This window comes from Zalophus californianus, chromosome 4 (assembly GCF_009762305.2).
Source record: "Zalophus californianus isolate mZalCal1 chromosome 4, mZalCal1.pri.v2, whole genome shotgun sequence".
NCBI lineage: Eukaryota > Metazoa > Chordata > Mammalia > Carnivora > Otariidae > Zalophus > Zalophus californianus.
Genome location: NC_045598.1, coordinates 105921329 through 105993417, shown reverse-complemented (window position 1 = coordinate 105993417; position 72089 = coordinate 105921329). Strand labels below are relative to the sequence as shown.

The following is a 72089-nucleotide window of genomic DNA, read 5'->3' as shown; positions in this document are numbered from 1 at the left end:
GGGAGCATCAGCATATAGATAGTGTTTACATCCATGGGAATTGATGAGATAATCTAGGGATAGGGGGTTAAGAGAGAAGAAGAGTCCTCAGCCTCTTTCCAAATGTTTCCCATTCATTGGTTCATTCGACAACTATTTTCTGAGTGCCATGATCTGTCCGTAACTGTGCCAGACACTAGAGATGCAGGGCTGGAGAAAGCTGGAGAAAGCTCACAGTCTCCTGAGGGAAGCAGAGGGCACACAAATATATACTTAATTCTAAAGTATGCTAAGTGCTTTAAGGGAAAAGTCCCAGCTACTGTGGGAGAACTTAACAAGGACGTAATTCGGATTAGATAAAATATCCAATGTGCAGCACCTAGCATTGCCTCTGATACACTTGTCAGGGAAGGCATCACTAAGAAAGTGACAATTATGCTGACACCAGAGGATTAGTTGGAGTTAGCCAGGTGAAGAGCTGGGGGTAAGAGCACTGCCAGAAGAGGAACAACATACAAGAAGGCCTGAGGCTGGAAAGAGTCTGGGGTATTCCCTGAAAGGGAAACCATGTTGGGCGCGCGTATGACGGTTAGAAAATGACAACGCCCTCTGTCTGGCCCCTCAAGGCAAAACTCTCCCTCTTGCCTCTTTGTTAAAAGGACAATGAGAACCATCCAATACCTCTAGATACTACATCAACATAGTAATGATGCACACAAATTGCATCTGCCTGAAATAGTCCTCTTTCTAACCTCCCCTTTCCTCACCACCTGCTCCCCACCAACCCGCACCCTTTGCCATCCAGAATCTCACTTTGGTGCACTACCCTGGGGATAACAATTCCTTGGCATGATATAGTCAAAGTGCTGAATGGGAAAAATCTGCAGCCAAGAATACTCATCCAGCAAGACTATCATCTGGAATAGAAGGAGAGAGAAAGAGTTGCTCAGACAAATAAAAACTGAAGGAATTCATGACCACTAAACCAGACCTACAAGAAATATTAAAGGGGACTCTTTGAGTAGAAAGGAAGATCATAAGTGAGAGTACGAAAAATAGGAACCACAAAAGCGGATTTTGTATAATCTATAAAAATCAGTCAAGGCACGGCCGCCTAGGTGGCTCAGTTAAGCATCTGCCTTCGGCTCAAGTCATGATCCCAGGGTCCTGGGATGGAGTTCCGCGTCAGGCTCCCTGTTCAGCAGGTAATCCGTTTCTCCCTCTGCCCTTCCCCCTGCTTGTTCTCTCTCTCTCTGTCAAATAAATAAATAATTAAAAAAAAAAAATCAGTCAAGGGATTCACAAAATAAAAGGATATAAAATATGACACCATATACCCAAAATGTGGGGAGGAAAGGAGTAAAGAATGGGTTTAAACTTAAGTGACCATCAACTTCATATAGAGTGCTATATGCAGAAGATGTTATATTAAAAAAACCTAATGGTAACCACAAATCAAAAACCAGTAATAGATATGCAAAGAATAAAGAGAAAGGAATCCAAGTATATCACCAAAGAAAGTCAGCAAACCATGAAAGAGAGAAGGACCAGAAAAAAACTATAAAAACAACCATAAAACAAGTAAAAAAAATGGCAATAAATACATATTATCAATAACTACTTTGAATATAAAAGGACTAAATGCTCCAATTAAAAGGCATTTGGTGACAGAGTGGTTAAAAAACAAGATCCATCTATATGCTGCCAGAAGAGACTCATTTCAGACTCAAAGACACCTGCAGACTGAAAGTGAGGGAATGGAGAAACATTTATCATGCAAACAGATGTCAAAAGGAAGCCAGGGTAGCAATACTAATATCGGACAAAATAAGCTTTAAAACAAAGACTGTAACGAGAGACAAAGGACACTATCTAATAATAAAGGGGACAATCCAACAGGAAGATATAACACTTATAAATATTTATGCACCCAACATGGAACCACCCAAATACATAAAACAGTTAATAACAAATACAGAAGAACTAATCAACAGTAATACAATGATAGTAGGAGACTTTAACACTCTACTTACATCAGTGGACAGATCATCCAAACAGAAAATCAACAAGGAAAGAGTGGTGTTGAATGACACATCTGACTAGATGGATCTATTCTATCCTAAAACAGCAGAATACACATTCTTTACAAGTGCACATGGAACATTCTCTAGAATAGATCACATATTAGGCCACAAAACAAGTCTCAACAAATTCAAAAAGATTGAAGCCATACCATACATCTTTTCTGACCACAATATTATGAAACTAGAAATCAACCGCAAGAAAAAATCTGGGAAGAGCACAAATTCATGGTGGTTAAATAGCATGGAAACTAAACAATGAATGGGTTAACCAAGAAATCAAAGAAGAAGTAAAAAATGACATGGAGGGGTGGCTCAGTCAGTTAAGTATCTGACTCTTGATTTTAGAGCCTGTTTAAGATTCTCTCTCTCCCTCTCCCTCTGCCCCTCCTCACTCATGCACTCCTCTCTCTCTCAAAAAAAAAAAAAAAAAAAAAAGCCATGGAAACAAATGAAAATAAAATATAACAGGGCACCTGGGTGGCTCAGTCGGTTAAGTGTCTGCTTTTGTCTCAGGTCATGATCCCAGGGTCCTGGGATGGAGCTCGTATCGGGCTCCGTGCTCAGCAGGGAGTCTGCTTCTCTCTCTCTCTTCCTCTGCCCCTCCCCACTGCTCATTCTCTCTCTCTCTCTCTCAAATAAATAAATAAAAATCTTTATTTAAAAAAAAGGAAATGAAAACATGACAGTCCCAAATCTTTGGGATGCAGCAAAAGCAGTTCTAAAAGCAGTTCTAATAGCAATACAGGCCAACCTCAGAAAGCAAGAAAAATCTCAAATAAACAACATAACTTTACACCTAAAGGAGCTAGAAAAAGAAGAAACAAAACCCCAAACCAGCAGAAAGAAGGGAATAATAAATATTAGAGCAGAAATAAATGATACAGAAACTAAAAAAACAACAGAACAGTTCAATGAAACCAGGAGCTGGTTCTGTGAAAAGATCAACAAAATTGATAAACCTCTAGCCAGAGTCATCAAAAAGAAAAGAGAAAGGACTCAAGTAAACAAAATCACTAATGAAAGAGCAGAAATAACAACCAATACCACAGAAATACAAATAATTTTAAGAGAAATTATGAAAAATTATATGCCAACAAATTGGACAACCTAGAAGAAATGGATAAATTCCTAGAAACGAATAACCTAACAAAATTAAAGCAGGAAGAAATAGAAAATTTGAACAGACCAATTACCAGCAAGGAGATTCAATCAGTAATCAAAAAACTCCCAACAGGGGTACCTGGGTGGCTCAGTTGATTAAGTGTCTGACTCTTGATTTCAGCTCAGGTCATGAAATGAATGATGAAATCCAGCAAATCTGTTGCATTTCTATACACTAATAATGAAGCAGAAGAAAGAGAAGTTAAGAAAATAATTCAATTTACAACTGCACCAAAAATAATAAAATACCTAGGAATAAACTTAACCAAAGAGGTGAAAGACCAGTACTCTGAAAACTATAAAACACTGAGGAAAGAAATTGAAGACAACACAAAGAAATAGAAAGACAGGGCACCTGGGTGGCTCAGTCACCATCTCAGGGTCATGAGATTGGCCCTGCACTGGGCTCTGTGCTCAGCTCGAAGTCTGCTTGAGATTCTCTCTCTCTCCCTCTCTCTCTGCCCCTCCCCCTGCTCACAGCCTCTCCCTCTAAAATAAATAAATAAAAATCTTAAAAAAAAAAAGAAATGGAAAGACATTCCATGCTTCTATGCCGTGGGTTGGAAGAACAAATATTGTTAAAATGTCTATACTACCCAAAGCAATCTACAGATTTAATGCAAAATACCAACAGCATTTTTCACAGAACTAGAACAAACAATCCTAAAATTTCTATGGAACCAAAAAAGAACCAGAATAGCCAAAGCAATCTTAAAAAAGAAAAATAAATCTGGACACATCACAATTCCAAACTTAAGTTATATTACAAAGCTGCAGTAATCAAAACAGTATGGTACTGGCACAAAAATAGACACATCGATCAATAGAATAGAACAGAAATTGCAGAAATAAATCCATAATTATATGGTCTATTAATCTTCAACAAAGGAGGAAAGAATATCTGATGGAAAAAAGATAGTCTCTTCAATAAACGATATTGTGAAAACTGGACAGCTACATGTAAAAGAATGAAACTGGACCATTTCTTACACCATACACAAAAATAAACTCAACATGGATCAAGGATTTAAATGTGAGACTAGAAACCATAAAATTCCTGGAAGAGAACACAAGGCAGAATACTGATCATGATGAGCACTGAGTAATGTATAGAATTGTTGAATTACTATATTGCACACTTTTGGGGTTTTTTTAAGATTTTATTTATTTGTTTGTTTATTTTATTTTATTTATTTATTTTAGAGAGAGATAGAGAACACAAACAGGGGCAAGGGGAGAGGGAGAGAGAGAATCTTAAGCAGACTCCCCGCTGAGCACAGAGCCCATTATGGGACTCAATCCCACAACCCTGAGATTGTGACCTGAGTGGAAATCAAAAGTCAGATGTTCAACTGACTGAGCCACCCAGGCACCCCTAAAGATTTTATTCTTAAGTAATCTCTACACCCAACGTGGGGCTCAAACTCATAATCCTGAAATCATGAGTTGCATATTCTACCAACTGAGCCAGCCAGGCACCCCTGTACTCCTAAAACCAATATAACACTGTACATTAACAACACTGGAATTAAAATTTTTAAAATATAAAAATAAAAATAAATGCATCCTTCCTAAGGAAGTCTTAATGAGAGCAAATCTGAGAGAAATTCAGCAAGAAACATTAAATGCCAGCATCTTATTGTCACCCAGGTAATGTACAAATGCAAGATTCAGAATTTACCTTAAAATTCAGAAGTGAAATAATTTATCAGAGGGATACATATTAACACCATTATTTGAACTGAAAAATGACACTTTCTAATGGAAAGTCCAATTTGACTGGATTTTGCCAATTAGTTCATATGGCAAACATTTTCCAAAACTTGAATAAGCTAAATTTGCAGCCCGTAAGATTTTGATGAAAATATATCTGAAAGGGGAGCCTGGGTGGCTCGGTCAGTTAACCGCCTAACACTTGATTTCTGCTCAGGTCATGACCTCAGGGTGGTGAGATCAAGGCCCGCATCTGGTTCTTGGTCAGAGGGGAGTCTGCCTCTCTCCCTCTCCCTCTGCCCCTCCCCCTGCTCTCGCGCACTCTCTCTCTCTCAAATAAATATCTTTTTATTTATTTTAGATTTTATTTAAAGATTTTATTTATTTATTTATTAAAGATTTTATTTATTTATTTATTTGACAGAGAGAGACACCGCGAGAGAGGAAACACAAGCAGGGGGAATGAGAGAGGGAGAAGCAGGCTTCCCGCTGAGCAGGGAGCCCGATGCAGGGCTCGATCCCAGGACCCTGGTATTGTGACTTTAGCCCAAGGCAGACGCTTAATGACTGAGCCACCCAGGCGCCACATAAATCTTTTTCTAAAAAGAGAAAATATATCTGAAGTATATATTCATTATACAATACACAAAATACTATAAACCTTACAACTATTTAAATTTATGGGGAAAAATTTAAATATCAGGGGCACCTGGATGGCTCAGTTGGTTAAGCCTCGGACTCTTGATTTCAGTTCAGGTCACGATCTCAGGGTCATGGGGTTGAGCCCCGAATCAGGCTCTGTACTCAGTGTGGGGTCTGCTTGAGATTCTCTCTCCCTCTCCCTTTGCCACTCACCCTGCCCTCTCTCTCTCTCTCTCACAAAATAAATACAGGGGGTGGGAAGCCTGGGTGGCTCAGTCAGTTAAGCAGCTGCCTTTGGCTCAGGTCATGATCCCAGAGTCCTGGGACGGAGTCCCCCATCAGGCTCCCTGCTCAGCAGGGAGTCTGCTTCTCCCTCTGCCCCTCCCCCTGCTTGTGCTTACTCTGTTTCTCTCTCTCTCTGACAAATAAATTAAATATTTAAAAATAAATAAATAAATAAATACAGGGGTGCCTGGGTGGCTCAGACGGTTAAGCATCTGCCTTTGGTTCGGGTCATGATCCTGGGGTCCTGGGTTGGAGCCCTGCAATGGGCTCCCTGCTCAGCAGAGAGCCTGCTTCTCCCTCTCCCTCTGCCTGCTGCTCCCCCTGCTTGTGCACTCTCTCTCTCTCTGTCAAATAAATAAATAAACACTTTAAAAAATAAATAAATAGGCACACCTAGGTGCCTCAGTCAGTTGGGTGTCTCCCTTTAGCTCCAGTCGTGATTCTGGGGTTCTGGGATCAAGCCCCACATCGGGCTCCCTGCTTGGTAGGGAGCCTCCTTCTCCCTCTGCCTGCTGCTCCCCCTGCTTGTGCTCTCTCTCTCTCTGTCACATAAATAAATAAAATCTTAAAAAAAAAAGCCTAGTTTCTTAAAAATAAATAAATAAAAATTAATTAATTAATTAAAGAATCTGCTTGAGGCCAAGATGCAGTAACAAGGACTAGATTTACCCTCTCACCTTAAAGAACACTCTCCCTCCATCTAAAAACAAAAACAAAAACAAAAATAAAAAACAAAAACCACACATACAAAAAATTTATGAAACAACAATTTTCAAGACGCTGGACATCAGGGGCACCTGGGTGGCTCAGTCGTTGGGCGTCTGCCTTCGGCTCAGGTCATGATCCCAGGAGCCTGGGATCGAGCCCCACATCGGGCTCCCTGCTCCACGGGAAGCCTGCTTCTCCCTCTCCCACTCCCCCTGCTTGTGTTCCCTCTCTCACTGTGTCTCTCTCTGTCAAATAAATAAATAAAATCTTAAAAAAAAAATACACTGGACATCAGAAAATAGAGGACAGTGATTCCTGAGAACTTGGGATTGTAGGACAGAGCCCTACAATGAACTCAAGGGGGTTTCCAGGGTGTGACATAGGGAAGAGAAACCCAGGTGAGAGTATGGGAGCCCAAGGTGGCCATGTTTGTGGGACAGAGTGCCAGAGAGGAGAGACCTACACAGACAAAACACTCTGAGATGTAGGGAGGACATTCAGAGTATTGACTGGTGTCTGTGTCTGAGGAAACTACCCCATTGACTGGGGAAAAACTGTTGAGAGAACCAGGGGCAACAGTGCCCAGCACTCACATAGGGCCAGAAAAGCGCCTGTTCCCAACAGCTAAACTGGAAAACCTCATGGTTCACAGGACATTGGATAGAGTCTTTCTTCAGTAGTTGGAAATAATTAGCCCTAGACCAATGGTTCTCAACCTGGAGTAAATCTGCTCCCCTCCTCCAGGGAACATTTGGTAATGTGTAGACACATTTTTGACTATCAGGACTAGCAGTGAGGTGCTACCAGCATCTAGTGGGGAGGCCAGGAATGTTAGTAAGCATCCTGTGTGCACAGGACAGCCTCCTGACAACAAAGCACCATGTGGCCCAAAGTCAGTGCTGAGTTTGAGAAATCCTGCCCTAGACTACATGCTACTCTAATCCTTCCTAAGGAATCTTAAAAGCAAGACTCAAAAGGATCAAAGGATCACACTGTTTCCAAATAAATTAACTGCATCCCAGAGCAAAGCTCAAGAATGTTTATAAGAAGGGCGCCTGGGCGGCTCAGATGGTTAAGCGTCTGCCTTCGGCTCAGGTCATGATCCCAGGGTCCTGGGATCGAGTCCCGCATCAGGCTCCCTGCTCCTTGGGAGCCTGCTTCTCCCTCTGCCTCTCTCTATCTCTCTGTCTCTCATGAATAAATAAATAAAATCTTTTAAAAAAAAAGAATGTTTATAAGAAAACAAAACAAACAAACAACAACAAAAAAAAAAAAAACAGGGAAAAAAAGGTTTACAGGAATACAAAACTATGAGGTACCCAACAGGGTAAAATTCACAATGTCTGACATTCAGCCCTTCCTCTTCTAATCAAAGATTACCAGGCATACACACTCAGGAAAATCTAACCCATATCGAGGAGAAAAATCAACCAACCAAAATCAACCCAGAACTGACACAGATGTTAGAAGTGGCATAAAATGACATAAAACAGTTATTATCTCTGTATTCTGTAAGTTCAAAAGCTTGAGTAGAGGAAAGGCAGTTATAAAAAAGACCCAAATCAAGTTACAACGTCTTACATGAAAAATACACTGATGGAATTTAACAGCAGTTTAAATACTTCAGAAGGAAAAAGATTAGTGAACTTGAAGGCATAGCAATAAAAACTATCCAAAATGAAAGAGAGAAAAGGTAAGTATTTTAAATGAGATTTGGAAAGAAAGAGCATTAGTGAGCTGCAAGACAATGTTAAGTGGCCTAATATACAAGTATTTGGAGTCCCTAAAAGAAGGGAAGAGAAGGGAGAACTGAAAATACAGTTGAAGAAGTAATGGCTGACAATTTTCCAAACTTAATGAAAATTTTAAATCCACAGACCCAAGAATCCCAATGAACCCCAAACACAAGAAATATGAAAAAACCACATCAAGGCAAATCATAACCAATTTGCTAAAAAACAAAACAGTGATAAAGAGAAATACCTAAAAGCATCCAAGAGTAAAAAGTTTAAGCATCTGCTTTCACTCAGGTAATGATCTTGAGGTCCTGGGATCAAGCTCCACACAGGGGTCTGGGCTCAGCAGGGAGTCTGCTTATTCCTCTCCTTCTCCTTCTGCCCCTCTCCCAGCTCATGCTTTCTGTGTCTCTCTCTCAAATAAATACATAAAATCTTTTTAAAAAGAGAGAGGGAAGAAAGAGCATCCATAAAGGCCACGAGGGAAGAAATAGTAATGATGAGGGAGCAGAAGGCAAGCTGAGGACAAAGCGGAAGCTGGCACCCTACAAACGCCTCCCCCCCCCCCCCGACTTTGGGATATATGTAACATTCTTCAGGCACTCCGGGCTGCCCTAAAGGAAAAACAAATGGTTTTTGAGGGTGCACTCCCCAGGAGTGCAGAAAAGGCATGGGGAGTGGAAACAGGCCAAAAAGGCAGTAGATATCACATGAAATCAATTGCCTGCAGTACTCATGAATTAAGTCTTACATGTATTTTGTACACAATAATAGGTAATATTTAATAGGCATTTGCTTTGTTTCCAGGACTTTTTATGTATTGTCTCATTTAATCCTTCCTGCAACTGTAGAAAGTAATCTCAATTTCACAAATTAGGAAATTGAGGCACAGAGTAGTTAAATAAGTAACTTGCCCAAGGCCACACGTATTATGTCAAAGACAGGATTTGGATCCAGATGTTTGATTCTGGAATCCACACCTACACTTTTTTTAAAGATTTATTTATTTATTTTAGACAGAGTGAAAGAGCTAGAGAAAGAGCACAAGCAGGAAGGGCAGAAGCAGGGGAAGAGAGTCTCCCAAGCCGACTCCGTACTGAGTGCGGAGCCAGACTGGGGCTGGATCTCACAACCCCAAAATCATGACCCAAGCTGAAACCAAGAGCTGGACCCTCAACCTACTGTGCCACCCAGGCACCCCCCACACCTGCATTTTTAATCATGACACACACTATCTTTCATATGACATATGTATATACACATTCATATGACATATACATGCCTATCCTGCATTTCAGTTTCCACATATGCACGTTTTTTATCTGTTCTATTTATTTGAAACCACATACACTTATACAGATTTTATTTATCAACAACTGAGTCCTATTTTGATCTGAATTATTTATACCTAATTTTCCTTTTGAGCACAAGTCTCAGTTACATCTCTAAACTTTATTTTAGCAAACATAAAGACAGCTGGCACTGGTCTCTTCCACATATTTAGTCTTGAAATACTGTTTTTCTTCCTCTACAAATCATGTGTTTAGCTCTATGTAATCTCTGCTGTGAAGAACAGATTCACATGTAGAGATCATTAGAAACACATGGTCAGAGGACAAAGAAAAAAATCAGTGTAATTCATGATATGAAACAGATTTTATTTTACTTATTTTTTTTAAGTTTTATTTATTTATTTGAGAGAGAGAAAGAGAGCACGTGTGGCGGGGGGGGGGGGGGGGGTTGAGGCAGAAGGAGAGGAACTCAAGCAGACTCTGCACTGAGAGCACAGCCCAAAGTGGGCCCCAAACCCATGACCCCAAGATACTACCCAAGCCAAAACCAAGAGTTGGAGGCTCAACCAACTGCACCACCCAGGCACCCCGGTATGAAACAAACAAACAAAAAAAACCCCGATCATCTCAATATGTAGAAAAAGCATTTGATTAAATCCAACACCCACCAACAGAAACTCTTAGCAAACTAGGAATAGGAGGGACTTCTCCACCTGTTAAAGAGCATCTACAAAAACCCTCCAGTTAAGATCATACTTAATGGTGAAAGACTGAATACTTTCCCCCTAAGATCAGTAATAAGACAAGGATGTCTGTTTTCATCACTACTATTTAACATTGTACTGGAGATTCTAGCCAGTGCAATAAGACAAAAAAAGAAATAAAAGCTGTATGGATAGTAAAAAAGAAGTAAAAGTATTCACAGATAACATCTTCATCTATGTAGAAAATGTAAGGAATCTATTAAGAAATTGCTAGAACTAACCAATGAGTTTAGCAAGTTTGTAGATAAAAGATGAATATATAAAAAGTAATTGTATTTCTTTTTTTTTTTTAAAGATTTTATTTATTTATTTGAGAGAGAGAGAGAATGAGAGAGAGCACGAGAGGGAAGAGGGTCAGAGGGAGAAGCAGACTCCCTGCTGAGCAGGGAGCCCGATGCGGGACTCGATCCCGGGACTCCAGGATCATGACCTGAGCCGAAGGCAGTCGCTTAACCAACTGAGCCACCCAGGCGCCCTGTATTTCTTTTTTTTAAAGATTTATTTATTTTACAGAGAGAGAGAAAGAAAAGAGAGTGTGTGTGTGAATGGAGAGAGGGGCAAAGGGAGAGGAAGACAGAAGGAGACTCCTGGTTGAGTGCAGAGCTCTATACAGGGCCGGATCCCAAGACCCTGAGATCATGACCTGAAATCAAGTTGGACGCTCAACCAACTGAGCCACCCAGGCACCCCTAAAAAGTAACTGTATTTCCATATACTAGCAGTGAACAATCCAGGATTGAGATAAAAAATATTATCTATAATAACATCATACATATGAAATACTTAAAGATAAATTCGGGCATACCTCAGGATATTGTAGGTTGGGTTCCAACCCATCACAATAAAGCGAATATCACAATAAAGCAAGTCAAATGCTGTTTTTTGGTATTCCAGTGCATATAAAAGTTAGGTTTACACTACACTGTAGTCTATTAAAGATTTTATTTATTTATTTATTTATTTATTTATTTGACAGAGACACAGCGAGAGAGGGAACACAAGCAGAGGGAGTGGGAGAGGGAGAGGGAGAAGCAGGCTTCCCGCTAAGCAGGGAGCCCAATGCGGGGTTGATCCCAGGACCCCCAGATCATAACCTGAGCTGAAGGCAGACGCCTAACAACTGAGCCACCCAGGCACCCTTACACTGTAGTCTATTAAATGTGCAATAACATTATGTCTAAAAAAGCAATGTACGTAACTTAAAAATACTGTATTGCTACACAATGCTAACCATTATCTGAGCACTCAGTGAGTCATAATCACTGATTACAGATCACCATGACAAATATAATAATAATGAAAAAGTTTGAAATATTGAATACCAAAATGTGACACAGAGACATGAAGTGAGCAAATACTGTTGGAAAAATGGCACCAACAGACCTGCTCCATGTAGGTTGCCACAAATCTTCAATTTGTAAAAACACAGATCTGCAAAGCACAATAAAGAGAATCACAAAAACAAGGTATGTCTGTATGGCAAAAGATGTACAAGACCTATATCACAAAACATTGTTGAGAGATATTACATATGATTTAAATACATGGGAAGAGAAGACATAACTTGTTCATAAGAAGACTTGTAGATGAAATACAACTTTCAGAGCAGACTCCATTTGCTGAGATGTCAATTCAAAATCCCAGCAGTTTTTTTGTAGATATTGACAAGCTGATTTTAAAGTTCCGATGGAAAGTCAAAATATCTAGAATAGCCAAAACAACTTTGAAAAAGGAAAACAAATTTGAAAATAATTTCAAGCCACAGGAATAAAGACAGTATGGGATTAGCATCAAGAAAGATAACTAGCTTAACATACAGGACACAGAGTCCAAGCAATAGACCCAAACATATAGGGACAACCAGTTTTTGACCCAGGTGAAAAGACAATTGAACAGAGAAAAGACAATTGAACAGAGCCTTTCAACAAAGGGTGCTGGAATAATTGGAAATTAGTTTCATGGATACTAATTGCTCACAAAAAAAAAGTAGAAGGGGGCTCTCTGAATTTAGCGCCAAGCCCAAAGCCAAGTTTATTTATCTCTGATATATCTTCCCTGATAATAGTCCCTCCCATTCCACCTTTACTATGTGAGTGGTGAGAGGTGTATTGCTGGGAAAATATCATGTAATGAATGATGTGCCGGGTGTAAGCAATTTTAGTAACCTATTATGCTAGCAACCCTTAGGGTTTTAAGACCTCAGTTCAGGATGGACTAATAGTATATTGGTAAATGTTTTTTAAAAAGGAGAGAGAAGGCCCTCATTTGCAGTTTCTGAGTGAATACTCCCATGCAGTGGATTTCAAGCCGCCAGGTGATGTGACTGAAAGAGGACGCTGGGAAGATATGAGCCTATTTCCACCACACAAATACGATAAAGGTAAATAACCCCAAGAGCACAGATTGTACTAAAATGTAGTAATTAGGACGTTACAGATTTTAGTATCAAACACTTTTGTTTTTGATACAATTTATTCAATTGTAAGTTGACATAATTTTTTAAAAAGATTTATTTATAGTAGACAGAGTGGGCGCGCAAGCATGAGGGAGGGGCAGAGGGAGAAGCAGACTAGGAGCTAGGCAGGGAGTCCAATGTGGGGCTCCAACCCAGGACCCTGAGATCTTGACCTGAGCTCAAGGCAGCCACTTAAGTGACTGAGCCACTCAGGCCCCATGACATAATTTAAATTTTAATAATAGCAGTACTTAAGGACTGGCTAGCCAAATTCTGAATTTTTTTTGAGAGAGAGCACAAGCGGGCGAGGAGGGAGGCAGAGGGAGAGGGAGAAGCAGGTCCCCACTGAGCAGCGAGCCCCATGCGGGGCTCCAATCGAGGACCCTGGGACCAGGACCCCAGCAGAAGGCAGGCGCCCAACCGACTGAGCCACCCAGAACCCCCAAATTCTGAATTTTTAAGTCTGCTCCCATGAGCTTGTAGGAGCCAGCTCCAGCACACCACTGGCCTGGAACAGTTTCTTTTTCTTTTTAAGATTTTATTTATTGGAGAGAGAGAGCGCGCGAGCACGGTAGAGCACCAGAGAGCGCCAGAGAGCGCAAGCAGGGCGGCAGGGGCCGAGGGAGAAGTAGGCTCCGCTGAGCAGGGAACCCCAGGGGCAGGGCTGGATGCCAGGACCCCTCATGACCTGAGCTAACGGCAGACGCTTAAAGGACTGAGCCGCCCCGGCGCCCCTGGGGGCAGTTTCCTGAGGGAACTACAAGGTAACTTCTGCTAACTTCTACTTCGTGACTCCCACTGAAAGGGAAGATCCTGTTGTGCACTTTTTAGTATTCTCAACAGACAGATGAAGAAACAGGCCAGGTGCAGAGTCCCTACAAGGTGTTAGGTTGTGGAGGGGATTTTGAGCTCAGGCCTGTCTCCAAAGCTAGAGATGAACACATCCTTCAAGTGCTATGAGTTCTCTTTTTGAAAAAAAAAAAGCATGACTTAGAAGACTTTTAGCTCGGCCCGGGGCTTTAAGGGGGCGGGAGACGAGGGGCACCGGAAAAAGGCAGAGAAGGAGCATTTTAAGCGTATAAATGCACTTAGGAGGCGGAAGGCTCTTTACAAATCAATACCAACCCGATCCCAGGGAAATGTCCGCGGCCCACAAGAAACAGCTCCGAGGGTGCGCTCCCACCTGCCCGAGGGCTTTTTGTCTTCTCCCGGAGGGAGAAGAACTTCATGGTTACACGCCCAGAATTCGGCTGCGCCGGTCGGGAGGGATCGGGGGCGGGGGGTAGGCTGGAGCTGCGGCGGGGGAAGGCGGGGGGCGGCAACCGCGGGCGAGCCGGTGCTGGCCCTCCCGGCCTCTCCACTTTCCCGGCCTCGCTCCCTTTCCCATCCAGCCGGGGCGGGGGGCGTTGCTTAACAGTGGTTGGGCCGGAGGGCCTGGCGCGGGCACAAAGTCTCTCGAGACCTAAGGCCGCCCCCCCCCCCCCCGCCCGCCCGCCCGCCTGCCTGCCTGCCTCACGCCGCGCCCCTGGGTCACGTGGCCCGTCGGTCACTTGAAGAGCCGGCTAGCGGGCGAGCCCCGCAACTGTGTCTGCGGGAGCCCCGCGCGCCCTCGGAGCCATGCTGCGGAGCTGCGCCTCACGACTGCGCCCGGGGCCCTGCGCGGCCCGTTGGGAGGCACGCCCCCGCCGGCGAGGGGCTCGCGGCCGTCGCCTGTGAGTCCGGGAGCTGGGCCCCGGGAGCGGGCGGCTGGGCCAGGCTGTGTCTGGGGGGAGCCGGTGAGGATGGCCGCGCCGAACTGTAGATCCTCAACTCCCGGACCGCAGAGTAAAAGCTAAGGTCAGCGCCGAACGTCGGTGTTAGCGGGGTCGCCTTCAGTCCTGAGGTCCAAAGGCGGAGAGGGACAGGAAGGGGATACGGGCCTGAAGCAGCGTGCGAGATGCTGGTCTCTGGTCAGCAGGTCGGGGAATATCGCTGCGACTGAGACCAGTTGGGTCGTGGTTTGGGGAAGGTCACACACAGGCACGTTGTGGAGTTAGGGTCTGACCTAGGCAGTACCAATCCTGACTTTTACAGTAGTATGCTCGCGAGAATAGCGGTGTCTCTTCCTAGGGTTTCACCCAGATCACCTCTGCCCAACGGATAACTGTACCACTTTCTCAACTTTAAAGGCTGTTATAAGAGTAAAATGAGGTAACGTTGAACGCGCAGCCTGGCGTTAATACTAAATAAATAATGCTTGTTCTTACATCCCTATGTTTTGCTTCACTGAAGTATTCAATTATTATTAATTAAACCCCAACAATATGTAAGACATTGGTCTCTGATGATATAAAGATGAGTAAGAAAACCCTTTCTCTCAAGGAGTTCACAATCTAGTTTGGAAGAAAAGGATGAAATTGCAAAATTAAAACACTATGCTATAATGAAGTTCTAAGGGAACATAGAGGGAGGGAACAGTTCTGTACTGAGCAAGAACTGCAAGCTCTTGGACCTTTCTTTTAAAGAATAATGTGTGCAGACTGGTTATTAATCCTATACCATCTTTCACCTTGGAAAGGAAAACGTCCTGTGCGCCTCTCACAACAAAGATAATTTGTTCCTTTAATTATATGTTGATGCCTTGTAATCTGTGTTGAGAATATTTAACAGTAGTACTTAGAGGCTTTGTAAGTCGTCTTTTTTCTGTTCAGTAACTTACTCTTAAAAGGAAATACATTAAAAAGTAGTCAGAACTTTAGTTAACAAGTCCCACTTGAAAAATATGTAACCAAAGATCAAGCCCTCTACAGAGGGCTAGAAAAGGTAATGATTATCTCTAACATTTATCCCTCAGGTACACAGTCTGTGCTGGGAATTTTTATTTTATTTTATTTATTCATTTGCGACACAGATACGGAGAGAGAGAGAGCATGAGCAGAGGGAGAAGGGAGAAGCAGGCTCCCCGCAGAGCCAGGGGTGGCTAGGGGGGCTCTCTATCCCAAGAGTTCGGCAGACGCTTAACCATCTGAGCCACCCAGGCGCCCCTGTGCTGGGAATTTACAAGTGCCCTTACATCAAGTATCTGTTAGTTCCTACCCTCTTGAACTGAAACTTTCATTATTTTTTTTCTCACAACATCAAAGTGTTCATCGGAAATCCTAGGATCTACATGCCTCTAAAATTAAGAGATCCAGGGGCACCTGGGTGACTCAGTTGTTAAGCATTTGCCTTTTGGCTCAGGTCATGTTCCCAGCGTCCTGGGATCAGCCCCACATCGGGCTCCCTGCTCAGCGGGAAGCCTGCTTCTCCCTCTCCCACTCCCCCTGCTTGTGTTCCCTCTCTCGCTATGTCTCTCTCTCTGTCAAATAAATAAAATCTCAAAAAAGGAAAAAAAAAAAAACCTTTAAAAAAAATAAAATAAAATTATAGATCCACTCCTCTTCCCCCTCCTAACACAAATAGTAACAAAAACCTCCTTTCTTCTTTCCACCCCAGTCTGCAAAGCTACAATTCTGGAATCATCCAAGGCTCTCCTATTTCTGTTTCTCTGTGATCAGTCTCTCTCCACATCCCTTGATCCCAGTATCCTAAAAGTCTCTTAAATCTTTTTTTTTTCTTCATTTCTCTCTACCTAGTTCAGCTTTTTTGTTGTTGAAGATTTTATTTATTTATTTGACAGAGAAAGAGAGCACAAGCCCAGGAAGCAGCAGGCAGAGGAAGAGGGAGAAGCAGGCTCCCCACTGAACAGAGTCCCATGCGGGGCTCAATCCCAGAACCCTGGGATCATGACCTGAGCCGAAGGCAGTTGCTTAACTGACTGAGCCACCCAGGTGCCCTGTACCTAGTTCAGCTTCTAACCATATCTCATCTGGATCTTTGCAACAGTTTTAATGCTTTCCCTGCGATTCTTCTCACCTTTCAATTCATCCTTTACACCAGAGCAAGGTTTCTAAAACCTAAGTTCATGTTACTTCTTTGCTTATAACTCTGTAAGGCTCCCCATAGTGGAAAAAAGTATTTTATCATTTATATACTACCCTCATGGTTTATTTTAAAGACTACCTTTTTTTAATGAGTTTCATCCTAAGGAATAACGTTTGTGAGATCACCAAGTGTGATGTGTTATTTATGTCCTTTGATATTATGTATTTAAAAATACATACACTGTAGGGCGCCTGGGTGGCTCAGTTGGTTAAGCGACTGCCTTCGGCTCAGGTCATGATCCTGGAGTCCCGGGATCGAGTCCCACATCGGGCTCCCTCCTCGGCAGGGAGTCTGTTCCTCTGACCCTCTGACCCTCTTCCCTCTCGTGCTCTCTATCTCTCATTCTCTCTCTCTCAAATAAATAAATAAAATCTTTAAAAAAAAAAAAAAAATACATACACTGTAGTCCTTGTGCTACCTAAAATCATCTTTCATTTTGGTGTTTGGAAACTTTGACCTAGCAGGTGAAATCTAAGCCCTGTGTTAAGGCCAAAGAGGCTCGATGGTGTGTTCCCCTTCTTCTTTGCCATCCACATCTGGCTGCTACTCTCATTGCACCTTACATCCATGAAGACTGAAATCCTGCAGTTTTTCTCCATCATGTCAAACAGTTGTGTCACCTCTGTGCCTTTGCTTGGTGTAGCCCTTCCATTCTCTCCTTAGTGAGCTTTTTATCCTTTAGAAATCATTCCATCGGTCCTCATCTTTTTTTTTTTTTTAAAGATTTTATTATTTGTCAGAGAAAGAGAGAGCACAAGCGGGGGGGGCAGCAGGCAGAGGGAGAAGCAGGCTCCCCACTGAGCAGAGAGCCCAATGTGGGACTCGATCCCAGGACCCTGGGACCATGACCTGAGCCAAAGGCAGATGCTTCACCGACTGAGCCACCCAGGCATCCCAGTCCTCAGCTTTCTGAAGTTTTCCCTGAATGTCACTCCTATGTCTTTTTGTACTTCTGTTATGGTATTTTTCACACCTGAGGCTGCCAGCACTTGAGGGCAGGGCCCAAGTCTTCTCTGTCTGAACCAGTTCCTGGCACAGAACCAGGCATATAGCAGATTTTAAAAAGTTCACTGCGTTTAGGTGAATCCCACACTTCAAAGTTAAAATCAGGTAGGAGAGCCCATAGCCAAGGGAGTCATTCATCAGGAAGCCTGCTTCTCCCTCTCCCACTCCGCCTGCTTGTGTTCCCTCTCTCGCTGTCTCTCTCTCTCTCTCTCAAATAAGTAAAATCTTTAAACGAAAGTCTTCAATTATCTCTATCACCTTGGTCCATAAAAAGATGCTGTAACTGATCCATCCTAGAGTTGCCTATTTAAATAAGACCTATGGGGCGCCTGGGTGGCTCAGTTGGTTGAGCGACTGCCTTCGGCTCAGGTCATGATCCTGGAGTCCCGGGATCGAGTCCCACATCGGGCTCCCTGCTCGGCAGGGAGTCTGCTTCTCCCTCTGACCCTCTTCCCTCTCGTGCTCTCTATCTCTCATTCTCTCTCTCTCGAATAAATAAATAAAATCTTTAAAAATAAATAAATAAATAAATAAATAAATAAATAAATAAATAAGACCTATGGATGAGCCAAATCCTATACATTCTGTTCTACCTCTCAACTGACATGTATTGCTCAGTGCATATTTATCTGTGACTACTTGTGTTTATTTCCAGAATTCATGTACTTTAAAGCCACGTGATTGAGACTGGATTTTAAGGAAATAATCCAAAATAGAGAAAAGGCTATATTCATTATTTTCCAATGAACATTTTTATTTAAAGCAGCAAAAGATTAGAAACACTTTAAATGCCTAACTTAACTGGTTAAGTAAATTATAGTAAATGAGTCTAAAGGACTATTTTTCTGCTGTTGAAAATGGTGATAATTGAGATTAAGGACATGAAAAAGTGGGCACTAAATTTTAAGTGGTGAGGCAGGAAGAAAAATACATTTCTTACTGAAATTACAAGTGTATTAAGAAAGATTACATTTAGGGGCACCTGGGTGACTCAGTTGATTAAGCAACCAACTCTTGATTTCAGGTCAAGATCTCAGGGTCATGCTCTGTGTCAGGCTCCATGCTCAGCTCAGCGGACGGTCTTCTTGAGATTCTCTCTCCCTCCTCCCCATCTGCTCCTCCCCTGTCAGCACACCTGCTCTCTCTCCTAAATAAATGAAAGATCACATTTAAGAAAAGTTGGTAGAAAGACATCAACATTTATCATTGTTTGCCTTAACATGGAGAGGTAATGGATGGATTTTAAAAATGGTTTTATTTTTGAGAGAGAGCGCGTGCCCATGAGCATGAGTTGGGGGGGAAGGGCAGAGGGAGCCTGCTTCGGCTGGATGGGATCATGACCTGAGCCGAACGCAGACACTTAGCCACCTAAGCCACCCAGGCACCCATAAATTGTTTTTTCTTTTCTTTCCCAAATTTTCTGAACTGGGTTCTAAAGAGATAGCGAATCCAAAACCATAGGAAAAAAACAAAGGTACAAATCCTGGGCTGGGGGGTAGAGTAGTCTCGACCCTGCTCACATTTCCCCTCATGAAGTTGATACTTCCTTCTGTTCAGTCAAGGAGTTAATTCTGTGGAGTTTTTGAGACAGGCTGCCTATATTCGCAACCATCAGGCCAGAATCAGAGCTGGCCAGATCAGAGCCAGCTGAGGTGTCAGCATGTCAGTGGAAGGCTGGTTGGCTGGTTCTTCCATCACAGCACAGCCTTGCTGTTTTGATATCGGGGTGTGGTCCATGATGAGGGAACAGAAGGCTGGCTGAAGACGGAGCATAAGCTGACACCCTGCAACCTACCCCCACCCCCCACTTCTGGTGGGACATGGACATGTGTGACATTCTCCCAGGAATCTCCCAACTATCTTAATGTTAATGCCTTGGTAGAAGGGAAAAACAACTTTGACAATGGCAAGGCCTCCAGTATCTTGTAGGTCCTCTTTAGCACGTGAAAGTTCTTTTGAAACCTCCCTTTTTCCTTAACCTCCCTCAACCCAGTAGTATATAATCAGCCACCCCTCACAACCCCAGTGCAGCAGCTCTTTCTGCTTACGGCTCCTGTCCCCGTGCTTTAATATAAAATCACCTTTTTGCACCATAGACTTCTCAAGAATTCTTTCTTGGCCATCGGCTTTGAACCCTAATAACGTCTTTCCTACATCAGTCCAAGTGTAGATACATTGAATCTGAATTGACAAGGGTGACTGGAAGTGGAATGCCATAGAGTTGATAGCTTCTGTGATCTTAAATATTCCAAGATTTCTGCTGAAGCCAAAAAAAAAAAGATCCCCCCCAAAAAAAAGTTTTTTCCTTTCCAGTGCCTATGGCCATTTGCTTTGTCCTCCTTGGTAAGTCACCCTTTGTCCCCCTCCAGGGCCTCTGCACCATTCCACTTGCTGCCTGGTCACATGAGTGGTAGCATTGCTCAGTGCTACAGAGAAATAGCATGGGTGGAAGCCATGGTTACTGTGACACCAAGCACCTGTCCCGCCCCAACCGCCTCCTCCTCCTTATATTCTCTTTCTTGGTAATTGGCTCTGTCACTCACTGTGTTGCATAATTCAGAAACCTGGGGTTGGTGTTTGTATTTTTACTCTTCCCTTACTCCTTATCTGCTTCATGCAGTCATAATTTTCACTTGGGTTACCTCTAAAAGCCTCGGCACAGGGTCCTCACATCCAGTCTTGGTCCCTCCCACTATCTTTCTTATGATGGCCAGATCAGATCTTGTCGTTTCCCTATTGAAATCCCTCTGGGAACAACTGCAGATACAGACCAGTTCAGGCCAACTAGCTTAGTATGGAAGTTCTCCCAGCCAAGCCCTTGTCTGCATCTCTGTAGTCATCTGCTCTTCCCCTTGCACTGAAACAAAGCCAAGCTTCTTTTAGGCCTTAGTTTCATCATCTGTAAAACGGGGATAATAATTAGTACCTACTTCATAAGTATTTCATAAGTGTGGTTGTTATGAGGCCCCATAAAACTGTCGTGCCTCCTTGCTTTTGCGTATACCTACAATACCCTTTCTAGCTGGCTAATTTCTGCTTGTTCAGTTGATGTGAGAAACAAAGAAGAAAAATTAGTAAATTTCCTTACTGCCTACAGCCCATTGACAAGTCCTTGAAACAGGCAAAGTGACATACTCCTCTAGGAACTCAGCTTCCTCCATGTTAATACTTTGCCTTTGGGCAAAAGGAAATCTTAGCCCGCCCCCCTGGATCCTGTAAGTCTACTTTAACATCTAAAAATTCCGTTGGAAACTTCCTTTTATCTCTACCCCCACCAGCTACATGTTGGCAATCATCCCCCAAGCATATGACCTACTGATACACATCTGAAGGGTCTCATGATTCAGGTTTTATTAGACAGTAATAAATGACCTTTTCCCAGCAATAGCTAGCCCCCTCAAGATCCTGGAAACCTTGATTCCAAAATTCCTTAGAGACTTACCCTATCCCTAACCCCTTCCCAACTTGAAGGTATATAATCACCACCCCTCACGACTCCATTGCAGCTCTTTCTGCCCATGGTGCTGTTCCCGTCCTCTAATAAAACCACTTTTTGCACTGGAGACGGCTCAAGAATTCTTTCTTGGCCATTGGCTTCGAACCCTAACATCTTCCCTACATCAAAATCAAGATTCAGGTCAAAGAACTCCTCCCTGAATCCCCCCTTACCCCCTGTCTAAACACCTCTCCCCTGTGCTCTGGCTCCTGCATACCCCACTGGTAACACTTTTTACATGGAGGAAAATGTGTGTCCTTCATCTGTTTATCTCCAGTTCCTGGCTCACCTGTGCTTGATTAAGGTGTTTTGTTTGGTTTTGTTTTAAAAGAAAGGAATCCACAGACCTGAGTTTAATTCTTCTCTGCTAGTAGCTAGTTGGGTGACATTGAGCAAATCACTTACCCTCTCTCTCAATCTCTCCTCTCAAGGAGGTTGGATGGGCTGATTCTTAAAATGTGCTTCCACTCCGAAATGACCAACTTCTGGAAGAGGCAGCAAGATAGTCTCAGAAAATAGAGTATGTTACAAGATAGGGTTCACTCTCTCCATTCTTCTTTTTCTCCTCTCTTTCTTTTAGAGGTCATTTTCTTCAGAGGTCATTTATGTGGACCGTTCTCTCCCCAACCCCAGCTGGAGCAAGGACATGAGACTCCTTTTTGACCAGTTCATGAAGAAAACTGAAGATGGCTCTTGGAAACGTTTGCCTTCATATAAATCTGTATCTCCTCAAAGGATTGAAGAGGTCAAAACCTTTTTTCCTGGTAGGAACAACCACTCTCTCATAAAGAATATTTAAATGTCAAATATAAAACAAAATATCGAGGCATTGGTTACTGATGTGGAAATGTTGGGGCCTGGACCCAATGGCCAGGAAAGAATTCTCGAGATGTCTTTGCAAAAAGGTGGTTTTATTAAAGCACCGGGACAGGACCCTTGGGCCGAAAAGAGCTGCACTGGGATTGTGAGGAGCAATTGATTATACACTTTGGGGTTGGGGGAAGAGAAGACCAAGGGAAGTTTCCAAAAGTCTTTCATATGCTAAAGATGACTCACTGATCCTGGAAGCCTGGCTATTGTCAAGCTAAAGTTGTTTTTCCCTCTAGCAAAACATTAAGACCCTTGGGAGTTTCCTGGAGGAATGTCCCGCTCTGTCTGCCTCAAGTTATTTGTCAATTGGCTGCAGGATATAAGGAAATTATTTTTAACTACATTTCCTTCTGCCTTTATTCCCCACATCAGTTACCATTTGAAGAGGGAAGGATGTAAGTAATGCAGGGGTTTCTTTACTCTCTATTGTTTTTGTTTGTTTTCTAAGTAGGCTCCATGCCCAACCCGTCTGCTGTTCCTCAAAATAATCTTGATGCCAAAGAGCTGTATTTTGGGTTGGCGCATTCTGCTGTCCTTCATTCCCGTCTTTGAAGCGTCCCCAAGAAGTTTCATGTCTTTGAACGAGTCTATTAGTCCTGAGAATACATTAGACTAAACAGTTGTGTCTCATTTCAGGAGGTGGTATTTATTGCAGGGGGGCTCTACATTGCATGAGCAGTCACCTATTTAATAAGAGGCGTTTTTTTATGGAAACAAAAGAAAACGGTTAATAGTCGGAACAAACCGTAAACTCTGTTTTTGAGTCCAGAGGACAGTCAAGAAGATTTCTAGATATTGGGCTTAGAGCATCTCAGATGGAGTGAGGGCCCTGCCAAGAAACAAAATTCAGCCGAGCAAATTTGAAGATCTAATTGGCTTTATTAAACGATTCATGAATCGGGCAGCATCCCATCTGGCAAGTAGAGAGGGTCTCCCAAGAGCTGTACGAAATGGAAGGTTTTTGTAAGAAGGAGGGTGGGGCAAGGAGTTAATAGCAAAAGAAAAGGATTCCAGGCAAGGTCACTATCACTTGGGGGAAAGGGCAGGGGGTCTTATCATGCAGATGACCTCATTTGCCTTTGGGGATGGAGAGGGCCTAGGTAACAGATTACCATTGGTGATGACCAGAAAATTCCTGACTGACTCAGTTAAAACTTTCCTGGGGGAGGCTGACACTGCAGTTAGGTTAGATATTAAACCCCAGTTTGGGGGCACCTGGGTGGCTCAGATGGTTAAGCAGCTGCTTTCCGGTCAGGGCTCCCTGCTGAGCAGGGAACCTGCTTCTCCCTCTCTCCCTCTGCCTGCCGCTCCCCCTGCTTGTGCTCTCTCGCTGTCTGTCAAATAAATAAATATAAACCCCCGTTTGTTGACTCGGCCTAAGTGACACTGATGTGGGAAACAAAGGCAAAAGGAAAAATTAAGACCAAGATTGTGACTTGTTTTACAAACAAATTAGTCTTAATTTGGCTATTTCTGGAAATGAGAGTGATTACAGTGAGAAAAATGTTTCAGTAACCCACCTTTGCAGATGTTAAATTCTAGTTCTCATTGTCTTTGAATGTTTGTTGTTTGCCTAAGCTAGACAACGTGAGGTAAACTTCAGAGAAATTGCCACAATAGCTCATGTATAGACAGTCTTTGTGCTTGTCAGAGGTTCCTGGTGTCAAAGCAGCCCAAGGAGCCCCTTGAATGAAATTGCTATGATCACCGCCATGCCATTAAAGTCCCAGTAGGAGGGATGCTCGCATCCCCCAGCTTCCCTATCGAATCCTAGACTGTAAAATGGGTGCCAGCATGTGGACCGAGATACCATACCTTGCCTTGCCCTGAAGAACCCCCCATTTTTAACCCATGGAAAACATTAGGAAAGTTTTTACAAGGGGAAATTGCCCCTATAGTTTTTTGTAAGTGGAGGACATTGACAGAAGATTGGAGATAAAAATTCATCATGGTCTAAGCGACATTCCAACACATGTAGTCTTTACAGCCAACTTCTCTAGGAAATGGTCCCAGTTGGGCTTTGATTCAGTTGGGTACTGGTTTCAGCCGGTTCCAAGTGGAAGTCTCGTGGCCAGAGATTACTAGACCAGAGATGTGAACATCACATTAAACCAGTGAGGAGGAAACCTCACATGGGAGACTTAAGATTGGCAGCTGTGCTAGCAACTTAGGTGACTGTCCCGTGCCCAAAAAAGACAACTTTGTATAAGGACAGGAATAAAGAGAGGGCATCAAGTTTCTGGGTCTTACTACCATTCCGGCTAGGGTACTAACTTCTAGCCAAAAGGCAGGCTTCTCCTCCCTGTAGAGTAGCCCCAGCCTAAAGGATTGCAGCCTGAGCAGTTGACCTGAAAGTGTTATAAGACCATACTCCATGGGGGCACCTGGGGGGCTTAGATCATTAAGCGTCTGCCTTCGGCTCAGGTCATGATCTCCAGGTCCTGGGATCGAGCCCCATGTTGGGCTCCCTGCTCCACAGGGAGTCTTCTTCTCCCTCTTCCTCTCCCCACTGCTCCTGCTCGCACGCTCGCTCTCTTTCTCTCTCTCAAATGAATAAATAAAAAATTCTTGAAAAAAATAAATAAAAATTATTAAAAAAAGACCATACTCCATGAAAAGCTCCTGATATGTATGAGAGTAAAGGAAGAGAAGAGAAAATACCAAGTTTACAGAGAAGCTCAGAATCCAGATGAAAAGACTGACCCACACGTTCAGGCGCCGAGTGATGTGGCAATGTTGGAGTTGGGAGCCAACAGCCCAGAAAGAATTAACGTCTTTGGTGCAAAAAGATGGTTTTATTAACGGACAGGGACAGGCAGAAAGAGCTGCACTGGGGTCATGAGGAGTGGCCCATTATATACTTTCAAGTTGGGAGGGGGTTAGGGATAGCGTAAATCTCTAAGGAATTTTGGAAGCATCGTTTCCAGGACCTTGAGGGGGCTGGCTATTGTTGGGAAAAGGTCATTTATTATTGTCTAATAAAACCTGAGTCATGAGACCTTTCAGATGTAGATTAGTGGGCCATATGTTTAAAGGATGATTGCTAACATGTATCTTGGGGTGGGGAGTAGAGATAATGGAAGTTTTCAAAGGAATTTTTATGTGTTAGAGTAGACTCACAGGATCCTGAGGGTCAGGCTAAGATTGCCTTTTGCCCTCGGCAAAGTATTAACATAAAGGCAGCTGAGTTCCTTATAGGAATATGTCTCTCTGCCTGTTTCAAGGACTTGTAGGCAGTAGGAAATTTAATTTTTTCTTTTGCCTTTGTTTCCCACATCAGGAGCTACTTCACAAAGAAATGGTCTCTTCTCCTGGGTGAGGAAGAGTTATGCCCCTTTGCTTCTAGTAAAGCATTTTATAGGTTTTTTTTTTTTAATTAGCTAACCATATAGAGAGGAGCTTATTCTTTAGCTTTGGGTGTATCACTTACATTGGGCGGTTGGTTTTTCCGCTGTCCTACCTAGGGTTGTGGAATAACCTACAGGGAGCCTGTTAGAAGGTAGAGGATGGACAGTAAAGTATCCCCAAGCTAAGAAGGCACTTTGAGACCAGAAAACAAAGCGGGCCACTCCATACAGTTTACACAGAGTTTTATTCAGGGTAACTTATTGACAGAGGGATTCAGGTGGAGGACAGTCCACAGCAGCTGCATAGTTAATTCTCCACGAAATCCAGACCTCAGTCCACAGATTGTATAGGGTGAGGGGAACACAGAAGGTCATTGTAGTGAGATCAGAAGGCGTGCACGCACCTCAGAGGGCTTGCATGCACCTTATTTGACAGCTGGCCTTTAATTAGATCTTGTGGCACCACCTGTGCATCAGGAAAAACTATGTTATCTCTAACAGATTCATGGGAGGCCAAAATAAGCCTCCCTGCCGCCCCCCCCCCCCCCCCCCCCCGCCATCCTGGCTGGCATTTCTAAGGTATGTAGATTCATCTCCAAGGGACCCAAAACATGTAGCCCCAAGAGAGGTTACTGAGCAAATGTGAACAAGATGGAGGGCCAAAGATGGGGTCAGTATTGTCAGCACAACGCTCCTACAGAACAATTTTAAGAATGTCCAGCTGATGTGGCTTTTATAGCCACAGGGAATGGCGTCTTGTGACTCTTTTTATGACCTGCTGACTTAAGAGTCAACCTAAAAACCAAAATGGCTTTACTGTTGGTCAGCTTCCCTCCTGAGCCTCCGTTCCCTCCTTCCTCAGTTATGTAAAGGTCAAGTTGATGATTAGCTTGGGGTCAATCACAGGTGGGGGTCTTACTGGTCTAGGCAGTCTTTATTGTTTGAAGGGGGTAGTTTTGGTTCCCAAGCAGGATACTTTGCCTGGAGGGCTTTTTGCCTGAGTTATGAGCTGGAAAGAAGAACTTAATCAATTAGAAAGCTTGACATCCAAACGGAGGTAGTTGAAAGCCATCCTTGAGCAGTCTTATTCACTTTCCTGATTTGCAGTTTGAATAGCTCTGGTGATGTCATCAGGTGTGAAATTTCTGAGTAGCCCAACTGCAACAGGTAAGAACGTCGTCCACACGTGAGCTCTTAAGAAATTTCTTTTTTTTTTTAAAGACTATTTATTTATTTGAGAGAGAGAGAGAGACAGCGAGAGAGGGAACACAAGCAGGGGAAGTGGGAGAGGGAGAAGCAGGCTTCCCGCTGAGCAGGGAGCCCAATGTGGGGCTCGATCCCAGGACCCTGGGATCTACCTGAGCCAAAGGCAGATGCTTAATGACTCAGCCACCCAGGCGCCCTGCTCTTATGAAATTTCTGTCAAGTTGTCCAGTTTCAGTTTGCAAGGCTTTAGGGAAAGCAGTTTTGTCCTTAGTGATTCCAAGTCAGAAGGGTGGGAGAAAATTGGAAATGTTTAGAGAGTCATAGTCAGACATTTGAGGAAACTAGAAGAATTTAGGATCCAGGTCAGTTTGCAGATAGATAACAACTTCAAAGACAGCAAACAGCACTGGGATCTGATGCCCACAAAGGTGTGCTATAGAAATGTACTTTTTCTCTCTGCAGTCATCCATTTGTATCGGAGATAATCACAATAAGACTAATTTGTTTGCAAAATGAATCTAGTCTCATTAAACATGGCCTGATTATTTACATAAGTATCACAAGAATAGTGATTGGCCACATGGGTTTTTTGGGTTTGCTTTTCTTTTCTTTCTTTTAAGATTTTATTTATTTATTTGAGTGAGAAAGAGTGTGAGTGAGCACAAGCAGGGGGAGCAGCAGAGGGAGAAGGAAAGCAGATTCCCCACTGAGCAGGGGGCTGGATCCCAGGACCCTGGTGAGCTGAAGGCAGATGTTTCACTGACTGAGCCACCCAGGCGTCCCTGGGTTTGCTTTTCATAAGGAATCTCAGACTGGACTTACATTTTATTATTATTATTATATTTGCCAGAGAGCACACAAGCGGGGGAGCGGCAGACAGAGGGAGAAGCAGGCTCCCTGCTGAGAAGGGAGCCTGATGCGGGACTCAATCTGAGGTCTGGGATCATGATCTGAGCCAAAGGCAGCTGCTTAACCAACTGAGCCATCTAGGCATCCCTCAGATTAGACTTTTAAAAGCCACTCAAGGCCAGAAACCAAGCCAAGGAATCACTGTCCTTGCCTGCAATACCTATGAATTTGAGTGGATTCCTCTCTTCTCAGGGCCCCCAAAATATTCTGAACTTCTCAGGCTGCCAGGAAGTGACCGTCTTCACCCACTGTAATGCCAGGAACCCAGTAAGCAAGATGCCAGGCAGTTTTCTGAAGGGGCTTTATTGGCTCCATAAAGTCAGCCTTAGTTCCGTGAGGCTGTTTGGTCTTGTCTGTGCCTGTTACAAGGAACAGATTACCTGCAAATAAATATATTACTATGAAAATAATACTTAATAGCATTTCCAAATTCTGATGAGATGAGGTAAGGGGAAAGATAAATGTTTCAGTTCTGTTTATCTTCATCAGTTCGTTTAGTCCCTTGTAATTGATTCTTGTTTTGCTTGATCTTGGCAGTTTTGTGAATTGAGTTTTCCAGTAGAGTTATGGAAATTCTTAGCTAGTTCAGTGGTATGATTACTTAAAGTTATCAGAAACCTGTGCATATCAAGAGTCCCTTTCTTGAATCTCAGAAGACAAAGCACTTTTTTTGCAAAATCATCAGAGTAAAACTCTAAATGACAAAAAGACTTAAAAAATGGCCATGGTTAAAGATCTGATGAGAGTTCATTCTAGTGCAAATGACAAGGAAATGTGGTTATTTCTGTGGCACAGATTTTAAGATAACTAGAATTATGACTGATAACATTATACCAGGACATAGCAGATTTCTGGGAATTTTACGCGATTTAAATAGTTAAGTATCTCTTCTTCAGAAGATGTACCAGGGAACATGCTGGGAAATCCCACAGTTAGTCTGAGTTAAAAAAAAAAAAAAAAAAAAAAAGACCTGACTTAGACTTTGGTTAGGGGAAGTTTGTCAAATATCAAATGTTTTAGAACACCTTATTAAATAGGTCACTGTGAAACAGCAGTTATTCCTTTAACCAAAGAGATGGTTAAAAGATGTTGGAGGCAAACCAAAAGAGTACTTAGTTATTAAAACATAACAAAAACTTACTTCTGTGAATAGAGAAGACTCAGTTTCTTAAGTAATCAAAGACCTGCAAAAGACAACACAAAGCATAGGAAATGGTGTTGGTAAGATACAAAATCTTTGCTTTCTAGGCAGGTTACTTAAAAGGTAAAAGAAAAAAACCAAAAAACAAACAAACACAAAAAACCCTTCCACAATCTCTTATCAAGAGCAGACCAATAGTCTGAAGACTGTGTCCTTGGGGCGCCTGGATGGCTCAGCCGTTAAGCGTCTGCCTTCGGCTCAGGTCCATGATCCCAGGGTCCTGGGATCATGCCCCGCATTGAGCCCCACATCGGGCTCCCTGCTTGGCGGGAAGCCTGCTTCTCCCCTCTGCCACCCCCCCTGCTGTGTTCCCTCTCAGTGTCTCTCTCTCTGTCAAATAAATAAATAGATAAATAGATAAAATCTTAAAAAAAAAAGAAAGAAAACTGTGTTCTTCTAATAGATGAAAGGTGGTTAAATTTTTTTTTTTTTAAAGATTTTACTTATTTATTTGACAGAGACAGCGAGAGAGGGAACACAGCAGGGAGCGTAGGAGAGGGAGAAGCAGGCTTCCCGCCGACAGGGAGCCCAATGCGGGGCTTGATCCTAGGACCCTGGGATCAGGCCCTGAGCCGAAGGCAGACATTTAACGACTGAGCCCCCCACGTGCCCCAAAAGGTGGTTAAATTTTAACTTTGTACAGGCATTCTATTAAAACTTACTTTAAAAACTCTTAAAATAGGGGGACCTGGCTGGCTCAGTTGGTGGAGCATGCGACTCTTGATCTTGGGGGTGTGAGTTAGAGCCCCATGTTGTGTGTAGAGATTGCTTAACAATTAAGTCTTTAAGGGGCGCCTGGGTGGCTCAGTCGTTAAGTGTCTGCCTTCGGCTCAGGTCATGATCCCAGGGTCCTGGGTTTGAGCCCTGCATCAGGCTCCCTGCTCCGCGGGAAGCCTGCTTCTCCCTCTCCCACTGCCCCTGCTTGTGTTCCTTCTCTTGCTGTGTCTCTCTCTGTCAAATAAATAAAATCTTTAAAACAACAACAACAACAACAAAACAATTAAACCTTAAAAAAAAAAAACCCTCATAATAATTTAATTCAGTTCTAGCCACCTTGACCATACAAGGTAAGGTTCTCCCTCTCTCCTCCTCAACTTTATCTACTTAGTTTGTCCTTTATTCTCTTTTCATTCTGAAACAACTAGTTATTCTACTTTAGGACAAATTTACTTTTTTCTACTTAACAAAAATACATCTCCATACTTCATACCTTTTCTTACTAAAAATACATCCTACTCGCTTTGCATAATTGTTTCCCTTATTACTTCTAGTATGTTGAATGACATATATTAGAGTTCTTAACCCATAGAAACCTTAGTTTCTAGTGAAAATGAAGAAGTAAGCAATTATTAACTGTGTCATGCCAGCATTGTGGAGATTGGCAAATTTGTGAATACATTTTTATAATTTCTAGAAGCATACACTTCCTCATAGTACAGTTTTTCAGTGTGGCACAAGACATGTTTACTAACAGACCCCAGTATGTTTAGCTCCTCTGTAATAAGAGGCTACAAGCAAGTAAACTTAGGCTTAATATTTAACAATTAATGTTTCAATATTTTATCTTATTTGGAAATGATCTAGATATTTAATGAATATCCATAACTTAGCAAAATTCTAAGAATATAAGTTACCAAAGAGATTTAAGAAACTATTTTTAGGTAGACATAAAATCTAATTGTTAGTTATAAACGTTTAGCTTACATCTGTTTAATTCATTTATTCTTAGCAGTGTTTACATTATTCATGAGAATTTCATCATCTTAAGTTATTTTTCTTGGTAACAAATTTTTAGAACAGATAACATGAGCTCATTTGACTAGTAAACCAGGTAGAAAAAGTTGTATGTCTGCATTTAGTGCTGACAACTCTGAAAGTGTGTCTGTTTTTCTGGGTTAGTGTTCGTTGTTTTAGTAAACCCACAATATTTCTATTTACCAAAGATTACCCAAGTCATGTGAATTTGAAAAACATTTGGGTTAGTCTCTTTATTTCTGAGTTTGTCCTCAAACTTAATTTATATAAGCACTTTTTTTTAAAAGCCAATTAAGTAGAGCTCTTTTTACAGAGTAATTTTGGCAATGCCACCCAGAGGTAGAAAAATATCACACATCTAGAACATATAATATATAGACATACATAAACATACAGACAAATGCAAACAGAAATCTTATACTCAGTAGTTTATAAAAGAACAGTTGAATCCAAATTGTGTTTCAGGCAGATGGAATAAGTTAGGGTTAACCCACTAAGCTAAAGCTTTTTACGAATATTTGTGTAGAAGACTTAAGAATTTTTCATTTGCCCCATTTCCAAATAGCTCCTTTTTCCTTTGCAGCCTCAGAGAGTTGCTTGGGGTCTCTGGGTCCCTAGAGAGCCCCCAGTAGAGGAAAGCGGCCTGCAGCTCAAGTGGCTGTAGGGAGCTGAGGGGCTGAAGTGGGAAGGGAAAATATGTCCAGGGTGAAGGTTTGCACGAGGTAGGAGTTTGAAGCGGGGGACATAGCAAGGATTCAGGGAATTGAATGGAAGATGGAAGGTGACAAAAGGAAGGACAGAAGCAGTAGGAAGAAGAGGTCCCAGAGGAGCTAATCTAGGGAGATCTTAAGTTTCCCAAAGAAGCCAGTTAAGTTCCAAATTGTACTTAGTTAAATCATGCAAACAAGAAAGAGGTGAACAGAGTTGGTGGAGCACATAGTCAACAGGAGTTCAAGAAGGGGGTTTCAGTCAATTGAGAAGTTCCCGTGGGAGGAGCCAGAATCAAATAGAAGAGAGGCCTTTAAAAAAAAAAAGAAACTCCTGGGGCACCTGGATGGCTCAGTTGGTTAAATGTCCCACTTCAGCTCAGGTCGTGATCTCAGGCTTGTGAGATGAGATGGAGCCGTGCATTGGGCTCCCCACTGAGTGTGGAGCCTGCTTAAGATTCTCACTCTCCCTCTGCCCCTCCTCCTCTCGCTGTCTCTCTCTCAAAACAAAACAAAACAAAAACCTATCAGCCTCCAGTGTGGCCAAGTTTTGACTGTACACCTTTTTTAAAAAATTCCTTTCAAATATTTTCTCAGGTTTCAGCTGAAACACACAGTAAATCTTCCTGATATTATTCCTTTTTAAAATATTTTTTCCTTTGTCTTTTAAATCAAAGGCATACCTATCAAGTGACTAAAAACTAAAACCAATAAGCCTTTTATGGCTTAATGACGGACACAAAAAGTGTCCCCAAAGGAGGGGACAAAAGATGCAGCCCTCTCAAAATCCAGAACCACTCCCAAAGGTAACCAAAAGAAAGAAAGACCTATACAACCCCTGAGAGCTGGCAAAAGTTGTCAGGACACTAGCCACATACAGTTCGCATTTCTGTCTGGCCACATTTTGGGGCCCCCAACCTGACAGTTGGGCCACCCGCACACGTAAGAACCGACAACCTATATGCCCCAGCAGGCAGAAATGCAGCCCAAGTTCTCAGAACACAAAACAAGACAAACAAAAGTAATAACTGTCCACAGGAGGGAAAGGATTGTTAGCCAGTGGGTACCTGAAAGCAAATCCAGGATCCACAGTTAAAAGAATTACATGTGTTTTTCTCCTGCCAGGCTGAATTTGGAAAGGGTGGGACAACATAAAATTTTACCTTCCTCTCTTGTCCAGGCACTACAGATGAAGATCCGGCAGAACAGACTTGGGTAAGAATTCTTACCCTTGGCTGGCTTCTGCCTGTTTTCCCAGGATCCCATCTGTAGGCTCTGGAACAAGTGGTGGTGTCTCAGCAGGTACTTTCTGGGTCACCAGAAACTAGAGGGGAGGAAAATAATTCCAAGTTCTTGGTGGAGACCCTGTAATAAAAGATTAGTAAGAAAAATAAACAAGTTTATTAACGTGTATACCTCATGTATACATAGGAGATAACCAGGGGAAAGGAGTAACTGATGCTGCCCATTGCTTTCTTCACCTCCCTTCTTGGGTCTGGTAGGAGTACAAACCACAGGCCAGCTGTTGTGATTTAAAGGGGGCACATCTGAAAAACTTGGAAAACTTCTGTTTCCAAGTCTGCATAGGCTTACCGCTTTTGCACTAACTGAAGAGTTAAGCTCCTTTGTCAGTGTTTCTCCTGATCTGAATCACTTGGACCCTTTGCTGTAGAGCCTGAGAATCTATTTTTAACAAGCTTTCAGACTGTGTGGATGCAGTTAGTCTTGGAATTAAGGAACCACTGATTTCTGTGATGATGTTAACAACCAACTAGAAGTTGAAAGTTCGTTAAACTGGTTTTCTCTTCGCATTTGCATTGCAAAAGCCAGTCTTACTGAACTCAGTAATTCCCACCTTTATCTGCCATTTTAGGTAATGCTCTATTGCCCAGTTAGAGTCTTAGACTTCTGCATTTGAAACAGAAACAAAAACTTGTAATACCTGCCCTTATGAGAATGTAAGAAGTATGTCAGTCTTTTGGATAAACAGGAAAGTAATGGTCTCTCTTCCTTTAAGGAATGTCCATTTTTTCAGGGGCCAATCAGTGTCTTTCATAAGATCCCCAAAGGAATCCATGACCTAAAAATGTCAAGAACCACTAGTTTAAAGAGTTACAAATGTGGATGGTTACCGATATAAATACATTCATTAGCTAAATCAAATCAGGATAAAATAGAATCTGAGAGTTAGGACCTGGAAGATTATTTAGTCTGGGATATAAGGATAGACCATCAGAATCACTTGGGGAAGGGTTCTTAGTCATCATTACTGCTTCCTTCTTTTCTCTTTTGAGATTATTAGCTTTCTTCCTTACACAAATATTTATTGAGCAATACTGTGTGTCAGACACTATGCTAGGCACTGGGGAGTAGCAATGAAGAAAACAACGGGGATGCCCACCATTGTGGAGCTCACAACCCAGCAATCTTACTAAGCCACTGCTGTTAGAGAGGACAGTGGACTTGTTTTGGAATGGAAGGAAGGTTGGGACCCACTACTGTAGTCTAACTTTTTCTCTGTCTTCTCTTGCTTTCCATATTAACCCTTAGGACCATTCATCCAGACTTCACTTGAACCCCTCTAGTCATAGGGTGCTTGGGACAAAGGGGCTTTTTCCATTTTGGACAGCTCTACTTATTAGTGATTTCTTCCTTAGACTGTACTGAGCTACAGTCACTCTTGAGCCTTTCACACCTAGGAACACACAGAATAAGCATCCTTTCATGTGTAGGAGTTAGATACATGCATCTCACTCCTGTGCCTGACAGTTCTTGTTGCCAGGCTTCTCTTCTCTGTTTTTTCAGGTATTTCTCCCAGAGGATATTTCAGTCTCCTTTACAAGCCTGGTTGCTTTTTCCAGGACATATTCCAGTTTCTCAGAATTTTTCTTAGTGTATGCTTCCCAGAACTAAGCTTGAAACCAGTTATATCCTTTCAGTGTAGAATAAGACATTAGCACTAGGTAGGTAGCCATGTCCCACTTGCCACTAACAGTCAGCTAACACCCTGTGTCATTTGTGTGAACTGTTGGTCTCCCCTCTTCTGCACCTACGTGGCCAGTTTGTTGAACCTTACTGAAGTTTATGTATATACCTAATATATTCTTCATTTTTAGAGTCAGCCTATAAAGACCTTTTTGGCTTCTTTTATAAGTCTTTTTTTTTTTAAGATTTTATTTAAAGAGAGAAACAGTGAGAGGGAGAGCACAGAGGGAGAGTGAGAAGGAGAAGCAGACTCCCCACTGAGTGGAGAGCCCGATGTGAGGCTTGATCCCAGCACCCTGAGATCATGGCCTGAGCCAAAGGCTTAACCAACTGAGCCACCCAGGCGCCCCCCTTTTTGGCTTCTTATTTGCAAATCCAGTATTTATTCCTTCAATAACTATCTGTTGAGCGTCTGGGCTGCCCTAGATACTGTAGTCCTAGAATAGGCCTGAGTACACAGATAGGGTCCCTGACCTCATGGAGCTTATACAGATATTTCCTAATTTACTCATTATATTTTAGTCTTCCAAACTCGTCCTTAGGATAGTTTGGGGATTGTGATGGGTTTTTTGTTTGTTTTTCCTTAAGATTTTATTTATTTGTGAGAGAGAGAAAGAGAGCACAAGTAGGGGGTGAGGAGGGGCCAAGGAAGAGGGAGAAGCAGGCTCCCTGCTTGGCAGGGAGCCTGATGTGGGGGGGATCGATCCCAGGACCCTGAGATAGTGACCTGAGCTGAAGGCAGACGCTTGACTGAGCCACCCAGGCTCCCCGGGATTATTACATTTTTTTTATAAAATGACCTCAAGTAGTTCCTTAATGTTGCCTGACAAGCATTTTTCATTTTCCCCTGTCTATTCACGCTCCTGCTCTCCTAGATGGCCATATCGGATACCTACCTTCTTCTCAAGCCTTGATTTCAGTGGATCTTGCCTCCTGTTCCCCTAAGAGAAAATAAAAGCAATCAGAAGAGAACTTTCAAGCTCCCACTGTCTCATTTATCCACTCCCTGCATCTGTGCCTGGTGTTCTGCTTTTTCCTGTTACCAATGAACTGCCCATCCTCTTAGGGGAGCCAAGCCTTGTTTCCATGCACTGCATTCCCTCCCCATTGGCCTACTATTTAAAGACCTCCCACTGTGCTGGGTCTTTCCTCATCAGTGCGCAGACATGCCACAACTCTCTCTTTCTCTCCTCCCATTCGCTCTTAAACCCACTCCAGTCAGATTTTATTGCTCCGTTGAAACTACTCTTGTCAAGGGCACAGTGACCTTCATGATGTTAACCAATGACCTCTCAGCTTTTGGTACAGCCAGTGCCTCCTTTCCCCTTGAATTTGGCGTCCAAGACAGCACTCTCCCCTACTTAACTGGTCCTTTCCTGTCCTTGTCTTTTGCTGGTTCCTCATCCTCAAACTCTTAATGTTAGGGTGCCCCACATCTCAGCCCTCAGGACTCCTTTCTTCTCTATATACTCTGTTGGTAATCCCAGTCAGTCACATGGCTTTGGACACCATCCAAAAGCTGACAACTTCCTACTTTAATGTTGAAGTTTAGTGTGTGGGTTCCAATTGGGTTCCACAATTTAAAGCTGTATGATCTTCGGCAAGTTACTTTACCTTTCCTTGCCTCCGTTTCCTCATGGTAGGTACTTCAGCATTTGTTGAAAGAACCGATGAAATAACAATAAAACTACTTTTAACCAAGAAAAACAGTAGAGTTCACAAGATTCTTTGTAGAACTTCCAATAGAGAAAAATAAGAAGGACTCTGTTTTACAAATGAAGGGGAAAAATTAGTAACTTGTATTACTAATTCCATTCCAACTCTTTATCCTGTCACACAGTTGAATGTCTTTAACAGTGTGATCTAGTTTCTCCCCCAACAGTTCTATGGAAGTTTCTTCGCCTAAGCTACTAGTGACCTAAATACCAAATTTGGAGGGCATTTTTTGGCCCTTACAGTACTAGACCTCACTGTTGATCTCATTCTCCTTGGAACTTCTCTCGGCTTTCACAAACCTCTGACCAGTCTTCTCTCTCTCCTCCCTACTCCTTAAATATCAGTGTTTTCCAGGGTTCCTTTCCCAAATGGCTTATGGTTCTTGCCTGAAACTTGGCCCTCTCTGAATAGGGGGGGACGTGGAGGTTCTCCTTGTTACCCACACGTGCTTTCAACCCATTACTTCCTGTTCCTCTTAGAAACCCCCATTCCTTTGAGGTTTCTACCGTCTGACGTTTCACCCTCCTCTTCTCTGTGTTGCTGTCTTCTGCCAACCTCTCCCTCACATACTGAGTGTCTCAACACCTGGTTCACCCTCTGAATCCCCACCGTTCTCCGCCACTCCTCAGTTCACTTAGCTTCCTGTCAGCTGTGAGCTCTTCTTTGCCCAGCCCCAGCCGCACACTGCGAGAGACATCCTGAGCCTTGTCTGCAACAAGTGAACAACCTCCGCATTCACACGTTTAGACACTGTTTCCTGACCATGGTTGTCTTCCTTCCAGCTTGTTTGTTTAGGGCCCATGGAAGCAATTCTTTGACCTCACTTGTCTGAACCTCTCTGGCCTACTCATCTAGGAAAGCCCCAGCCCTGGACGAATGTAGCCACCTATCATCTTTCACACACTGGAGACCGTCACCTCACTCAGGGGATGAGCTGGTGACCATGATTTTATAGTGTTTCAGTGGTCCTCTAGCTCATCTTTCTCATCCCCATCAGTCCCTCCTTTCAATAGCTGGCAGATTGATTCAAAATGCAAGTCCAGCCATGTCACTCCTCTACCACCGTCATTGTTATCCCATGTTGTAAAAGGCCAGTGCCTCTCAGATTTGAACATGAATATGAGGCACCTGAGAGTCTTGTTAAAACGCACGCTGTGCTTCAGGAGGTCAGGGGTAGAGCCCAAGAGTTTGCATTTCTAACAAACTTATTTTACCATCTTTATTTTTCTCATTTTTATGAAATAATCTCAGGGTTTGGTAATCTAGATCAGAGATTTTAAACTCCTAAGTAAAAAATTAGAAGGGTCTATTGCTTATCTTATCCTGAAGTTCCAGTGTCAGAGTTGGATGGATCTCCGAGGTCATTGAGGTTTATCCCCTCACTGTAGGGATAAAGTGTGGAGGAAGGAACAAGTTCTAGGCCAAGAACTTAATTTTCTCAACAACCACTAGAGTGCGTATAGTGTGTGCATACACAGTATGCCGCTTGTTGAGCGTACAGTCTAAAAGACAGGGCACCTGCCCCACAGGATGTTCATGGCCTAAATAAAAGCCATTCTCCCCGCTTCTCGCAAATCTTCTCATCTCATATCTTTTTCAAACTTTGTAAATATAAATTCAGTAACAATAAAAGAAACTTAGTGTTATGCATGGCAAATCATGATGAGCCAAGAAAGAAATCAGAGTTTGGGAATTAAATCTTAACATAGATGTGTAAGGATAAACACGCCCTACCTTTAGAAAATAGCTTTCAGTCTTTGCTTTGAAGTGACCTGCATTTTGACTCACAACCCACTACACACAACTTGTATACAGTTGTATAACTGAAAAAGCATATCTAAACAAGTATACTAGTTGTTACCCAGGATACATGTGAAGCATTCTGTTTAAGTCTGACTACAACTCAACTAATTTGATTTCATGAACCTTAATGCTTCTAACCCTGAGTTTGGGGCCTTAGAGTCTTAGTCACACAGAGTATTGGACTGAACTGGACCTGGTTTTGATTCAGTATGATAACTTTCTTCTGCTGAGGCTAAACTCACTTCTGCAAAGGAAACCTCCCTACTGTTACACTATTCATTTTCTTTAAATCCCATTTAAGCCATTCTTATTCCAAGAAGACTTTCTGTCTGTACCTTATTTACTATTTCATTTAGTACGCCCTCAGCATTTATGTACTGTATTTCCTGATTGCCATGTGTGAGTAAGTACTTGGTTTTGATTTCATTAATGTTTACTATGTCCCCAGTTAGACTGTTAAGTCCACAACGGCAAAGATCGTATATTCTGTTTCTGTGGGATGCTCCCATTCCCTCTAATTTTGTACCTGGGTAACATTTTAATCAGTCGTCCATTAACCTGTGGTTCTCGCAAGGTACAGATGCTTAACTCTGTCAGGGAATCTTTCTCATACGTGTTTTCTCATGCCCATCCACCTCATTTCCCTACAGACGCAAAGCCTATAAAAGAACACATGTCACAAGCCCAGCTCTTTCCCAGAAGCCTTGAGGAAGATCTGGGGTTTGAATATGCAGTGTTCCATAATCATGTTGAAACAGGACAGTTTGCATATTTCAAGGAGGTCCTTACCTGCAAGGAGCACCTGGCTAAGAATGATAGCATCCCATTGATCAATAGAAATGTTGGTCTGAAAAATTGCTTACAGGGCGCCTGGGTGGCTCAGTTGGTTAAGCAACTGCCTTCGGCTCAGGTCATGATCCTGGAGTCCCGGGATCGAGTCCCACGTCGGGCTCCCCGCTCAGCGGGGAGTCTGCTTCTCCCTCTGACCCTCTTCCCTCTTGTGCGCTCTATCTCTCATTCTCTCTCTCTCAAATAAATAAAATCTTTTAAAAAAAATGAAAAATTGCTTACAGTCATACATATGCATAGACTACAGTAAAGGCATTGAAGTGGCAATGTAGATATACATATTAATTGACATGGAAAGATGTTTATAAATATTAAATCACAAAAGCATGGAACAGGGCAACAGTATAATTTGAGAGAGTATCATTAACATGTTAACAGTGATTTGTCACTAGATGGTGGGATTATAGGCCTTACAATTTTTATTTTTCTTTCTGTTTATCTTCATTTCCTACATTTTTAAACGATATATACAGTTAAAAACATGATATACATTTCTTAAATTATATTTTAGCTTTCTGCTTGCTTGGGATCTGATTACCATTAAGTTCTGGTGTATTACCAATACTATACTACTGTACTATGAATAAAATAAAGCTGGGGACGTGGATATTGAGTTCATTGAACATGGACCAAGTGGGCATTTCATAAGTAAATTATATGGAGATGTGCTTGGATGATTTCTCTCCAGAGGCTCTGTTTTTCAGCCTTCTGAAAACATTTTTCTTTCTCTGTTGTTGTAACTAGATTCCTTCACGGAGGTGCCATTGCAACCATGATTGATTCTACTGTTGGTATGTGTGCAGTTATAGCTGAGAGAATTGTCTTGACTGCCAATCTCAACATCAGTTTTAGAAGGTAAATCCCTGGGTTTGCTCTGCTTCTTAGGTATCATGGATCAGGCTCCCCAGCAGCAGACCCTGAGACAAAGATTTGTGTGCAAATGATAAAGGAGGTGCTCCCAAGGGAGACTAGCACAGGAGTGGGAGGAGCAAAACAGGAAAAGGGAAGGAGAACCAACCAGGCTTGGGCTCCCAAAGTCCTTCAGCCTGATCATCCAAGGAGCTCCGGAGTGAAATGTGTGCCTCTGGATTGTTCCGACCTTAAGCAAGGGAGCTCTCTCACACGTCAGTCATACAATGAGGGCTATCCTGGGGACCAAAATTCCAGGCCTATTGGGCTCATTGCATTTGAGCAAGGCAGGATCTGGGGGGAAAAAAAAAGGTGAAAAAAGGATTGAAGGGGATCTGAGTGGGAGCACCAATAACCACTACATAACAAAACATAAAAGTATTTCATTCTTTTCTTTTTTAAGATTTTATTTATTTACTTATTCATGAGAGACAGAGAGAGAGAGGCAGAGGGAAAGGCAGGCTCCCCACGGAGCAGGGAGCCCGATGCGGGGCTCTTATCTCAGGACCCTGGACCTGAGCGGAAGGCAGCCGCTTAAGTGACTGAGCCACCCAGGCACCCCAAAACATAGAAGTTTCTCATAACTTCACACAGAAATAAAAGGGCAGACAGCAGGATGAGTTTGGTATCCATCAGAAATAAAGCTCCACAAGGTCTTAATTCTTCAATCCTACAGTTCACAAAACAGTGGACACTGGCACAGGAACAGAGAAGGAGCAATAGTGCAAACCAGAGTTTAAGAACAGTTCAATAGATGAGGTCTCCAAATAAGGTTTTGTTGGGTTATTACTTTGCACAGTGGGGGGCATTTAAGTTACACAACATCTCCATTTTATGCCACAGAGAGTTGTATGGTGTATATGGCCATCATTAGGAAGCCATGCCTCGTAGATTGTAGGTTTATTTACTATAAGTAATCCTTAGCCAAGCATTCTACAGAAAAGGACACTTCCCCCTAGTAAATATTATTAGTTTATTTCAGGGGCCAGCAAAAATTTTTCTGTAAATATTTTATGTTTTGCGGGCCATAATGTCTCTGATACAACTACTCAACTCTGCCATTGCAGCACAAAAACAGCCATAGACAATACATCAGTACATAAATGGGTATAGCTGTGTTCCAATAAAACTTTATTTACAAAAACAGGCAGCTGGCCATTGGGGCCATAGTTTACCAATTCCTGGTCTGTTCACCTGGAGGGCCAGTTGGAAAAAATTAGACATGGTCATTTATCTCCTTTTCCCTGGGAATGTTTCTGTCTGCTCCCTGCCCCTGCCCCCCAACACACACAGAATGAAAGAATTGGAGGCCAGCTGCTTTAACTTCTCCCTCCCCAGCTGCCAGTAATCATAGCTTCAAAATAAAAAACACTTTAAACAAGATAGAAATGTATCACGCAAAGGAGTCCAGAGGAAGTCATCCTGGGCTGAAAGAGCAAGCTCCCTGGTTCCCAGAGACACAGGCTCCTTCCAGCTCACCTTTTCACAGTACTGAGTGCTGGCAAGAGCCATCACATGTCCTGACAGCAGGACTGACGAAGGGTAGAAGAAGAGCTGTTTTCTCTCTTTTTAGGAGACTTCCCGGAAGTTCTGCACAAGACTTACTTCCATTTAACATCATTAGTAGTAAGAGAGATTGAGAAAGTGGTTTCTTATATATACTATGTCATTATCCCCTCAAATGTATTTAAGGTCAACAACTAATACAACCACAGACATATTAATAAATCCAGACCTACAAATTATGCAATACAAATTCTTTTTAGTGCTGACATAATCAAATGTTACTAAGTACTTCAGTAAATAAAATGATAAGCCTAATACGATTTTTTTTTTCCAGATGCATCAAATATAAAATTATCCCAGTGATCATAAAACTTATTATTTCGGGGTGCCTGGGTGGCTCAGTCGATTAAGCGACCAACTTGTGATTTTGGCTCAGGTCATGATCTCATGGGTCGTGAGATGGAGCCCTGTGTCGGGCTCTGCGCTTAGTGGGCAGTCTGCTTGAAGAATCTCTCCGTCTGCCCCCCTCCACTTGTGCATTCTCTCTCTAAAATAATCAATCTTTTCAAAAACTTAGTATTTCACCTACACTTATTAAAAATTTTTCGTTCCAGGCTTGATTAATTTCTCTAGGATGCCAATATTTCTATTTTCCTGAGGTTAGTATACTTGTCCTCATAGCCTTATTAGGTGTCCAGTACTTGCGTCAGACCCTAAACGAACCGTCTCAGCTCAGCCGAATTTGTAAGTTCTGGGCGATCATCCTGGAGATTCTTAATGGAATAGGATTTTTCCTTTGAGGGTGATTGGAACACATGCCTGAGTTCATAAAGCCGAGCCCCTGTTGGAGTCAAGATTTCCTTACCATGTCAGAGGGACTTTCCAAACCTACACCCTTTCTTCTAACCTAGCACCTCCCCTTTTTTAGTATCCAAGTCCACTGTGTCTTAGTTGTATATTTTCCGCTTTGGTTTACCACTTACCTGTAATTAAATGCATCTCCTGTAATTGGTGGAGATTCCATCTCCCGGGAGACAAGGACATGAGACTGTAGTTTTCTTTCAGAGATATTCAGCTGGGCAAGACATTTGCCTTCTTTCTAGCTGGTTCTTTTCTGTAACCAGGCCTTTCTGTTAAGGGTACGATTCCTGCATTTTCTGCAATTGTTTGGCTTCCTGACAGTTCTCTGCCTGTTGGTGTGGGGGAGAGGGTTAGTGAGGGTTCTTATGGAGACTGTGCTGGACTTTAATAAATCCCCAAATGGCATTTGTCCGTGGGTGTAAATCCACCAAATGTGCATAGATGTTCCTTTCATCTTTCAGCTCACCTGTACTTCACACACTTTGAGGGGACATAAGAGGTAACAGCCCTGATGCTGAGGGTTGTCCAGGTCTTTGCCTACCCGCGGTTCGTGTAGGCTATCAAAGCGCTTTTGACTAACACATGGGAGATTCCTTGCTGAATGTAGGTATCCGTTATAGATCTGACCTTACAGCTCAGAAAACTACCAGATTGTTTATGCCATGGTTGTGTAAACATAATTCTTCCAGTGCAGCCTCCCCAAACCTGACCTATACACATCCCTCACTCTGTGTTTTACCATGTCCTTTCATAGAGTAAAATACTGTGAGGCAGACATATACTTGTCTGCACTGTTCACTATAAGTAACTGCTTAAAAAATTCAACTTACCTGATCATAGCCATCCTTATTTTTGAATTATAGCTATAGTTTTATAATTCTTGAGTTAGTTTTTTTCCTTTTTTGAGAATCATTAGGGACTCCTGGCTTTCCATAACATGGTTAACCATAATTATCACCCTCTTTTCTGTGTTTAAATTGCATTTGGCCTGTTAGGAGTCTCTTTAGACTGCTTCCTATCCTTTCAATTCTATCCAGATGGATTTTTAAGTACTTTTGTCTCCGGAAAGACAGTATAACGTACTGGTTAAGAGGACAGACTTTGGAGCAGGTTCAAATGCCTGTTTAGCTGCTTACCAGCTGTATGACCTTGGACAAGTTTCTTAACCTCTCTGTGCTTTAATTTCCTCATCTTTAAAAAGAGGATCATAATATCCACCATATAGGGTCATTATGAGCTGTAAATGAATGAATGCGCATGTAAAGCACCTAAAACAGTATCTGGCCACGTAACAAGTACTCAGTACGTGTTGGCTGCTAATATTATTATCGTTAATGTTGTTATTATCATTACTTTCATTTTAGCAACAACGAGGTGTATCTGTGCCAAGACAGAGTAGCTACACTATAAAGATTGCTGATTTCTTTTTAGTGGAGAATAATGCAAAAGACTAGGAAAATACTAGATGTGTTCACATGGTGGGTAGGATAACCTTGCTGCTGGGCCATTTCTGTGTCACAGCTGGAAAGTTTTTAATGTTTAATAAGGTTATGAGTTCACAGTGGTATTTTAATTTTCTTTTTTTTAGATTTTATTTATTTATTTCTCAGAGCGCACAAGCAGGGGGAGCGGCAGGCAGAGCAGGCAGAGGGGTGAGCAGGGAGCCCGATGCAGGGCTCGATCCCAGGACCCTGGGATCGAAGGCAGACGCTTAACAACTGAGCCACCCAGGCATCCCCACAGTGGTATTTTTAGATTTAATGGGCTTTGTGCCTTACATTTTATATTAACATTTTTTGAGTAGTGTGAAATATATTCATATTGTTGTGAAACTAATCTTCAGAACTTTTTTTATCTTGCAAAACTGAAACTCTATACCCATTAAACCTTAACTCCCTATTTTCCCGTCCTTACAACTCCTGGCAACCACCATTCTACTTTCTATGAATTTGACTTACCTCATGTAAGTGGAATCATACATTTTCTCTTTTTGTGACTGGCTTATTTTACTTAGCAAAATGTCCTCAAGTTTTGCCCATGTTGTAGCAGGTGACAGGATTTTTTCATTTTCTTTTTTTTTTTCTCAAAGATTGATATATTTATTTTAGAGAGGGAGAGCAAGTGGGGGAGGGACAGGGAGAGAGGGAGAGGAAGAGAATCTCAAGCACAGTGTGCCTGAGTGCCGAGCCCAGTGCGAGGCTTGATCTCACAACCCTGAGATCATGACCCAAGCCAAAATCAGGAGTTGGAGACTTAACTGATTGAGCCACCCAGGCACCCCAGATTTTTTTCTTTTTTAAGGTTGAATAATATTCCATCATGTATATACCACATTTTGTTTATCCATTCATCCATCATTGGATATTTGGGGTGTTGCCACTGCTTACCTATTATAAATAATGCTGTAACGAATATGAGATGCAAATGTCTCAGTGAAATCTTACTTTCAATTCTTTTGAATAAGTACCAAAAAGTGGAATTGCTGGATTACATGGTAGTTCTATTTTTAATTCTTTGAGGAACCACTATACAGTTTTCCATAACAGCTGCATCATTTTACATTCCCATCAACAGCACATCTTTTTGCTAGCGTGTGTTATCTTGGGTTTTATTTTTGTTGGATAGTAGCCATCTAATGGTATGAGGTGATATCTCATTGTGCTTTGATTTGCATTTTTTAATTTTTTTTTAATTTTTTTTATTTATTTGTTTGAGAGAGAGAGAATGAGAGAGAGAGAGCACGAGAGGGAGGAGGGTGAGAGGGAGAGGCAGACTCCCTGCCAAGCAGGGAGCCCGATGTGGGACTCGATCCCGGGACTCCAGGATCATGACCTGAGCTGAAGGCAGTCGCTTAACCAACTGAGCCACCCAGGCGCCCTGATTTGCATTTTTTTAAATATTTTATTTATTTGAGAGAGAGCACGAGTAGGGGGCGGGCAGAGGAAGAGGGAGAAGCAGACTCCCTGCTGAGCAGGGAGCTCAATGTGGGACTCAGTCCCAGGAGCTTGCCCTGGGAAGGCAGATGCTTAAACCCACTGAGCCACCCAGGCACCCTCCATTGAGTGGTCTTAATACCATTAATGAAAATCATTTGACCAATACGAGAGGGTTTATTTCTGGGCTCTCTGTTCTATTTCATTGGTCTGTATGTCTGTCTAATGCCAGTACCACACTGTTTGGATTATTATAGCTTTGTAATGTGTTTTGAAATCAGGAAGTGTGAGACTTGGAGCTTTTTTTTTTTTTTTCTCCTAAGACTGTTCTGGCTATTCAGGGTCCCTTGAGACTCTATGAATTTTAGGATGGATTTTTCGATTTCTACAAAAAATTATGCTATTGGGATTTTCTAGGATTGCATTGAATCTATAAATTGCCTTGTGTAGTATTGACATCTTAACAGTATATTCTTCTAGTCCATGAACACAGGACATTTTTCCATTTATATGTGTCTTTAATTTATTTTAATAGGGCTTTGTAGTTTTCAGCGTACATGTTTTTTTGCCTCCTTGGTCATGTTTATTCTTAAGTATTTTATTTTTCTATGTTTTTTTAAATGTAATTATTTTCTTAATTTTTTCTGATTATTCACTGTTAATGTATAAAAATGGAATTGTTGAGTAGAAGTGACAAAAGTAGGCATCCTTGTTGTGTTTCTGATCTAGGAGGAAAAGCTTTCGGTCTTTCTTCATTGAGTGTTATGTTAGCTGAGGGCTTTTCTTATATGACTTTTATTATGTTGAGGTAGTTTCCTTTATTCCTAGTTGATTTTCAGATTTTTAACTGCTCACCCAGACTGTCATCATACCTTCTCTTATATAATCCTGTGTCTTAACCTACCATTTCTCTGTATCATTTGAGTGAATCAAATGAAAGTTAGGATAAATTTGTCAAAATCTACCAAAAAACAATGTGATTTTGATAGCAGTTACATTAACTTAAAGGTTAACTTGGGAAAAATTGTCATTTTTACATATAGTCAAAATTTTTTTTAAGATTATTTATTTATTTATTTGACAGAGAGAGAGACAACAAGAGAGGGAACACAAGCAGGGGGAGTGGGAGAGGGAGAAGCAAGCCTCCCGCCGAGCAGGGAGCCTGATGCGGGGCCCAATCTCAGGACCCTGAGATCATGACCTGAGCCGAAGGCAGACACTTAACAACTGAGCCACCCAGGCACCCCTAGTCAGTGTTTTATGCGTTGACTTTATTTTATACATTTATATATATGCATTTATCTATACCTTTATACATATATACAGTGTATGTTTTTTATATATTGACATTAAACAGTTTATATATTTATACTATAAAATTAGATCCCAGAGATGGTTTTTCAACGTGATAAAAATATATTAAAATTTAAGTTTTTTCTTTTTTTAAAGATTTATTTATTTATTTGAGAGAGCGAGAATGAGAGAGAGAGAGTACATGAGAGGGGGGAGGGTCAGAGGGAGAAGCAGGCTCCTTGCTGAGCAGGGAGCCCGATGCGGGACTCGATCCCTGGACTCCAGGATTATGACCTGAGCCGAAGGCAGTTGCTTAACCAACTGAGCCACCCAGGTGCCCCTAAAATTTAAGTTTTTAATATCTTTCCATGTTCTATGTTTTTTATTTTTATTTATTTATTTATTTATTTATTTATGTTTTTAAGATTTTATTTATTTATTTGACGGAGAGAGACACAGCGAGAGAGGGAACACAAGCCGGGGGAGTGGGAAAGGGAGACGCACACTTCCTGCCGAGCAGAGAGCCCAATGTGGGACTCGATCCCAGGACCCTGGGACCATGGCCTGAGCCGAAGGCTCGGCTTAACGACTGAGTCACCCAGGCGCCCCATGTTCCATGTTTTTTTAAAAATATTTTTCTTGGGCGCCTGGGTGGCTCAGATGGTTAAGCATCTGCCTTCGGCTCAGGTCATGATCCCGGGGTCCTGGGATCAAGTCCCGCATCGGGCTCCCTGCTCCTTGGGAGCCTGCTTCTCCCTCTGCCCCTCTCTCTCTCTGTCTCTCATGAATAAATAAATAAAAATTAAAAAAAAATCTTTTTCTTGTTCAAATAAAGTTGAAGAATACTACAGCCTCCCTTCTCAATTAAAAAAGGTTCATTTGAAAACAAGGTCAGCGAAGTATTTGGATTACAGTTTAACTTAACAAGTGTTTGTGTCTTGAGCACATGCTACCTGCCAGGCCCTATGCTTAGTCCTTGTCCCATCCAACAAACTATCCACATAAATCCATTGTGTTGCTGTTCATTTGTTACCCACGGTTAGAAATCTTACTAAAAACCAGTTTTCCATGAAATCACATGGATAGAGAGACTACAGTCAGGATCAGAACCGAAGTTTTCTGAATCCTTGGTGCTCTTCACTACAACACACAACCTTCATTCTTTTCTATTAATTGATGATTAAAAACCAGAATAAAGCATTGGGTGATGTAAGTACAGTGGATCCTTGAACAACACAGCTTTGAACTGCATGGGTCAACTTATACTTGGATTTTTTTTTCCAATAAATACAGTACTGTAAATGTATTTTCTCGTTCTTAATGATTTTCTTAACATTTTCTTTTCTCTGGCTTACTTTATTATAAGAATACAGTGGAAAATACATATAACTTAAAAATATGTGTTAATTGACTGCTTATTTTATCAGCAAGGATTCTGGTCCACAGTAGACAGTTAAGAGTTACATTTTGGGGCGGTCACGTTCCACATGGGTTGTTGACTGTGCAGGAGTCAGTGCCCCTAACTCCCACATTGTTCAAGGGTTAGCTGTAGTTTAACATTTGTCAGACCTTATCTGTTGTGTATAGTTGTTAGATTCATAATAATAATAGTAATAATTATAAATTTAAATCAATTGGTGGCCCTCTGGGGGACTAGAAATAACAACCTGGGATTAAATTTAATTGAAGATAATTTACAGTGTCAAGCATGGGGTGTCTTAATCCACCCTCCTTCTAAGAAGCGAGACTGCCTCTTCCTCAGGTCTGATAATTTCCTAACACCCGATACAAATGTCATACTTTGTGTTTAGCAGATTCAGATAAATAGCCAAAGCAGCTAATGATTAGTGGTAGCTAGCCAGCTGTGAAAGAATCGATAGCTGAGCATTTTTGCAAGTTATTCATGGTATATTGATTGGGAAGCCCTAGGTTAGACTTCCGCAAGCAACATAGCAGACAAGAAATTTTGAAGGACATTTTTCCTTTAGAACAGTAGATCATGTGTCAAATTTACAAGGATATAAGCCATGAGGAAGTAAACCACCAGAAGTGAGAATCAGCAGAAAGAGTAAATAACAGATTTAGTCGCTCGGGGACGTAAGATACCGTGATAATCAGACACACAGTATAGCAGAGGATATAAAGAGATGTTTAAAGAAATAAAAGCAAAGTTTGGTTGTTCCATCAGGAGGTTCAGGACAAGCTAATGGGAGCGAAAACTGGGCTGAGGTAACCACTGTGATGACTTTCCTTCTGCCTGGAGGAGTTCCTTTCCATGGGGGCACTGAGGGAGCACAGAACCCATCCTGCTCCACGTTATGGTTCTGCCAAATAACATTTCACCTTTAAAAAGGCACCTTTTTCATCATGGCAGTCTGTCTCCAGGATTCCCAAAGGCGACTGTAGCCACTGGTCACATGTGGCTATTTAAATTTAAATATAAATCCATTAAATAAATTTAAAGATGCAGTTTCTCATTCACAGCGGCCACATTTTGGGTATTCGTTGTAAGGTGGCTACTGTATTGGACAGCTCAGAGGTGGGACATTTCTATCACCACAGAAAGTTCTCTTGGACAGCCCCGGCTTAGTACATTAAGCTGTTACTGCAATTTGTTGTTATTGGGTGTCTTTCTAGTGACAGTCACTCTAAAGGGGATTGGGTAAGAAATTTGGATTATGATAGAAAATGAGAGCTGCTGATGGGACCATCCCATAGTCCATGGTCCTGTTTTCATGTCTTTAAAGGATTCCAGCACCCTTCAGACTTTGCTCTGGGTCTTCAGATGGGACAGCCTGTGCCATCGAAAAGCTAGAATCCCCAGTGGTCTCTGAAGCTAATGCCAAGGGCAGCCTGGGCCCACCTGAAATCAGTGGCACTCAGGAGGAAGGGGGGTGTGGATGGCCCCTGGGTTCAGCCCAGGGAAGGGGTGTCTGATCTGAGACAGTTTTATCTGACACATTCTGATACCAGCTATTATAGATTTCCACCCCTTCTCAAACACTTGGTCATCTCAGTGTTACATTAATAAAAACAAATTTTGTCTCCTTTTTTTTTCTTGTGCAGGCCTATCCCCCTTTGTTCTGTTGTTGTGATAAATAGCCAGCTTGATAAAGTTGAAGGAAGGAAATTGTTTGTTTCCTGTAATGTCCAAAGTGTGGATGAAAAGACCCTATACTCCGAGGCAACAAGTAAGAAACTATCGCTATGTCTTTTTTTGGTCTGGTTTAGTTTCTTGGGTTTTGTATTTGGGGGCTTGGGAGTTGTTGGGTTTTGTTTTTGTTTTGCTTTGGTTTTATAACCCGCAAATGCCCAGAAATTCTCAATTCCCTATCATGTAAAAAAACAAGTTAAAGGTATTCTTAAACATTACTGGTAGAGAGCTACTTGCCAAAATCTATCAAAACTACAAAGTCGTGTGCTCTTTTTCACCTGTTTCCAGGACCTGATCCCACAGGTGTACCAAAGTGTGTAAAATTACAATGTTTGTGTTGCCCTGCTGTCACAGTAAGTGTGTTACTCATGTGAAGCTATTTGGAATAGCAGAAGATTGCTGAAACATAGCTACCCATCAGTAGGAGGCTGGTTGAGCAACCACAGTGTGTGTGCCACAAAACATTTTGTGGCATATTATGGTGCCATAAGTAATAAGGACATTCTTTAATTATGGGGCTGTCTCAATACGTATTGAATGAAAAGCACAACATGCAGGACTGTGAATGTAGTATCATTATCACTAATAGAGAAAATGTAGAGAGATCTTTGCATTCTCTTCCCCTTTTCTCCCTCTTTCTATTTTACTCCTTCCTTCCTTCCTTCCTGAATAATTTATTCCAAAAGCCATTAGGTAGAGTGGGCATGGTAGGCTTGGGATTGGCCTGGAGGCTGCAGCAAGATGGGGCTGTGGGGGCCGAGCACCGGGTTGGAGCCTGAGTGGAGTGAAGAGGGTGTCCACACGGGCAAGTGGCTCAGTGCAGCATGTCAGAGCCTATGCGGGACGGTGGCGTTTACACGGGCTGGCAGCCGAGAGGGGGGCCAGGTGCCTTACTGTCAGAGAAGGGATTTCCAGATACAGAAAGAGAAAACTAGAATGAACCCTGTGGTGTTGGGTTGGAATTGGAGATCTTGGACATGAATGTTTTCCTAGTCTCTTGCTCTTAGAAATAACATTGTGAGTAACTTCGTATATTGTCATTTTACACACATTTTGGTAAGTTAATCTCCAGTGGTTCCAGAGGAGACCATTCTTTGTACTAGTCTCACAGTTTTTCTGTCAGTTTGACATTTCAAAGTAAAAAGTAATACATGGGAGGGAGGGGGGAAATATCTGTATATTCTTGTGTTGCATAGACCTTCAGGAATGTGACCCAAACATTGGTTTCCTCTGGGAAGAGGACCAGGTAGGTTGGAGGGAGAGTCCACCGTAGGCCCTTGTGTACCTTGCAACATGATTATGTCAGTGGATTAGCAAGACAAGAGCTAGGTTTTGTGGCACCTAAAGCTTGCACAGTTTAAGAAATTAAAGAAAAAGAATGCAAAATTGGGTACAAATGTGCGTTTTTATTTAAAATGAGGAAAGAAACCACAACATGCTCCTGCTGCTGCTGTCTAGAGATGCAGGGCCCCTCCCTCTGTGCTCACCATGAGCAGTTTATCAGAAGTGCTTCCAGACTGCATCCCTGAGCACTCCCAGCCCCTGCTCTGACGGAGCCTTTGCAAGGGAAGAGCCCTTGAAGCCTTACATTCCATAGCTTCAGATGTAGACAATTTAGATATCTGGTGCTTTTTGTTTGTTTCTATTCTGTTTTATTTTAAGGGACCTCAGATGCCCAGGTTTGGCTTAATCAGAATCTTTGAGTTAGGACACAATAGGCATCCTTGATGCATGAAACAGTCATCTTTTTATTTATTCATTCACTGATGTACTTTTCGACTTAAAAAGAAACACCCTGAACACCTACCATCAGCCAAGAACCAGAATCTTAATAGCATACCCCTACCTAATTACTTTCCCATCTCATCCTCCTGCTTTCCCCTGAAATTTTTGAAGTATAATTAAAATACAGTGTTCTATTCGCTTATACCTAATTTGTTATTTTCATAAGTTGTATCAAGAATATATGTGTGTATCTGAGGAATGTACAGTTTATTTGTTTATATTTTTTATTTTATTTTATTATGTTAGTCACCATACATTACATTATTGATTTTTGATGTAGTGTTCCATGATTCATTGTTTGCATATAACACCCAGTGCTCCATGTAATACGTGCCCTCCTTAATACCCATCACCGGGCTAACCCATCCCCCCACCCCTCTAAATCCCTCAGTTTGTTTCTCAGCGTCCATAGTCTCTCATGGTTCGTCTCCCCCTCCGACATCCCCCTCTTCATTTTTCCCTTCCTACCATCTTTTTTTTTTTTAACATAATGTATTGTTTGTTTCAGAGTTACAGGTCTGTGATTCAACAGTCTTGCACAATTCACAGCGCTCACCATAGCACATACCCTCCCCAATGTCTATCACCCAGCCACCCCATCGCTCCCGCCCCCCACTACTCCAGCAACCCTCAGTTTATTTCCTGAGATTAAGAATTCCTCATATCAGTGAGGTCATATGATACTTGTCTTTCTCTGATAGGAATGTACAGTTTAGTTGTTCTGAACTTTGCAAAAAAGAGATCACGCTATATGTACTTTTCTGGGAGTTGGTTTTCTTTTCATTCAGCTTCACATTACTGAAGTTCACTCTGTTGTTGGCACGTAGTTTCCTTATTTTTCCTGTTTAGTGATATTCCACTGTGTGAGTATACCACAGTGGATTTATCTCCGCTTTAGATGTTGGACTTTGGACTCTTTTAAAGAGAGGGATGGGGAGTGGAGGAGTGGCAGGGGTGGGGAGAGAGAGAATCTTAAGCAGACTCTACACCCAGCCTGGAGCCTGATGTGGGGTTCGATCTCACAACCCTGAGATCATGACCTGAGCCAAAATCAAGAGTTGGTAGCCTAACTGACACCAGGTCTCCCATGGGCCTTGGATTCTGGTGAATGGGCTGCTGTGAACGTTCTGGTGGTGTACACGGACGAGAGCTTGGCATATAGTTAGGAGTAGAATTTCTGGGTTGTAGAGTATGGGAGTATTCAGCTTCACAGGGGAACACACCAGCTTGTTTTCTAAAGCTGTTACTAAATTATACTCCCACCGGCAATATATGAGATTCTGTTGATCCCTGTCTTCTCTAGCATTTGGTAAAGTCAGACTTCTGAATTTTTGCCAATCAAATGGTTATATAATATTATCTCTGTGTGATCTTGATTTGCATTTTTCTGATCACCTATAAAAATGAGCATCTCCTCATACATTTATCATACCTGTTTCCCATTCTGTAAAATTCCTATTTGTTCAGCCTCTTTTGTTGTTTCCCCCCCCTTTTTTAACTGATTTACAGGAGTTCTTTCTCTATTTTGTATTAATGTTTTTATTGGGCATATAACTGCACCTTCCAGTATGTAAGTTAACTTTCATTTGCCTTAAGGTATCTTTTTTTTATGAACAGAAGATTTTTTTCATGTTACTATAGTTGTATTTATTACATTTTTTTTCCTTTATCATTAATGCTTTTTATGTCTTATTATTCGTTCCTCCTCCCCACTCCCTGCCAAGTATCATCTGTTTGCAGAAATAATGGATAAAAGAAGCAGGAATAAGATCCTGAATAATTTGAATCCATAGTCAATTTAAAGACTCCATTCCAGGCTGTGGTTTATGTGTCCTATCTCCCTAAGGCTTTCAGTATCAAAGGTTCCAGATGGCTTAGTTGTAATTTCACTTCCTTTCACTTTCCTGACTATCTCTAATGGAAGTGGTAATGAACCATGAAATGACCAAGTGGGAGAGGACCGGTTCCCAGAGGCACTATTGTATTGTGATAGTCAAAAGCTGATTCTTAATTTGGCTAAGAAAGGAGAGTAGGCCCAAAGATGGAAGGTACAAATATGAATCAAAATCCCTTTCCTGGGGCGCCTGAGTGGCTCAGTCGATAAGCGTCTGCCTTTGGCTCAGGTCGTGATCCCGGGGTCCTGGGATTGAGCCCTGCGTCGGGCTCCCTGCTCAGCGGGGAGTCTGCTTGTCCCTCTCACACTCCCCCTGCTTGTGTTCCCTCTCTCGCTGTCTGTCAAATAAATAAAATCTTTTTAAGAAATAAATAAATAAAAATGAAAGGTGCTTCTGTTAAAAAAAAATCTGTTTTAAAAAAATCGCTTTCCTTACCTATATATCTCCTCAGAGAAGTCCCTTCTGACTGTAGTCAGCTGACTTACAATCACTTTGTGTTATTTTGTTTGTTTAGGTTTATTTGTAAAACTGGATCCTAAAAAAAGTTTGACATAAAAGAGCTTCTGGTGCATTCTACACCAATCTGCATTCCTTCCCTCCAGAAGAAGGTGTTGTCTTCAGTTCTGCTCTTCTTACCTACTTTTGAGTCCCCCAGAGGGTGAAGCCTGCTAACACTGATCTTCCTCAACAAATCTTCGGAGTACAACTCCAGGAGCTCTATTTCCACCTTCTAAACTCTTTAACACAGAAGGACTCCGTGTGACGGTATCAACAATTCTTTGTGTCTCCTTAGAATAAATTTCTGGTTCTCCTAAATTTGAATGGGCTCCTTAAGGTTGCACAAGCATGATATCTGCCCCATTGCAGACTGAGGAAAAAATTCACATTGAAACTCTTACCACAAACTTGAAAAACCAGAAAACCAAAAGAAGGAGTGTGTGTGTGTGTGTGTGTGTGTGTGTGTGTGTTACAAAGTGGGGGAAATTGGAGTGGGAGACGAACCATGAGAGACGATGGACTCTGAAAAACAAACTGAGGGTTCTGGAGGGGAGGGGGTGGGGGATGGGTTAGCCTGGTGATGGGTATTAAAGAGGGCACGTTCTGCATGGAGCAATGGGTGTTATATGCAAACAATGAATCATGGAACACTACATCAAAAAAGAAAAAAGGAAGGAAGAAAGAAAGAAAGAACGAACAAAGCTAACTTTATTGTATCCAAACAAATGGTTTTGGCCACGGTAGGAAGTCCAACTAGTTCTATAGGAATGAATGAATACCTCAGATCTGGATCCTAGGGATTAAACAACAGGACCATTTTTAACATAAGCTGACCTGTTGTGTTTTACCGACAACGTAGTTGATCATCACTGGAAGGAACCTATATTTACTTTCTAGGTATCTTCATTCAGGCTGCTGTAACAAAATATCACAGACTTGGGTAGCTTGTATACAACAGAAATTTCTTGTTCACAGCTCTGGAGCCTAGAAAGTTAAGGATCAGAGCACCAGCACAGTCATCTCCTGGTGAGGGCTAGCTTACTGGCTTATAGCTGGCGCCTTCTCACTGTGTCCTCATGTGGTAGAAGGGGCTAGAGATCCTCTAGATCCTCTTCTTAGGGCACTAACCCCACTCATGAGGGCTCCACTTCATTACTTACATATTTCTGTACGGCCCACCTACTAATACCATTAGGATTTCAACATAGGAAGGCAGGAGCAGGAACAAACATTCAGACCTTCACATTAGGGCTGCCATGACAAAGTACCACATACTGGGTGATTTGAAAAAACGGGAACTCATTGCCTCACAGTTCTGGGAACCAGAAGTACAAAATCAAGGTTTCTGCAAGGCCAAGCTCCCTCTGAAGGCCATAGGGAAGGAATTACTCAAGCCTCTCTCCTAGCTGCTGGTAGCCTCAGTCATTCCTTGGTTTGTAGATGCATCATTCCTGCCTTCACATCATCTTCCCTTTGGCCAAATTTCTCCCTTTGTATAAGGACACCAAGTCATTGGTAGGGCCCACACTAATGACCTCACTTTAACTCGATTACCTCAATAAAGACCTCATTTCTGTGGCCCCTGGGTGGCTCAGTCAGTTAAGCATCTAACTCTTGGTCTCAGCTCAGGTCTTGATCTCAGGATCGTGAGTTCAAGCCCTGCATTGGGCTCCACGCTGGTCGTGGAGCCTACTTAAAAAAAAAGAGAGACCCCATTTCCAAATATGCTCACATTATGAGGTGGGGGATTAGGACTTTAGCATACCTTTTGGGAGGACACAGTTCAACCCATAACAGAACCTTAAAACAAATGAAAGATGAAAAAATGAATTGGGAGACTAATGTTCTAGGAAACCTATTCTACTTCTAATAGATTGAATAGAATCTACTGCAGATAATAGTCTGGGCTTCAGTTTCATTCCTTTCTTTCTCCTTACTAAAAGTTTAGGTTGAACCACATGAAATAGCCATTTTCAAAGGTCAGAATGGTCAAATATTGACAATTTCCTATGGCTCGACCTAATGACTTAGGGATAGCCTTGTGGTGCCCTACCCAGTCATCCTTGCACAGCCAAAAGATCAGCTGGACTCCTCCACTGCCCGAGCTGACTGACCCTGCAATGGCCAAGCCCAAAAAAGACTCCCATCCCTAGGGCCCACCTGCAGCTCCCAAGCTGCAAGAAAGGCCCCAGCAGAGGATGGGGGTCACAGTGACAGTGAGGCTAGCAGTTCCCTGTCCCTAGAAATCCTGGTAGAGCTTGGGGAGATGCCTGGCCCGCAGCTGTGCCGTTTGTATGTCTGGCAACAGCCACCCTTTCTTCCTGGTCTTCATCTAATGACACTGGAGACCGTGGGCTCTTGCGGTAACCCTCACAGCTTGCCCCTCCTGGGTCGTAGGCATGTGTACGAACGTGAAGCTGAAGGAACGAGCCAGCACTGCTGTCTAGCTTCACTTAATTAGTAGAAAGGAGTTTAGACAGAGAAGGTACTTCAAAAATGTCACTTATTTGCACAGGCTTGCCACACCACTAAAGCACACCAGGCCTTCATCCGAGCTATAAAGAACCTAACTGAAAGAATGCCAGAGGACCAGTTTTTCTTCTGTTAAGTGTGTGCACACCTCCCTCTCTCTCCGCATGTAAGGTTTTCTCACACTGGTTTGATGGTGTCCGGGCTGCACTGTAGTATGCGGGTGCTCTGCCTGGCACGGCACAAGCCCAGCCAAGGGAAAGCTCCGTGGCTGTGCCCGCAGGGTCCCCACAGCCAGCAAGGGCAAAATTCTTTCCCTGAAATGCCACAGACTCTGTTCCCAGGCTCGACCAAGCCCGCGCGCTTGCCTTCATCAGCTTGTATTTCGGCAGGTCTGTAAGATCGGTGGCAGGCGGCAAGGCAGGAGAGAGGCGCGGGGAGAACGGGGCCGGCTCTACTCTGTCGAGTCCCTCCGTGCCAGTGTCCCCTCCACCCTGGCTGATAGGGGACAGTTTGAAGGAAGATGAGGAATCCGGGTGGGTCAGTGTTAAAATATCTTTGAACTATCAGTGCAAACATAATCAGGCAGCGAGCTTTTGCTCTTAACCCCAGGTTTCTAAATGCCTAGGAAATAGAAAGATAGTCATCTACAGAAATACATTGAGAAAATAAGATAAACTTTTTTCCCTAATGGGAAGGTGGAATGAAACAAAAGTCAAGAAAAACCTTTTGTTCTATATTAGGGTGCTCATATCTTTCATGTTCTATGTTTCACTAACCATTTACTTCTCAAGACCCGGACCTTCCTTCTATCCGAGGGAGTCATGAGGCCAAATTATTATTTTATCTAATAACCAGCCATCATGGAACCCGAGACAAACATCTCTTTCAATGCCAAGTATACAGCATTCTCTATAGTAGACACAAGAAAATGTCTTTCAAGTTTAAATCACTAACGTCATGGATTTTATGTCTCAGGAAGATTTAAAATTTCTTTTGATAATATTCTTTATCTGGCACTACTATGATCAGCTCAGAATTACAGAACTGGCTTATTTCTCCTCTTAGTTATGGATTTAAAGTTAAGTGAACTGCAGACAAAGATAACAAGGAAAAAAACTATTGACCAATATCCTTTATGAATATAGATGCAAAAATTTTCGACAAGATACTAACAAACTAAATCCAACAGCACATTTATTTTTTTTAAAGATTTATTTATTTTAGGGAAAGAGGAGGGGAGGGGCAGAGGGAGAGAGAGAATCCCCAGCAGACTCCCAGCTGAGCAAGGAGTCTGATGTGGGGCTCAATCCCAGGACTCTGAGATCATGGACTGAGCCACCTAGGCGCCCCCCAACAGCACATTTAAAAGATTAAACACCATGACCAAGTGGGATTTATCACAGAAATACAAGAGTAGTTCAAAAGAAAATCGGGGCACCTGGGTAGCTCAGTCGGTTAAGCGTCTGCCTTCGGCTCAGGTCGTGATCCCAGGGTCCTGGGATCGAGCCCCGCATCAGGCTCCCTGCTCCGCGGGAAGTCTGCTTCTCCCTCTCCCACTCCCCCTGCTTGTGTTCCCTCTCGCTGTGTCTCTGTCTAATAAATAAAATCTTTAAAAAAAAAAAGAAAGAAAATGTAATACACCACGTTAATAGAACAAAGGAATAAAACCATGAGATCCACTGATGCAGAAAAAGCTTTTGACAAAATTTGATACCCTATCATGACAGAAACACTCAGAAAACTAGGAATGCTTCCAGAACATTAAATAAAGGGCATCTATGAAAAACCCACAGCTAGCATACTTAGTGGCAAAAGACCTAAAGCTTCCTTGCTAAGATCAGGAACAAGATAAGGATTCATTACACGGCCATCAAAAAAAAAAAAAAAATGAAATCCTGCTGTTTGCAATGATGTGAATGGAACTAGAGGGTATTATGCTAAGTGAAATAAGTCAGAGAAAGACAATTATATGATCTCTCTGATAGGTGGAATTTATTTTTTTTGATATGTGGAATTTAAAAAACAAAATAGGATATAGGGGAAGTGAGGAAAAAAATGAAACAAGACGAAACCAGAAAGGGAGACAACCATCATAGGAAACAAACAGTGTTGCTAGAGGGGAGGGAGGGTGGAGAGATGGGGTAACTGGGTAATGGAAATTAAGGAGGGCATGTGATGTGATGAGCACTGGGTATTACAGAAGACTGATGAGTCATAGACCTGTACCTCTGAAACCAATAATACATTAATTAATTGAATTAAATTAAAAAATAAAAGGATTTTAAAAAATAAGGATTCATAAGTTCACTACTGCTATTCAACATAGTACTGGAAGTCTTGGCAGAGCATTTGAACAACAAAAAGAAATAAAATGCACCCAAATTGGAAAGAAAGAAGTAAAACTATTTGCAAGTGACATAATTCCATATATATAGAAAATCCCAAAGAATCCATTGAAAAACTACTAGAGCTAATAAGTGAATTCAGCAAAGTTGCAGGGTACAAAGACTTCATAAAAATTAAGAACTTTTGTCCATCAAAAGAAATTATCAGGAAAGTGAAAAGATGACCTACAGAATGAGAGAAAGGATTTGCATATCATTTATAGGATACGGGTTTAGTATACAGAATATAGAAAGAATTCTTACCACTTAACAAAAAACAATCCAATGTAAAAATGAATGGGGGCGGTGCGGGGGTGCCTGGGTGGCTCAGTTGGTTAAGCAGCTGGCTCTTGATTTTGGCTCAGGTCATGATCTCAGGGTCATGCAGGGCGAGCCCTGCATCTCGCCCGCACTCAGCAGGGAGTCTGCTTGAGGATTCTCCCTCTCCCTCTGCCCCTCCTCCTGCTCACGCTCTCTTTAAAATAAATAAATCTTAAAAAAGACAAATAAAAAATAAAAATGAGCAAAGGATTTGAATCGGTTTTTCTTCAAAGAAGAGAGAGAGAATGCCAATCAGCACATGAAAAGATGTTCAACATCACTGGTTATTAAGGAAGTGCATATCAAAACCACAATGAAATGCCACTTCACATTCACTAAATATAGATATTTTTTATGGAAATGACAAATGTCAGCAAAACATGGAGAAATAAGAACCCTCATACATTGCTGGTCATAATTACAAAATGGTATGGCTGCCATTGAAAAACAGTTCAGTGGTTCTTCAAAAGGCTAAACATAGAATTACCATATGACTAGGCAGTTCTACTCCTAGGAATATATCCAAGAAAAATGGAAACAAATCCACACAGACACCTGTACACAGATCTTCACAGTAGCATTATTCATAATAACCAAAAGGTGGAAACAACCCAAATGTCCACTGGTGGAAGAGTGGATAAACAGACTGTGGTATATCCATACAGTGGGATATTACTTAGCCATAAAAAGGAATGAAATACTGATACATACTACAACTTGGATGAACCTCAAGAGCATTATGCTAAATGAAAGAAGTTAATACACAGAACAGGAAAATTCATAGAGAAAAAGTAAATTAGTGGTTGCCAGGGAACGGGAGAGGAGAGAACAGGGTGTTGATTACTAAATGGGGTAATCTTCTGGGGTGATGAAAAAAATTTGAAACTAGGGAGAGGTGGTAGTAGTACAACATTGTGAATGTACTAAATGCCCTGAGTCATACAGTCTTTTTATTTAAAGATTTTATTTATTTATTTGACAGAGAGAGAGGGAACACAAGCAGGGGGAGTGGGAGAGGGAGAAGCAGGCTTCCCGTGGGGCAGGGAGTCCAATGCGGGGCTCGATCCCAGGACCCTGGGATCATGACCTGAGCAAAGGCAGACGCTTAACCAACTGAGTCACCCAGGCACCCCTGAGTCATACATTTTAAAATAGTTAATTCTATGCTATGTGAATTTCACCTTGATTAAAACACACATGCCCAAGGAGATATCTCTTCACACCTGCCAGAATGGTCGTGTGTGTGTGTCTTGTTTGTTTTAAGAAAGAAAAACAAGTGTTGGAAAAGATGTAGAGAAATTGTAACCCTCATATAATGCAGGTGAGTCTCTCTTTTCAATTCCTGTAGGTATATACCTACAGGTGGAATTGCTGGTTCATATGGTAATTCTGTTGAGTTTTTTGAGGAACTGCCAAACTGTTTTCCATAGTGGTTGTACCATTTTACATCCCCACCAGCATCAGATGAGAGTTAGAATTTCTCCACATCTTTCCCAACACTTGCTTTTTTTTCTTTCTTTAAAAAAAAAAGATCTAGGGTGCCTGGGTGGCTTGGTCGGTTAAGCGGCTGCCTTTGGCTCAGGTCATGATCCCGGGGTCCTGGGATCGAGTTCCGCATCGGGCTCCTTGCTCAGCAGGGAGTATGCTTCTCCCCTGCCTGCTGCTCCCTCTGCTTGTGCTTGCTCTCTGTCTGTCTCTCTTGCTCTCTCTGTGTCATATAAAATCTTTTTTTAAAAAATCTCTTATCTATCTATATATACATACACACATACATACATATGTGGCCATCCTGGTAGGTGTGAAGACGTAACTCCCTGTGCATGTGTCCTGTTGCAATCAGGATCACCCCATTAGTAATCACACCCTGTTCTCTCCTCCCCCATTCCCTGGCAACCCACAGGAATTGAAAAGAGACTCACCTTCAGCTCAGGTCGTGATCCCGGGGTCCTGGGATCGAGCCCCATGTCAGGCTCCCTGCTCATCAGGGAGCCTGCTTCTCCCTCTCCCTCTCTCTACCCCTCCCCGCCACTCATGTTCTCTCTCTCTCTCTCTCTCTCTCTCAAATAAATAAAATCTTAAAAAAAAAAAGAAAAGAGAGACTCAGATAGTTGGATGCCAGTGTTCATTACCACATTATTCATAATGGCCAAAAGGTAGAAACAACCCAAGTGTCCGTCAACAGATGGATGGATGGATGAACAAATATGGTATATACACATAAAAGAATATTATTTAGCCATAAAAAGAAGGAAATTCTGACATGAATGAACCTTGAAAACATTATGCTAGGTGAAATAAGCCAGACACAAAAGGACAGACATTGTGTGATTCCACTTGTATGAAATATCTAGAATAAGCAAATTCATCCAGAAAGTAGATTATAGGTTACCAGAGACTTGGGGGGAGCTGAGAATGGGGAGTTACTGCATAATGGATATGATTTCTGTTCCAGGTGTTGAAAAATTTGGGAAATAGATAATGAGATGGTTGCACAACATCGTGAATGTGATTAATGCCACTGAACTATACACTTGAAAGTGATTTGAATAGCACAACCCCATAGAGAAGACAAAACTTGCTGAAACTTGGCTTTTGCTGGCTAGGGCTGGGCTCTGTGCTCATCTAAGGAGATGTTTACCCGGTGATTTACAGCCTCTGGCTGGTAGAAGAGCTTGGTAACTATAGGTCCTCTTTCTGGTAGCTTCTCATCTGCCCAGGCTGCTTCAAAAGAGAAGTCTTCTGGCAGCCCACAATCTGTCAGGGTCTATCAGGGTTGTCAACAGGGAAAGAAAGTCTGAGCCTGGGCTTCAGAGCTTGACAGCCTGGCTTCACATCCTGACTGCCTTGGAGCAAGTTAGGTAGCCTCTGAGTGCCCCCGTTTCCTCATCTGTTAAATGGAGGTAATCTTAGTCCCTAGTTCTTGATTGTCAGGGGAATTAAGTGAGTAAATGAATGTCAAATGGATGTTTGCTGTTACTGTCACTCTTATCTCTGCCCACGTTGGTTGGGAGCCATGTCAGCACCCTACTGAGCCCACAGCAATATGTTAAGTATTTGGAGCTTAAATATTAAATAAGCATAGCTGTAGTCCAGGAACTATATAGTCTCCTATAACTTATATGAGATAAACTCAACATATAATTAACAGAGAAGTGCCTGGTGAGTTAATACAGCAAAACATCTTTCCAAAAAAATTAACCATTTCTGGTTGACACGTCACCCCATTTCTGTCTCTACAAGTGGAATCTTGTCAGATTGGCAGAGGGACAGGTAGAACCAAATCATCCTTTCCACCCCCTCACACACTGTCCCCCTTCGACTACTGACATGTGAAGCCCAGAGGGTCTGCGAGGAGGTAGGGAGGTAACTGCATAAGGATCCTGGGACCTTTCTGAGATTCAAAGTGTTTTAATCATGTCTGGAGGTACCCATGTGGAGGGGTGAGGTGCAGTGGGAGGCAAGAAGGCAGAAAGAAGCAGAAGTCGTGGGCAAGAGTCAGGAGGGGCCATGAGATGGCTGGACTCTAGAGTTGGCTCCTTTTCAGCCCTTGGGTGACAGACCCAGAAGCGGCCACATCCGGGACCACCGCTGAAGAACGGTGTCTATCCGGAGAGCGCTGTGGCAGTGGGAACCCAGGCCCAGCTGGCAGGAACACAAAGAGTAAGCCGTAAGCCTCACTCTGGGGAAAGAACTTTCTCCTCTTGCCTTCTTGCCCACCCCCCGAAAGCAGTGGTGGCTCTTACCATGGAAACAAGGTGTGCCTGGGTGGCTCTGGTTAACTGTGGAAGAAAGACAGGGTCGGTGGGGGGACATGTCTCAGTCACTACAGTGAACTAAGGGTCAACTGGAGAAATAGCAGAGCACCAGCCGCAGAGATAGGCTCCCTCAGCATCCCTATCCCACGTCTGCCATGTTGGGATCGAGGGCTGCCCCCTTGGGCCCAGGCGGCTCCCAGCTTCTTGGATTTCCAGCAGGACAGGAGGAGCAAGCCTGGGGTGTGGAAAGCTATGACTCACTTGCCTGCGCAGGTTGGGGGCCACTTTTGCAGCTTATAGGTTGAACTCAGAGCACATTCCATTAGAACTAGCATTCAACACTCTGACTGGTGTGCGCGCAATTATAAATGTGAAGGTCCCCGCCAGCTCCCCCCCGGAAACCTGTGGCCAGCCCTGAACTGCGGCAGTCCACCCACCCTCCTGTAAACCCTTTCCTGCCCTCAGCCTTGTGCTTCCAGAGCATGGCAATCTAGCCAAGTGCAGAAAGGGAGAGGGGAGGAAGGGGGCCCAAACCCGAGGGCTATCAACTTCCAGATGGCGGCGATCTACACTGACCTTAAGAATCTTCTTTCTCAGCACCTGTACAGTAGATTTTTACAAGGCTTTTGCTCTCATCAGCTGACGGTGTCTTGAGTTGCCCCTGGGAGAAACAGTGTTAAAGTTGGTGTGCAGAGGCTGTTTACAGAGGCTGTATCCCTTTCATGAATGAAACAAAGACAAATTGGCCCATAGGGCTTCTCTGGAGTGGTTCAAGCCTACGGCAGTACAGGAATTATTAAAAAAGGGATAGCTATTGCCTAAAATTACAACTTTCCAGTCATTGTGTAAATACATTATTGCCTTACCTCCTTTACTTCTTAGATACTATTGATGGCCTTATCTTACCTGTGAGCAAACTGTGTGAAGTTAAGTAAATTTCCCAAAATCACACAGCCACCCGATGAAGTAGATACTCTTGACTGTTCCCATTTTACCGATGAGGAAGCTGAGGCAAACCTGGGATTTGCATCTCTGTCCATCACACTTAACACACTTCCGTGCCTGGGTCGTTCTGACTCCACCACCAGGATTTACTGTCCTCCTACTGTTACAAACGCAGGCACAGAAGTGTGTTAAGTGTGATGGACAGAGCTCCCCAAGGAGGCAGAGGTGGAGCAGACATTTCCTTGATCACTGATTTCAGGCCAGTTTTCAAACCTGAATTTTGAAAACTTTCTACTTTATAAAGAATGATACCCCAATCAAGAAATTGGTAAAGTTTTAATGATAAGGCAAATTTTGATAGTAGTGTATCATTAGTGTCCATTTTAGGGTCAGGGGGAGAAACTTCTGAAATAATAATACTAAGTAAAGTAAGTGTAAAAGGCTAGGCGTAAATGTTACAGAGTTGTAGTTAATTGTCTCTAATTAGCTGAGTACATTAGCCGCCGTCAGGAATACAAAATAAATGTGCTAAGTAAGGGGACAACACTCAGGCTGTTGATTCCCTCTGAAGTAACTTACTGTTCTCAGGAAAAATAAATCCACCACCAAAGGTAAGGATAAATGTGACAAAGGAAAGGAACTGGAAACAAGATTCAAGAATAATAGCCACTTCACCCATATCTAAAATATGAAGAAAAAAAAAACCTTCCAAGTCCTCTGTCCATTTGTGACATGCCCCACAAACATCCCCAAGGTTCTGAAGAGCCTACCCTAGAGTCGAAAACCATCGGAACTGTAGCACTGTTACCGCTCCTTCTCTTACTTTGTACTTCACCCCTTCTTGCCTAAACACAGGCCTCGTCCTGGAGCCCGCAGCCACTGGGAGAGAGGCTCTTGGGTTGATCTGCCCACTCTGTTTCGAAGGGGGCATGACAACAGGCCGCATAAAACAAGAGGAAAGCCTGGGGTGGTGCCTGGCCCGCAGCTGTGCCGTTTGCATGTCTGGCAACAGCCACCCTTTCTTCCTGGTCTTCATCTAATGACACTGGAGACCGCGGGCTCTTGCGGTAACCCTCACAGCTTGCCCCTCCTGGGTCGTAGGCATGTGTACGAACGTGAAGCTGAAGGAACGAGCCAGCACTGCTGTCTAGCTTCACTTAATTAGTAGAAAGGAGTTTAGACAGAGAAGGTACTTCAAAAATGTCACTTATTTGCACAGGCTTGCCACACCGTTAGAGCACACCAGGCCTTCATGCCAGAGGACCAGTTTTTCTTCCGTTAAGTATGTGCACACCTCCCTCCCTCTCCACATGTAAGGTTTTCTCACACTGGTTTGATGGTGTCCGGGCTGCACTGTAGCATGCAGGTGCTGTGCCTGGCACGGCACAAGGTCAGCCAAGGGAAAGCTCTGTGGCTGTGCCCGCAGGGTCCTGGGCTTGACCAAGCCCACGTACTTGCCTTCATCAGTCCTGGAGCACCTGGAACGCTCCAGAGCTTTGATTGCTTCCTGGTCTGTGGGCCGGGGTCCCGCATGAGGAGGTTGCTGTACTTGAGCAGTCCCCCGCCCCTGATCTCTTCGGGGTTCTTGGTGGTGATCAGTCTGTTCTGCAGGTGGTCAAAGGCTTCCTTGAAGTCCCCGTACACGCTCTCCCTGATCACGGTGGGGTGGACGTGGTCAGGGATGGGGCTGCTGGAGCAGCCGTAGAAGAAGAGCAGAGAGTCCAGGATGATCTGAAAAGAGTCCACGCTAAACTCAAACTGGCACCGGATGGAGTCAACGAATTTCAGCTCCACGTTCTTCCTGTTCCTTTTGGAGAGGGAAATCAGGCTCCAGCGGTCAGTATCCATGCAGACCTTCACCAGCTTCTGGACATACGCCTCCTTCAGGGTGACCGGGCTGATCTTGAGCTTGTTCACGCCCTGCAGCAGAAAGTTTGGAAGGGAGCACAGCACCACATCCCTGACCAGCTGAAATTCTGCCTCTGTGGGAAGAGCCACATGAAAGATCAGGTCCAGGTCTTTGCAACACAGGCTGTTGTCTTTGACCAAGACGTGGCCCGTTGCGGAGCCGTTCAGCCGGACGTCCTGCACTTTGATGCCTGCCTCCTCCAGCCGGCCATACTCGAGGTGCCCCATGTGAGCGTTTATTTCGGGTGATGGGTTGCAGTAACTGCCCAGCGGCAGGAATGGGCTGGTGTGGAGAACGGACAGCAGGCTCCATCTGACCCCATGGCCCCCATGCTCATGGCCAAGGCCAGGACACAAGGCAGGCTGCAGGAGCCCCAGCACAGAGGTGAGGACAGCAGCTCCCTAGGATGTGGTGCCAGGCCTCCTGGCCATGCCTTACCAACTGGGGCTGTGGACCTGGTCATGTGGATCCCTCTGATCCTGGCTTTTTGCAGGGACTGCAGGTCAGGAGACAGACCGCACCCTGCATAGACACCACTGGTAATGCTGTATTCTAGTAAAGCACCAAAACAGGGATCCAGAACATGAGGATTTCCCAGCACAATCAGCAAGACTTTGGGTCTGGTGATTGCAACATTAAATCTTTTTGAGTTGGATAAGAAACCCAGAAAATACCTATCATCTTCAAATCTATCTTCATTTGACCACGCGGTGGAGATGATGACCAAATATTCTTGCCCTCGAAACTCCTCTACTGATCCGAACTTTATGTCCATCAGATCAACATTTCGCAAAATAATTTTGATTTTTCCACCTGCTTCTGGTAGGGTGTGATCACACCAATGTCACTTGCAGACACTTGACTGGAGATGCCCCTGGCCGGGAGGCAGCAATAGCGCATGACCTGAACCACGACAGGCTCCTCCCTTCACGAGCTTTGCTGCCCTTCACGCCATGAAAATGAGGGGGAAGCCTTTCCCCCAGCAGGGAGGTCACTCCCTTGGGGTCTGCTCAGACTTCAAGCCCTCTGTGGTAGAGCAACCTGGACAGCAGCACCAACAGAGCTGGGTGGGATCTGTAGTTCCTCACGAGCTTTGTAACCAAGAGGGGGTTGTAGGCACCACAAGAACCAAGAGCATCTTCATCCCTCAGATATGCTGGCCAGGACATCAGTCTTTCCAACACAGAAACATTCAGCCCATAAGCCATGGCGAGTCTGGACTTGATGACGGGTCCAAACTGCATGGGGTCTCCGGCAAGGACAGTCTGGCTGTCGGCCTCTGAAACCAGCCCCAGCGGAATAAGGCGTTCCAGCTCACTCACCTGTCCCGCTTCATCCACAAACACATGTGTAAAATGTCCAACTCTCCCTCCTATTTAGTAAAAGAGACCCCTGCTGCTGCACGTCATGCTTATGATCCTGAAGCGCAAGGCCTTCCGGATACCTTCTCCATCTTTGCAGTCTGGTTGCATCAGTGGCTGTCTCCTTGAACCTGCAGGTGGCGTTTACATGGACCATGGCACCGGGCCACAGCACCTGGTTCTCATGCGGCCACAGACACACAAGGTCGACCACACTGTTGAAGGGTGCTCAGACCAATATTCGACTGTCCTGCAAAGCGTAGTTCACTCTAAAACAGCCTCTAGAACCGTCACCGTCTTCCTAGTTCCAGGAGGTCCAAAAAGAATATACAGGAGCGGGTGGCAGTCGCCACTCAGGATTCTTCTAGCCACTAACTTCTGGTTTTCGTTGAGCACAGGATTGAAAAATTCCTTCTCTCTCACCTTGGGGATCTGAACTTCATTTACCAGATCAGTTGACTTTTCAGCAGAGGCCGCTGGCCCCGGCGTGTCCTGGGCACCAGCCCGCCTCTCCTTTGCTGCATGCTTAGTGTGCTCCTTTGGGGCTTTCCTATTCTTGATGGTGGACTGTCAATCGTTTTTGGTGTCTTGTGCATTGTTCCAATTCCCCGTCACTTGGGGAGACTGTAAAATGATTTCTTCTGGAAACAACACTTTAACACCTAAGTGGGTGACATGTTCTAGTGCAAAGTGACACCATCTGCTTGTGGTCCTGTTATATGTAAATTCCACATCCATAGGTTCAAAGTTATATGCTTGCTCAAATTCTGGGTTAAGTTTAAGAATTAGGTATCTTCATGAATCTCAGTCACATAGCCGATGTATTCAATGACATGTCCATTGTACTCTTGAGTTTTTAAAATCAGCTTATCACCTGTAAACAGAGAAGGCCTGCTTTCAGCCAGTCCTGGGACCTCCAGAACCAGCAGGTCACCATTTCTTTTCAAGGTGACCCCACTCATGTTATACTCTTTCAGTTCTATTTCTGAATGAATCTCCTCAAGCCAGAGCAAAGTCAAAAACTTTTCCTTGTAGTTCTGATAAGGAAAATCTGTCCTAAGATGGCCGACCGAGCCAGTGAGGGAATCCCAGTCCTTGCCCTGGGGCTCTTCTGGGTTCTTCTCCCTGCTCTGCTTCCCACGCTCACCAATCCGGGTTCTTCTCCCTGCCCCGCTTCGCGCACACACCAAAAGTGCCAAGTACACAGAAATAGAGTGTATAAATTGCCCCCTTTGTGTGTGCTTGGGGCTCAGGCCTTTGGAGACCACTCTCTTCTGGGCCTGCCAGCGTTAAATAAACCTCTTATCCTCCAAGATCTCCGGGTGCCGCTTGGTTCTTCTGTTGGGTGATCCAGTCCAGGTTCCGTAACATTTGGTTCCCTGACGGGGAAACCCAACCGCGATGGCCCACTGTTGCCACCGGTTTGGGGGCAACGGCGGGGCGGTGACTGAACGAGAGGGATCGTAACAGAAAAGGTGCGCCCTGCCTAATTTTCACCACTCTCCCACCCCTGTCACCTCTGGCCAGCCCTGCTCCGCTGTTCCTGCCAGACTGGAGGAGACTTGGCAGGTGAGGACCTGGTCCTGATGTTGGATTCCAGTAAGGCCTGGGGCCCCAGGACCCAGACAGGCCCACCCCCACTGGGGTGGAAGGGGAGCCTGATTACCTCCCAGAGACCTCTTAGAGGTCTCATAGGTAGGGATTCCCAGGGAGGGAATATAATAACTTCTGGAGTGAATGTGTGAGTGAATGTGCAGTCCGACTTGGCTTGCTCAAGCAACTGATTCTGTGACTCCATAGGCAGGCACCCTTAAGGTCCCCAGAAGCCTATGGAGTATGAGTGGGCCCATCTGCGATTCCGTGGTGAATGGCATACAGTCTGTGGAGGCATCAGAATAGTTTCCAATCATAAGTCACAATGCTGAGACCACTACGGCTAAGCCTCACCTAAGCTCCTTCAGGACACGGCCAGACGGGCATCTGATTGGTCTCCTCATCTCAGGAGGCACCCCCCCCCCTTTGTCTTTCTCTGCGCCACCGCACTCAGAGACATCACCATGGTGTCAGGGCAGAGTAAACCTACGGTTCTAGAGACCATGATCAAAAATTTCAAGAAGGGGTTTTCGGGAGACTATGGAGTCAGGATGAACCCCAGCAAGTTGAGAACCCTATGTGAACTGGAATGGCCCACCTTTGATGTCAGGTGGCCTTCAGAAGGGACATTGGATGTCCCAGTGATTCGTTGAGTATGGTGAGTCATGACAGGAGAACCAGGACACCCTGACCAGTTTCAATACATTGACTCCTGGCTAGGAATTGCTCAGACCCTCCCCCCAGGTGCGATACGCTGGCAATAGGCAGGGACAGGCCAGAGTCTTAATCGCCTCATCCAAGCGACCTAAAGAAAATCAGCAAAAATCCCAGTCTTCACAAATCCTAGCCGGAGATCCCGAGGATGAACCAACCCTGTCCCCACCGTACATACCCCCAAGATGGCCTACACCTGGCCCTTCAGCTCCAGACACTCGGCCACCATCGGTTTCACTGGTGCCCCCAGGCCCAAAAGATCCCCTTTGTCCAGGACCAGCAGCCAGACTGTGCCCCAGGCCAGATGCAAGTGCCCTCCAAATGCCAGTACGAGAGACGCAGGAACCCAAGAGGCACAATGAAGACGGGACAGTCCAACCTGGCCATTCCATGATGTATTATCAGCCCTTCACCACCACCGACCTCCTCAACTGGAAACATAACACCCCATCCTACTCTGAGAAACCACAGGCTATGGTAGACCTCATAAAATCCCTCTTCCAGACTCATCGACCAACCTGGGAAGACTGCCAACAGTTACTCCGCACCCTGTTTAAACACAGAGGAAAGGAGGAGAATAATGAAAGGTGCACGGCAGTGCCTGGAAGAGCACGCACCAGTGGGAGTCATTGACCCTGCTGCCTGGGCTAACACAGCCGCACCCAAAGAGCACCCAGCAAGGGGCTTCACCACAACCGAGGGACAGGCCCACATCCGCCGGTACCAGGAGGCCCTCCTCCAGGGAATCCGGGCAGGAGCTAAGAAACCCATGAACATGACTAAGGTATCCTCAGTCACTCACAACCAGGGGAGTCCCCCAGGGACTACTACAAAAGACTGTGAAGCCTACAGTCTAGACACTCCATTTGACCCCGAGGCACAGGAAAGCCAACAGATGGTAAACACCTCCTTCATGGCTCAAGCTGCCCCAGACATCAGAAAAAAAACTTGAGAAACTAGCGGGTTTTGCCAGGATGAACATCACCCAACTAACAGAGATTGCCAATAAGGTCTACATGAATGGGGAGGTCGCAGCTGAACGGGAAGCCGACAAAAAGATGAAAAAGAAAGTCAGCCTTCTGGCCACTGCCCTGAAAGAAAAGGACAACACAAAGGCAGGGAGACCCCAACCACCAAAAGGGGGGAAGCCCAGACCCTCCCTTGGCAAGGGATCAATGTGCCTACTGAAAGAGAAAGGACATTGGAAAAACGAATGTCCCAACCGGGGAAAGCCTCAAAAGCCCAGCCGCTACAAGGAAAAACCCCGAGAAGAGGACCTCATAGGCCTTGCAGGAATGGACTCAGACTGAGGGGGACCGGGCTCTTTCCTCCTTGGCTCCCATGAGCCCACGGTCAAAATGAAGTGGGGGGCCAACCAGTGATTTTTATGGTTGATACTGGGGCCAAGCACTCTCTTGTCACCTCCCCAGTGGCACCTTTCAGCAAAAGGACTGCCACCATCCTCGGGGCCACCGGGATGTGGGCGATACAACAGCCCTTTTGCCAGGCTCGCCAGTGCGAACTCAGGGGCCACAAGGTCCGACATGAATTCCTTTATCTGCCTGATTGCCCCATCCCTCTCCTGGGCCGAGACATAGTCTCCAAGCTTAGGGCTCAGATAATTTTTGAGCCCACAGGACACACTAGCCTCCCACTGAACCCAAGGCAGGAGGAGACAGGGTCTCTAATACTAGCAATTACCACACCAAGGGAAGAAGAATGGAGGCTATTCTGTGCCCAGGCCCAACCGAGCAGCCCGCCAGAGTTCAGACTCGCCTTCCCTTCAGTATGGGCTGAAGACAACCCACCTGGACTAGCCCGGAATTGGGCCCCTATCATTGTTGAACTGATCCCAGGAGCCCAACCTCAGAGGCAAAGGCAATACCCCCTTCCACAAGAAGCTAAGATCGGCATCCAAGAACATCTGACCAAACTCAAAGAAACAGGTATTCTAGTCGAGTGCCAGTCGGCCTGGAATACCCCACTCCTGCCAGTCAAGAAGCCAGGAGGGGTATACCAATCAGTTCAAGACCTGCGGGCCATCAACAAGGTGACCATCTCTCTTCACCCAGTGGTCCCGAATCCATACACCCGCCTCAGCCAAATCCCAGGGTCGGCCAGATGGTTCACTTGCCCAGATTTGAAGGATGCCTTCTTCTGCCTCTGCTTAGCTCCCCAGAGCCAGCCACTATTTGCCTTTGAATGGTCTGAACCTGATACAGGGCGCCAGATGCAACTGACTTGGATGCACCTCCCGCAGGGGTTTAAAAACTCACCAACCCTCTTTGGGGAAGTGCTGGCCGTGGACCTCTCCAGCTTCCCAAGAGAGGCCACATGATGCACCCTCCTCCAGTATGTGGATGACCTCCTCCTCACCAGTGACACACAAAAAGACTCCACAAAAGGCACAAAGGCCCTCCTACAGCTCCTGTCAGACTCGGGATACCAATCCTCATGGAAGAAGGCACAAATCTGCCAACAACAGGTCTGATACCTTGGTTTCCTCCTCACCTAAGGGAAGAGAGAACTAGGGCCAGAGAGGAAAAGGGTCATCATCTCCCTGTCACAGCCCCAGACAAAAAGGGGCCTACGAGAATTCCTGGGGGCTGCAGGATTCTGCCGCATCTGGATCCCTGGGTTCTTGGCAATAGCAAGACCCTCTCTGATCTCTTAGGGGGACCAGAGCGAGAACCCCCTGCCTGGACTGAGGAAGTGGAAGCTGCTTTCACAGAGATAAAGACTGCCCAGGGGCAGGCTCCAGCCCTGGGCCTATCAGATGTAGAAAAACCCTTCAATCTCTTTGTGCATGAAAAGGAAAAAATAGCACTCGGGGTACTCACCCAGACTGTTGGACCCTGGCAATGGCCAGTTGCTTACCTGTCAAAGAAGCTGGACCCCGTGGCAGCCGGATGGCCGCTGTACCTCAGGGTGCTGGCAGCCACAGTCCTACTCATCAAGGAGGTGGACAAACTTACCCTGGGGCAAGAACAAGGTCCCTCATACAGTTGTGTCCCTCATGAACGCACAGGGACCCCGATTCCTTTCCAACTCTCAGCTAGCACAATACCAAGGGCTCCTCTGCGAAAACCCGTGAGTCACTCTTGAAACAGTAAGGACATTAAATCCAGCAACCTTTCTCCCCACAGAAGAGGGGGAACCAGACTGTGACT

The 72089-nt window shown here is 43.6% G+C and overlaps 2 protein-coding genes across 2 annotated transcripts; one reads left to right on the top strand and one right to left on the bottom strand.

The window, feature by feature from the left end:
• The first annotated feature begins 14293 nt into the window (after positions 1–14293).
• Positions 14294–53783, top strand: THEM4 (thioesterase superfamily member 4). The gene is given in 8 exon segments (XM_027604079.2): positions 14294–14461; positions 14464–14531; positions 21864–22047; positions 38433–38531; positions 38534–38600; positions 39376–39486; positions 49200–49324; positions 53482–53783. Coding segments are annotated over 8 exon segments (720 nt in total). The 5' UTR covers positions 14294–14436; the 3' UTR covers positions 53523–53783.
• Positions 53784–62182: 8399 nt separating this feature from the next.
• LOC113916982 (terminal nucleotidyltransferase 5C-like) lies at positions 62183–65737 on the bottom strand. The gene is given in 3 exon segments (XM_035727063.1): positions 62183–62284; positions 64670–64866; positions 64869–65737. Coding segments are annotated over 3 exon segments (909 nt in total). The 5' UTR covers positions 65479–65737.
• Between the last annotated feature and the right edge of the window lie 6352 nt (positions 65738–72089).